Source organism: Portunus trituberculatus, chromosome 28 (assembly GCF_017591435.1).
Source record: "Portunus trituberculatus isolate SZX2019 chromosome 28, ASM1759143v1, whole genome shotgun sequence".
Classification (NCBI taxonomy): Eukaryota; Metazoa; Arthropoda; class Malacostraca; order Decapoda; family Portunidae; genus Portunus; species Portunus trituberculatus.
The window spans coordinates 8,883,556-8,938,555 of record NC_059282.1 but is presented as its reverse complement, the minus strand read 5'-3'; the positions used below and the strand labels follow the sequence as shown (position 1 = coordinate 8,938,555).

At 41.2% G+C, this 55,000-nt stretch overlaps 4 protein-coding genes and 1 long non-coding RNA gene across 13 annotated transcripts in view; 3 read left to right on the top strand and 2 right to left on the bottom strand.

Annotated features, from left to right (window-relative positions):
* The first annotated feature begins 3,407 nt into the window (after positions 1 to 3,407).
* Positions 3,408 to 28,547, top strand: LOC123510043. Of its 8 annotated transcripts, none has more exons than XM_045264805.1 (5): positions 7,414 to 7,796; positions 24,635 to 24,733; positions 25,364 to 25,472; positions 25,600 to 25,698; positions 26,050 to 28,547. In XM_045264805.1, exons 3-5 carry the CDS (start codon positions 25,431 to 25,433, stop codon positions 27,304 to 27,306), a joined length of 1,398 nt encoding a protein of 465 aa, XP_045120740.1. In that variant the 5' UTR covers positions 7,414 to 7,796; positions 24,635 to 24,733; positions 25,364 to 25,430; the 3' UTR covers positions 27,307 to 28,547. The 8 variants fall into 8 exon arrangements, 6 of the variants coding, with proteins under 6 accessions (XP_045120739.1, XP_045120742.1, XP_045120738.1 ...); XR_006676358.1 differs by lacking the exon at positions 25,364 to 25,472 and having other exon boundaries at positions 7,430 to 7,796; positions 26,050 to 27,521; positions 27,696 to 28,547; XR_006676357.1 differs by lacking the exon at positions 25,364 to 25,472 and having other exon boundaries at positions 7,430 to 7,796; positions 26,050 to 27,525; positions 27,696 to 28,547.
* Positions 28,548 to 28,936: 389 nt separating this feature from the next.
* LOC123510048 lies at positions 28,937 to 33,797 on the bottom strand. The gene is made up of 2 exons (XR_006676360.1): positions 33,564 to 33,797; positions 28,937 to 32,308 (listed from the first exon to the last, which is right to left on the bottom strand). It is a non-coding gene; the product is annotated as an uncharacterized LOC123510048 (long non-coding RNA).
* Positions 33,798 to 34,942: 1,145 nt separating this feature from the next.
* LOC123510047 (homologous-pairing protein 2 homolog) lies at positions 34,943 to 37,888 on the top strand. The gene is made up of 3 exons (XM_045264814.1): positions 34,943 to 35,203; positions 35,976 to 36,203; positions 36,505 to 37,888. Exons 1-3 carry the CDS (start codon positions 35,051 to 35,053, stop codon positions 36,760 to 36,762), a joined length of 639 nt encoding a protein of 212 aa, XP_045120749.1. The 5' UTR covers positions 34,943 to 35,050; the 3' UTR covers positions 36,763 to 37,888.
* Positions 37,889 to 39,083: 1,195 nt separating this feature from the next.
* Positions 39,084 to 55,000, top strand: part of LOC123510041 (protein CREBRF homolog) — a 31,173-nt gene continuing 15,256 nt past the window's right edge. For both annotated transcript variants that reach the window (XM_045264797.1, XM_045264793.1), the window contains exon 1: positions 39,084 to 39,384. The gene's annotated coding sequence lies outside the window, so the exon portion shown is untranslated. The remainder of the gene's footprint in view (positions 39,385 to 55,000) is intronic.
* LOC123510045 (luc7-like protein 3) overlaps positions 48,765 to 55,000 on the bottom strand; it is a 32,928-nt gene continuing 26,692 nt past the window's right edge. Inside the window, exon 10 of the transcript XR_006676359.1 lies at positions 48,765 to 48,801. The gene's annotated coding sequence lies outside the window, so the exon portion shown is untranslated. The remainder of the gene's footprint in view (positions 48,802 to 55,000) is intronic.

The following is a 55,000-nucleotide window of genomic DNA, read 5'->3' as shown; positions in this document are numbered from 1 at the left end:
AAAATCCGAAAAAAAAGCACACACAATACCCATGGCACGTCAGCTGCGGTTGTCGTTCCTCATATCGTTAACATGGCAACTCCGTAGTCTTCCGGCAAGGACAGCCACTCCTAACTCCTCACTTGCTAAGGCATGCGTAGTAAGAGGGAGGTGCCGTCTGCCCCGCAGAGCTCTGTGGTAACAAAACAAAATATGATTATTTCTTGTTTGTTTATATATTAAATTCTAATAATAGTATCTTCGGAAGCTTAAAAAGGATAATATAGTTGTTGTTGCACTATTCATACAGATACTGACACTGAATACGAAATTAAAGTCAGTCCTTAACAAAAAAGTAGAAGCAACAATTTCTGTCCTGTAGCATCCATGTTGCCACTCTAGGGGCCTCAATATGCTCGGTTCCATTTTGACAGCTAAGCAGGGAACTACTTAAATCTGAGGCTGAACACATTATTTGAATGAAATCTGCCAACATGAAATAATATAACCAAAAGATTGTTATGATATCACTGGTCGTGTGTTGCAACTTCCAAGTGATGGGGGGCGTGACCAAATTAAGGGGCGGAGATAGATATCATTCTGTTCCACCCAGTCTATATATATATAGCGACGGGCTCAGTTGCAACTTGCTTGGAGTTGTGGTAGTGGATAGAGAGAGTCTTCTGTATCGCAAACTTTCACTCATTCATCTGACCAGTGACCAGCACACCCAAACACGCGAAGCGCAAGACATACCAGCTCATGTCGAGGATTATTTCAGCCTTAGCCATACACGTCATGTTGATGTGACAGATTGACATGATACTAATGTTCATTTCTTCTCAGATTGTCATGACACTAATGCTCATTTCTTATTCATGTTTATCTAGAAATGTTTCGTCAAGCAGCGGAATGACATCCTGCTCCGGTTCTTTATTACACTTGTGGCGTTCTTGAGCATCAGATAATAATGTAGTTTTGGGTAGTGTCGCGATCTCTTGACTCTGTTTTCTTATATCTAGCATACAGTGGAGGTTAGGTTTCTTGAAGCTTCATCCAAAGAAGAGAGAGAGAGAGAGAGAGAACCTTGTGGATACAGGATTATATAAGGAAAAAAAAAATGTATTGTGCTTACGAACAAAGCCATGTTACTACTACTACTACTACTACTACTACTACTACTACTACTACTACTACTACTACTACTTGAACGCCCCTATCTTGCTTTGTCTTACCCATGAAAGGTTGAGTCATCGTCTCTACGGTCACGTACTAGTAACCACTTATTTGTGGTGATGGATGAGGTTTTATGATTGTTGTTTTGGTACGTCTCTTTTTTTTCACTTCACTTCCTATTCATCTTTCTTGTTATTCCTATTGATTATCATCATCTTACCCATTGTCTTTAAATCCTTGTTTTTCTTCATTATTACCAACTTCAGTCTTGTTCTTATATTTTACCGTTTTTCCTTTTTTTTTTTCATTTGGTATCTGAAGTCAGCGTTCTCCTCAAGTCTTCGCGTTAATCCCTTCAGTAGTGAGACACATTTTAATTATGAGTTTTTGTACAATTAGACAATTTTATTGACATTAGCAAGTGTCAATGGAGGTCAAGATAAATGGCCAAAGTCTTCCTTATTTTCAATCCCCCACCTAAGTTTCTGAAGCTGTATATAATCACTAAATAGTAAGCAGAATGAATCTGGAAATGCGTCATGGCACTGAAGAGGCAAAAGGAACGGCCGTTGGAATGGTCACAACTTAAAAAGTCTGATGCGTTTTAGAAACCGGATATCGTGGTGCCTTTGTTTAACCTTGCCTTCCGCTGTCGTGAAGTCATTCTAAAAACAAACAATTAAATGATAACGAATAACCAGTACCCAGTAAAATTATCTGAAGCAGCGATATTATGCTATACTCTCTCTCTCTCTCTCTCTCTCTCTCTCTCTCTCTCTCTCTCTCTCTCTCTCTCTCTTAGTTCCACCATTCTTGTTAAGTTAACATGGTTGTCTTGTTCATTCCTCTCTTCGGTTTTGGTTGTAGTAGTAGTAGGTAGTAGTAGTAGTAGTAGCAATAGTAATAGTAATATAGTACCAACAGTAGTAATAGTCACCTATCGTGCTAATGGTCGCATTCTGCAACGTTTTGGGCTGTGTCAAGCACTATTATTCACAAAGGCCTCGTACTTGCCAAGCCTGGGTCCCATATGTTTCCTCATTTAGGATTTCTGCAAAGTCAACTATCACTACAATAACTAAAACATATGTTTGAAGAATACCTTTGCAATCGCCACGAGAGCCTACTGAAATATTGACATAAGAAAAGAGTCTGTGGATGAGGTATAATATAGACCGTTGTTGTTGTCAAAACGGTTCTGCCCAGGCCTGGGTATTCTCATTTGAAATGGGCCAACCGTTACCCCTGCTAGTCTTGTGGTTGTGAGTGGGACATCCATGACTGGCGACTGGCCCGTGGTTGGCTGAATTTATATCTATCCTGTACTCTTGTTACTTGTCATACGTATCAAGAGAGGAGACAGCTTGAGAGGATCCATTTAGCTAAGGAACATACCTTATCAAAGCGCTGAGAGCACCCTCATCTTTTCCTTCTTGGTAATGGAAGGAACGACAAATAAGTGGATAAATGAAAAGAAAACATACGTGAATAAATGCTTGATGGAGACAATTGTTAATTTATTTATAGAATGAAAAGTTCACAAAGTATTATACTACTGTACTGTAGGTGTGCTTAAGTAAAACAGCTGTAAGACTGAAAACGGAGCTGAATACGCCTGAACAGCAAAATTAGTACTGCAAACCATCCGTTTCTTGTAGCGACTGATAAATAGCAAGGCGTGTGCCGTGTGTACTACGAAACGTTGCACCACGTTACCACATCTCAAAGTCTGAACCAAACAGCCTGTGTCATGATGTCGCTGCAGAGAGATCAAGCATGTTTGTTCATGGTTTGTTTGTTTTTTTTCCCCTTTCTGAAGAAGCTTTGTTAAACTATCACTACCTCAGTGAAAGCACCTCCAGAGACCACGTGAGCTTTTACCGACTCTTAAGACTTGTAGACAATAGACATGTAGTGAGACATTGAAACTGGTTAGCGAGTGAGGGCGAGAAGCGATATCTGGCAATGAGTAGTATGGAGTGAAGAATCCTCTCTCTCGACTCTCGTAGCTTAGTAACATTAAGACTTCTGCGAATAATGAAATGTGATTTATGAATGAGTCTTGTTTTTTTCATCTGTATCGATTTTTTTTTATTTCTATTCACTTCGTTCGTATACTTTGTCATTAACGGTGTTACCATTGGAAGGCAGAAGAAAAGAACGAAAGAAGACTTTGATTGATAGATGGATCAACTGACGCGGCGGTATATGTAGACAGAGCGCGGTAAATAAGAGGAATGAAAAAAAAAAAACTAAGGAAGCGAGACGATGGTGAGCATGCGTGTGTGTGTGTGTGTGTGTGTGTGTGTGTGTGTGTGTGTGTGTGTGTGTGTGTGTGTGTACTACCATTGTGAATCTGGAAAAGGTCAGTTTATTCCAGCGCGTTCCAAAGCTTTTTTGAGAGTGACTGGTTATAAGTAGTTGTGATCAGTGTGTGTGTGTGTGTGTGTGTGTGTGTGTGTGTGTGTGTGTGTGTACTACCATTGTGAATCTGGAAAAGGTCAGTTTATTCCAGCAATAAGCTTTTTTGAGAGTGACTGGTTATAATGTGTGTGTGTGTGTGACATCGTGGAGGTCTCTGGTAGTACTCTCTCTCTCTCTCTCTCTCTCTCTCTCTCTCTCTCTCTCTCTCTCTCTCTCTCTCTCTCTCATTATGTATATCAATCAGTCTACATCCTCTTGAAATTGGCGTTGAACGTTTCTGTCCAATCGTTCACACACACACACACACACACACACACACACACACACACACACACACACACACACACACACACACACACACCATTCTTAGCCAAAGCAATGTGTGTAAATTAGTAAGGATCATAGACGTTTAAGGATACACAAGTCTGTTTAAGAGCAAAGCAAGATGGGGTGTGAGAAAAGTTTGGTTTATTTTTTCTTTCACTTGAGACAGGAACTAGTCAAAGGCCATAAGACAGAAAAAAAAAAGTTGTGTTCTAAACATCTTGGGATTGGTTTTATCTTAGGCCTTTGGCGGTTGTCTGCCTCTCTTGGGACGTCTCCTCCTCCTCTTCCTCCTCCATCAAGGAATGCGCAAACGTTTTGGTAAAGGGGTTATAAATTATACGCCACCACGACGATACAGTACGTGTATGAGAGAGAGAGAGAGAGAGAGAGAGAGAGAGAGAGAGAGGCAATTCACCACGGTCGCCTGCCAGCCTTTCCCATTACGGAGCGAGCTCAGAGTTCATAGACCGATCTTCGGGTAGGACTGAGACCACAGCATACTCCACACACCCTCGAGTTACATCCCGTACTTATTTACTGCTAGGTGAACAGGAGCTACACATTAAGAGGTTTGCCCATTTGCCTCGCCGCTTCCCGAATTCGAACCCGGCCCCTCTCGATTGAGCCGAGCGTGCTAACCACTACACTACGCGGTGGGTGTGGGTGTGTGTTTCACTGTTTGATCTGCTGCAGTCTCTGACGAGACAGCCAGACGTTACCCTACGGAACGAGATCAGAGCTCATTATATCCGATCTTCGGATAGGCCTGAGACCAGGCACACACCACACACCGGGACAACAAGGTCACAACTCCTCGATTTACATCCCGTACCTACTCACTGCTAGGTGAACAGGGGCTACACGTGAAAGGAGACACACCCAAATATCTCCACCCGGCCGGGGAATCGAACCCCGGTCCTCTGGCTTGTGAAGCCAGCGCTCTAACCACTGAGCTACCGGGTTCTAAGTGTGTGTGTGTGTGTGTGTAAGAATTGTCACCTGCCATTTAGGCTACACCTTTGTAGGTAGCTTTAAGAAAAATGCACTTACTATGAAAGAAACATTTTAGTTTAGAATGAGCGCCTTTAACCTGCTTGTATTTACTAACTGGTAACTTCACCGCTCTGTTGAAAACACCTTAAGCCTATAGAGGAGCCAACACATGAGAAGAGAACAATGGTGTATCATAAATAACCCTTGCATTAGATGGCGAAATATGCTTTGTAGCTCAGTCAGAGAGCAAAAGTTTGATATGAGGGGCGAGGTGAGTGTACTGCTGAAGTAGCTTTACATCTCTGCCAGTCAGCAGTGGAGCTTTAGAAGCAAACGTGAACGTACGTGTATCTAGTGTCCAATGACATCACTGCCACGCCTCACACAGCAAACACAGAGTTGAAAGGTATGGACATAGTAGGTCTCCACCTAAGTGTTAAGGGGACCGCAACGGTAAGAATGCTTGTTTATGCCTTACTGATGCCGCCGTGATGGGAAACATCTTAATGGGTAGCATAAATTGGTTAAAGTGTAGAGAGAGGGAAATAGAGCCCGGAATCATCCAAGGTGGAGTTGATAGAAATTCTCTCTCTCTCTCTCTCTCTCTCTCTCTCTCTCTCTCTCTCTCTCTGTGTGTGTGTTCACACGCACACACACACATGGTTGATCTACTTGCCAATTCATAGGCTAGGAAACATTGATGCGTCTGTTGACGTATAGACGCATCGGTAGAACAGGGTGTGGGTGACATGGTGAAGGGATAGAGGCAAGCTAGCTTGCATGATGGTTTTCTGCGGATTGCATCGGCATTATTGCTTAATGGGAGTCTGTTTCGAAACATGGGAGTCTCAGGAGGAAAATTTTCAAGCACCTTTGAGATGAGTAGCCGGAATTTACAGCTTCTCAGGGATCTCTACCCCATCACTGGTGCTGAATTTTCGTCACACCAGGACTACAATCATAGAAAAGTCATGAAAAGTTCCGGAAACAAACGTTTTAAGAATACGGTCAACACAATACTCACCGGGTTTTCCCTTCTCGACTAGGAAATCAAGTCAGTTCGATCCCACCACTTTTTTTTTTTTTTTTTCTAAGTTAGCATTACGCGAAGAATATCATACATTCTGAACCTTGTTTTTTCAATATTTTTCTGTATATTGGGCGCCATTTTCAGGCATCTCCTTACATTATTTTCACGCCTGAGATTAGATGCGAGCGAGTACCTTTTCTTTCTTTTTTTTTTCTCTAGAATATGGTATTCACATTCTGACATTAAGACTGTACATCTAACAATCTTTGATTTACCTTTATCTAGTAAATCTATTGATATTTTTTTTTGTATGTTTCTGTCCTACGCCTATTTAGTTTAATTATTTCTTTAATGTACTTTTCTTCCTTCATTTTTCTTTTTTTTCTTCTTCTTTTTCTTCTTCTAAATTCTATATCTGATGTTGTACTAGCGCCACGTAATACCATATTTTCTATTCTTCCTTCCTTTATTCATTTTTAATTCTAGGGCTTTAAAAGTGGTTTTTTTCTTTACTTCCTAATTTTAGTTTAGCAATTTCTACATATCTAGTATACTGAATCATTGCCGAGTGACGCTGCGTGACGCAAGTGTCTCATACCACGTGCCCATGACTATTAAAGACGCACTGTTCATGATGTTGGTGGTAATAATGATAATAATAATAGTAATAATAATAATAAAGATAATGTCACGTTATCAAAAATCAATGTTTGTAGGATACAGGTATGCTCTCTCTCTCTCTCTCTCTCTCTCTCTCTCTCTCTCTCTCTCTCTCTCTCTCTACGCACCTCGCATATATGAAAAAAACAACAACGTATCATCCATGTGTGAAGAGAGAGGGAGAGGATAGCGTACCTACGTTAATCTCTCTCTCTCTCTCTCTCTCTCTCTCTCTCTCTCTCTCTCTCTCTGTTTTTCAAATTATTATGGGTTGTCATTAACTCGATCAGTACTTTGCCGTATTATCTCGATTCCAGCGTTACGTAACGAGAATGTTCTTGAGGTGCCTAGAAAGGTGTGAAGGACATGACTGAGGAGTTTACTTCGCTATCATGTTCATCTGTTTGTCTTTATTGAACTGCCTATGTTTGTGGTGATGTGGCTGTAGCTTGAAAAAGGAAGAGTGGGGCACAGGAAGCTGAAGTAAAAACGTTGGGGGTGGGGCTAAGGCCAGTGAAAGTTGCCAGTGCGTTCAGAATAAAATCTATAGCTTGGATTATCTTAGTGCATTCCAACAGTCTTAGCAACAAGAAGTCCATATATTTAATGCACAAGAACTATCGTGCTGTAGTCAAAAAGTGTAACTATAATGTTCGTCGTGGCAGTGAAGGGCTAAGAGAGTTGCTGAACACAAAACTTGTCTTATTTTACTATCATTATTATCACGATCTAAGCGTCTCATCGGGATCATGACATATACCTTCCTTCATAGAATAGAATAAAGAAACAACAAGGTTATACGCAAAAGATGATCATGCGCTGTAGGACGAATTTTCAGTTTCCCCATGTGGTGCAATCTTCGACCTTCATCACCTGAACTACACAAGGCTCCCTGCTAACACACGCATCTTATCCGCGCTCCGCTTCAGTCATCATACGTCATATTGAGCAGCAGTCCGTTGTCTTGGTGTTACTCCTCAAGTTACAGTGAACAGACTAGTGATATAGACAAACTAGATACACATTACCCCAGTCCCGTGAAAACGTTTGCCAGCTTGTACTAAAAGACAGTGCATCAGTGAGCGGAGGGAGAGCTTTGTTAAAACTCTCCTAGTGACTGGACGAACAGCTCCCTATGTTGTAAAAGTAGGAAAGGTGTTTGAATTTCGAGCTTTTCATCAAGATGGTTGCAGATGCAGTGTATGTGGTAAGTGTGTATGTGTGTGATGAACGTTTTTTTTTTTTCCATAAACGTCGCTATAGCACCCTCTCAATGTTGTGCTTCTCTCTCTCTCTCTCTCTCTCTCTGCTGTCATCATCCTGCTCCGTCACTGGCAATCCTGGAACTCGTTCCAACACTGATTATTGATCAACATCTTAAAGCTTACTGTGTAATATTCACCCATCTGCATTTGTCATTTAGCTTATTTTCACGTTTGTTTATCGATTTTTGTCATGCAGGCTGTTTTTTTCTTTATTTCTTTCGTGTGATTTATATGCATTGCTTTTGTTATATTGTTTCTGGTTTTGTTATTTAAAGCATTGTTGCTGTCATTGCCATTGCATTTATTAATTTATTTGCTTATGTAGTTGCTTTTCCTTCATTATTTATTTATTTATTTTAATCAGCTTTTTTATTTTTATTTTTATTTATTTATTTTTTTTTTTAATAACGCTGGTTACTTTTATTTACATGTAGGGTAGTCCCTCTCAATTAACTGAGAGTTAGCAACTCACACCGGCAGGACGTGTGCCTATCGAACCAGCCTGGGACCACACTCTCACACTAGTGCCGGTTGATGGCCAGATTTTTCTATTTGTTTTCTCATTTCATCAATGAATTATTTTACGTCATTGTTTATTTTGATATATTAGATAGCTTCTCATTTCAACAGTCAGTTGTATCATATCAGTTAGTCTTATTCAAGTCTAGTTAAGTAATTCTGTATGGGCAAGTCCTTATTTCATGGTCTTACCTGTTATACCTGATTCCTGTTGTTATATTGACTAATGCAACATTTCCACCAGTTAACTTTATTGAATTGATTAATGTTATTCCAATGTCTCCTTATATATCAGTTTTATCTTCTACATATTTGTCATTCATTACTGCAGTTCATACCAACAGTTTTACAGCGGTAAATTTTTAAGCCGTGTTGGTTATTTTTCATGGTCATTAGTCAGCCTTATTGATCTAGTGAATGTTTGTTTTTATATCCCCCTCTTAAAAAAGGATTTTTAATTTCTTTCCGCCAAGTGGTGAGTGACGTAAATATAGTGAAGGGTCACACACACACACACACACACACACACACACACACACACACACACACACACACACACACACACACACACACACACTTGGGTGTTAGGGAGTGTGTCACATTTTAGCAATACTCCAGATGGGTGTCTGCTGTGTTGTAACTTTTCCTATTATCCCCTTGGTTGTTTTATTGTTGGCTTTCACATTTGTTGTTTTCCTTCTTCAATCAGCACTAAAGATAATTGGCATCGTTTAATCAATTTTTTTAAATTGTAAAAGTATATTCAGACCTCACAAAAAAAAGTAAATGATTATACTAAAAAATATATGGTTGAAAAATTGCCCAGGTGTGAATAGGTTAGTAATTACTAGCATAATCTCTCTCTCTCTCTCTCTCTCTCTCTCTCTCTCTCTCTCTCTCTCTCTCTCTCTCTCTCTCTCTCTCTCTCTCTCTCTCTTTCAACATCCATATTGACAGTATACTTCTGTTTCAAATAGTTATTTAGTCTAGGATAAGGTTTGCCGCCTCTTTGCTTTATGGTTTTTATTCAGTGTGGCCAAGCAGACACTTATTTTATTACTGTGAGTTTTGACAAAGGACAGTCATGGCAGTAAAGAAAAAGGGTTAATCATCTTCCACCAGCTTTCCATATTGTGAGATTTAATTGACTGTTTATCAATGCACTCCTTCAATATTTTTCAATTAAATTTCAAATGTCCTTTTTTTGACAGTTCCATCCACAGCTCCTCAAATATCACAACTTGCACAAACGTTTTTCCCTGCATTGTATCAACTTTTTAACAATTCCACGTAGTTACTTAACATTTTGCAAGTTCAGTGAATATTTTAGTTGAATTGCATCATATTCTTAACAATTTCATCTACAGTTCTTGTATATTTCACAGCATCAATGGATATTTTACATGAATTGTACCATATTCTTAACAATTTCATCTACAGTTCTCTTATATTTCACATCAATGAATATTTTAGTTGAATATTACCATATTCTTAACAATTTCATCTACAGTTTTTTGATATTTTTTTTTATTACTCGTTATTCTTTTAACAATACCATTTACAGTTCCCTTATGCTTAACAATTTCCATGGATATTTTTATTATATTTTATCAACTTACTGACATCTATTTATGGTTCTCTTGTACACTCACAACTCGATATATTCTCACTTTGATAGCGTAGCAACTGCAACTGTATATTCACAAGTCATTTTATGTTTAGTATACCTACAGTTCTCCTTTTTTATATTCACAATTTTTATTTAACGTAGCGAGAGCCGGGAGTCCCACAGTAACATGGCATGTTGTGGACACTGCCGAAGATATAAGGCCAGACGATCTTGGAGGGGCGGAAGAGTAGGCACGCCAGACATTTCCTCCATAACTATGCGTGTGTGTGTGTGTGTGTGTGTGTGTGTGTGTGTGTTTGAATCCGGAAATAACTACATTATCTTTTACACACGATAGGAATACAGACACAGCAGAGAGTCGTGTATCATTCAGTCGACTTGTTTTGTACCTCAGTTTCATTTCGAAAATGTTTTACAAGTTCATTTTAAATTCTGCCGTAAAGCTCAGAATGACGAAATAAGACTAAAATAAGTCAGCATGAACTGTGCGAAGGATGCAGTTTACCGAAATGGTATCTTACTTTTTCTAATATTGTTTTAATGATGTTATTCAGCAAATTTTATCTTCCATTAGTCATCATAGTTACGTTTCAGTATGTTGCTCTCGCCTGTGTATTTCGGGCAGTCTCTTCAATAGTAATATGTTGTTATAAGTTATTTATTTAATTATTATTATTTATTTAGTTATTATTATTATTATTATTATTATTATTATTATTATTTTACAATCTCACTTCTCTCACGCTGTCACTGGTGCTGCAAGACAGCGGTGTTGAACTGTCTTCCCTTTATTAAATCCATCTGACATTCTCACAAGGACTACTTTCAATAAGTCGAAGAAACCATTGTTCCCGTTCTCCTGGGTGTTTTATTCCTATCTATTTAGTAGAATCTTCGGGAATCGGTTACTAGGATCATGAACGCAGATTACAAAATTTCCATTAATCCCATCCTTGTGATGTGATATGCAACAATTGCCAACTCTAATCTAGAATCTTTTGCAGCATCCACAAGATAGAAAAAGAGAATGAAGACTAGATTACTCACTTTTCAGCCTACGCGGTGACTATAAGCTAAATGACTTGAAGAATATATGACTCAGTGGTTTGGGATCAAAGAAACGTTCCAAATAACTGAAAAGGCTGAAAATACTCGAGATAATACAGTGAAACGTTTAACATACAACGGATACATTTTAAAAAGTTATAACCAGGTATTTAACGGGTTCATACTGACTAAATCCAAACTGTTAACCTTGAAGTACCAAGACTCCAAGAGAGAGAGAGAGAGAGAGAGAGAGAGAGAGAGAGAGAGAGAGAGAGGTTCCCTTTCGATGCCTTCACTTGAACCCTCGCAGTGCAGGAAGTTACTGATAAACTGCTGCGTCTCGACCCCACTGAGTGCATTGCTGAAAGGCGTGGTGAGATAAACGAGAAACAAATGCAGGAGGAAAATTTTTAAGATAGTCTAATGGAACTCAGTCAGGTTGTAGTTTAGAAAAATGGCTCTGGGTATTATTGAAAACAAGGGTGAAGCTAAGGAAGATCATGAGTGTGAAAGCAGTAAAGAAGTAGAAAAGAATATTGAGTAAAACTGGAAATATGAAAGCGAATTTGCGAAGGAGAAAGCAATTTTAGAAAGTTGGACAGATGACGGTATTAAGTTAGCGTGAAAGAAGTCACTATCGATGGTATTGAAAGATAGAAAAGGAAATTAAAAACAACGAAAAAAAAAAAACTATATATGAGAGAGAGAGAGAGAGAGAGAGAGAGAGAGAGAGAGAGAGAAATCATACAGGAAGCGGAGACAAAACATCAATACGTTGTGCGAGGGATGGTGACTTGGTGACAGCAGGAGTGAACACGTGGCGGTTACGAAGAGGAGGATGAAGGAATATTTAAGAATTATAGAAAAAAAAAATGAAGTCAAGTGATGAAACTAAGGGCATAACAGAAGAGGTAGCTAATAAGACAGCCAACCGATAAAGAAAAGTGATAAAACAGAGAGAGAGAGAGAGAGAGAGAGAGAGAGAGAGAAGAATAAGGGAGTACACGATAGATAGATCAATAACAGGACAAAATAAGATGTACAGAGACGAGTAGATAATTCAAAAGCAGCAACTGTGACGTTTATAATTTGTTCGTTGCGGGAGGTGATAAGGAGACGACGCTCTGTTGCTCCACTCCATGTTCTTACTCATAAGGCAAACTCGAGTGATAACGTGTGTTCTTAACCCTTTCAGTATTAGAACGCATTTTTACTATGAATTTTGACTATGATTAGACGATTTTATTTACATTAGGAAGTCTATTGAGTTCAAAAGATTAATGGCCACAGTCTTCACTATTTTAATCCCCCACATAAGTTTCTGATGCCGCATAAAATCGCTAAATAGTACTGAAGGGATTAAACGCTTTTTTCATTCACCATTATTCTCAAGGACCACGTAAGTGATCAATCGTTTTCATAGAAGTGTTTTATGACGTTAGTAGTGTAGAAATCCTGTTAATGTCACTTAAGCATTATAAAACTCATGTAATATCAACTAGAGGTGCGGGCAAAAGCATTCCACAGTATGTATCTCGCGTACTCATCGAATATTAACGGACCATGGTCAGTTGAGTAATTTGTCTCCCGCCAGTCGCCAGGCTGGGGAGCGCCAGTGTGAAGCAAGGGGCATGTCTCGTGATGGTGTCTCAGCCACGTTGTTTGAGCCAACTTCAAGATTGTGGGTGGTCAGCACATTGAGGATTCAGAGTATTCAAAACACACTGCCTACGAGTATTACACGATGTTGCAACCCTCTTCGCCTCTAATTGGCTGCAGGACTGTCCACTGAATCACCCTCATCTCATCTCTCTCTCTCTCTCTCTCTCTCTCTCTCTCTCTCTCTCTCTCTCAAAACATCAGATCTGAGTCACGTTAAATTTAACGTGACTCAGCAACTGTCTCAAAACAAAAATGTAAGCACACACACACACACACACACACACACACACACACACACACACACACACACACACACACACACACACACAGTATTAACGATGGCTTAATTTGGACACCGCAGTAATGAGATCATAAAGCGAATTATTATGTAGTTAATTAATGTGCAATAGTAATGATGGACCGATGCGCGGTGTCTGGCGTGCTGTTGTCTAGGGGTTAATGTCTGCCGGTTGAGCTTTGAGGAGAGATGAAAATCGCATAGCCAGTTTCGCACATCGCCGCGAGAGGGAGTGAAGCTTCGGTGACTTCAAACCATAAATAGGGAAAGTCATCAGTGTCGTAAAGTATTCGAGGGTTTTTAATGCATTTCTTCCTATCTTGGGCTGTTCTTTTCTAACTTCTTACCCGTATCTCTGTCTCATACCTGTCTTGACGCCATTTTCCTGTTTGTACGTAGTCTTCATACGAATGTTAGCCGGTGGTATTGGGGCCAGGACTATACTTGTTTTGCAGGCGAGGCAGAGCGAGAGGTGGAGGTATAGGGTGGAGGGGTGCATAACCAAAACGTTGTGGCGTCCCTCGGTTGGCTCCAGTTGACTGCAGTGGATATGTCATGTTTAGTTGGTGTCTTTGTATGATTCTGTTGATAGTTTAGCAAGTATTGTGCATGGTCAATGTTAAAAGATACATACTACATTTTTTCTTATTTTTTTGTTTATTTATTTACTGAATAGATTAGTTGTTTAACCCCTTCAGTATCAGGACGTGTTTTCATATTCATTTTGCTTACTACATGTATAAGGCGATTTTATATAGCTTAAGAAACTATATGGGTATGAAGATAGTGAATACTCTGGCCATTAATCTTCTGACCGCCATAGACCTTTCCTAATGTAAATAAAAATCGTCTAATCACACCTAAAATTCATGATAGAAATGCGTTTCAGTACTGAAGGGATTGTTATTTCTCTAGTTGTTTCAGGAGGATTTCTTAAATTGGCCTGAATAGATTTGCTAGTGGAACTGAACTGAAAGCATGCATTCGTGGCGAGGCTCACGCAATTAGGCTTATTAACATTAGCCTCCAACGGAACCCTTTACTCTCTCATCTTGACTTTTCAAAGGCCACAGAAACTATCAGCTTTGTTTTTAATGTAGAAATATAGATGTCACTAGAATCATAACAACACCTTTGAAACTCCGGGTTACTTCAACTATAATTTTTTTTGGAAGTAGTGGAGGTGCGGTGCAGAACAGAAGAGTTTGAGAATATTGGCTTTGGTCTGCACGGGAAGCACGGTAATTGACTGACGAAAGTGGCTTACCTGAGGCACCACGTCGAACATTCTCTGCAGGGAAGGTGAATGACTCGCAGATGATTGGGAACGTTAATGTTGTGACCCTGCTGAGTAAAGGTTGTTATGGCATTCCTTCTTTCTACCTTGTGCTGTTCTTTCAAACTTTTTACCTGTATCGCTTTCTCTTATTCCTGTCTTCACGCAAGTTTTCCATATCCATCTACTTCTGCAGCTCAATAGTTAAGAATTGATGATGGATCGGTAAAATAAGGTTGAAAGATAAAAAGTCAATCACCTCTAAAGTGAATGATTGAATGAATTGTTTATCCATACAAATTTAAAGTGAAATTATGGTTACTATTTAATAATTTCGGTAACGTCCAAGAGAGAGAGAGAGAGAGAGAGAGGTTTGTTGCAGATCAGTTTCTTTTCCTGGTTTGTGCTCTGGTCGTTAAACTTTCCTGCAGTATATGCATGCATGTATTAGTGAAGAAAATCTGTGTCGCTTTCATCACCACCACCATCATTGTTGTTCAGCCTTCATCAGTAATGCCGCCACCACTACCACCACCTTCAACATTGACATCATTATCAGTGCTGTTCATTGTTTGGTAAATAATGTGTATCTACCCTCGTCTCTACTCATTATGTCAATATATTATGAAAACTAATTCTTTTCTCGCGCTTTTCCTTTTTTTATGTTCTATTAGGAAAAAAAATTCGCATTTATTTTTATTCCGATCATTTTCCTTCTTGCCTTTCCTTGGTGCAGTATGGGAAGAGAGAAAATATCAATTCACTCCGTCTGTAGTTATCGAAATGGCGATGACAAGACAAAGAGAAAAAGAAAGCATTTGGTTTAACTATCTTTACGTTTTAATAATTTCATATAGCTTTTGCATATTTACATCACACACACACACACACACACACACACACACACACACACACACCCAAGCGTGCTGTATCGTGGCAGTTAGATTGCGTCATGCTGTGTGTTTGTAATAGAAGGCAGAGAGGAAAATTGCATCAGCTGTGGAAATTCTCCGTTTGTTTATATCCGCATTACCTGATAAGCGGATAAGTGTGTGTGTGTGTGTGTGTGTGTGTGTGTGTGTGTGTGTGTGTGTGTGTTTATATTGTATTAGTCTCAACACTTAGAGATGGATAAACTATTGAGTAAATTATAAATCTTACATTTGAACCACTTCTAGATTGTTAAGTTATTCAAGTGTCGTGTAATTGAAGCATTTGTAAGCCTAAAAGTACTAAGATGGAATTATAGAAACAAGGGAATTGCCAAACTAAATGATAAACTAATGAAAAGAATGTCGGTAATTATATATATATATATATATATATATATATATATATATATATATATATATATATATATATATATATATATATATATATGTATGTATGTTATTCAAATCATAAACAACTTGAATATTAACCTTAAAATGCTTAAAAAATTATGGAAAACTAAATTAGATGCCGAATGAAGAAGGGAAAACATGATCCCATATTCGAGCCATGTAATCAGAATACTGGGCTAGGTTTTTGAATGGTAAAAACGACACAAAGTCCTAAAAGAATCGAATCTTGCTTGGATCACACATAGAGCAGTGCAGTGACTTCGTGTAGAGTAGGAAAGTCGTTGCTGGTGATTCGCAGCGATGTGTTGTCACAAAGAGGGTTTGGGAATTGAATATACTTTAAACGCTAGATTTTCCCAGGCCTTGGTAGAGCGTTAAAAGCCAGTCTCCGTGTGGTTGAAGAGTGCTTCTTGTTTTGTTTGGAGGTATGAGGAAGCGAAGAGTAGGAAATGATAGCGCAACTTTTTATTTACTCTTTTTTTCCCTGTATCGTATAACATGGTGTAATGAATAATTGTGAGTAAAATGAACTAGCACATTGTAAATAGAACAGTACGATAAGAATGATGAATGATAATGATGATGGCTTTAATGATATGACAGGAACAGTAGCAATTTCACCACATCACGTCATCCGCACTTCACCTCAGTATGATGTAAACTACAGTGACTGAAGTAATAAGAATGAAAACTTAAAAAGAAAAAAAGAACACCTTTATATGCAAAAGAAGCCGCGGCATTTATAGTAACACTTTTACTAACCATTCATAGTATACTCGCTAAATTCACCACATTATCCAACACATACTGTTGCTAACCATCATTCCCTGTATACTCGCAAGATTCACCACGTTGTGCAACATATACTGCGTTGTGAGGACTCAGGCTGTATCAGTTGACAGCGAGTTTGAGACACGTATTTGAAACGCTGTGCTCTCTCACCACGAACGTTTTTGAAGGCCACAAATATTATTGTCCGTGTTCCCAGGAATGTTTCTTTTATAAACAATGCAGAAATAGTTAATTTGTCACTAGAACCGTAATACGACTATTTTTAAAGGTTACAAAGATGGTTAACGGTGTTTCCAGAAATGTTTATCTTTTAAACAATGAAGAAGTGCTAATCTGTCACTAGAAGCATTAAGGTATTCTAAAAAAAATATCACTTTAATTAGAGCCTTTTGAACGCATTTAGTGGATGTGCTGCGTAGTAGTGTTGCAGAATATATTATGACGCAACTAGATATTATCACGCCATGATACACGATTCGGTAAGTTAATTGGGATTTTCTGTTTCTTGCGCCATGTTAAGAGGCTCGTCTTTGTTGGGAACTGTTGGTTAATGGGGAGTGGCACCTCGGTAAGCTCGTCAGTTCTCGTATGGTTCTCGTCCCTGCTGGGTATAGTACAGGTAGTTAACCTTAGACCTGTCAAAGACCCAAACTGCTCTTCTATTTCTTATTATTATTATGCTTCTCATAATTATTATTTTTTTTTTTTATGTGAGTGATTATCTTCACTGTCTAATCTGATAAAAATAAGATTAAAATGAGAGAGAGAGAGAGAGAGAGAGAGAGAGAGAGAGAGAGAGAGAGAAGGTGGGAGGGGTTGGAAGGGGAAATGCACACGTGGTTACTGTTAGCTTCCTAGGAAGACATTGAAGTTCTTGGAGCATAGCAGGAGCGTTCATCTTGTGAATTCTGTTGGTGTGTTTCTATATTGAAATAATATTGTTAATGAAGGAGTGGAACGTTGAATATATTGCTAAAACTTTAATATATATATATATATATATATATATATATATATATATATATATATATATATATATATATATATATATATATATATATATATATATATATATATATATATATATATATATATATATATATATATATATATATATATATATATATATATATATATATATATATATATATATATATATATATATATATATATATATATATATATATGTGTGTGTGTGTGTGTGTGTGTGTGTGTGTGTGTGTGTGTGTTGTGACCCTGCTGAGTGAAGGTTATGGCATTCCTTCTTTCTACCTTGTGCTGTTCTTTCAAACTTTTTACCTGTAACGTTTTCTCTTATTCCTGTCTTCACGCCATATAATATATATATATATATATATATATATATATATATATATATATATATATATATATATATATATATATATATATATATATATATATATATATATATATATATATATATATATATATATACAGGTGTCCCTCGGTTAACGATCGACTACTTAACGATATTTCGCTCATACGATCCCTCCAAATTAATCCCTATTTTTTGGTTAACGATCGCCAAAATTCGGTTAACGATCGGATTGACCAATCGCAATCGCGATCGCAATCGCGATCGCAGCGCCTCCATCCACCCGCGGCCCGTGCAGTAAACACACCACAGTCTTTCCCGCTGTTTTGATTGTGCAACAACAACTCTATCACGCTCGCTCTAAACTTCTTTTTGTGCTTATTTGTGATCAAGTGAACTTAGTGATGGCTTCCAAGCGACCCAACGATTGTTCTCCACCGGGAGATAAGGCTAAAAATCGAGAAAGAGCATTGGCCTTGATATTAAGTTGAACATTGTGACTCGTCATGAGGGTGGTGAAGGGGTAAACTCTATTGCTCGTGCCCTTGGTTTATCTCAATCAACTGTATCAACAGTTCTCCAGAAAAAGTACAAGTGAAGCAGCAGGCCAACCAAGTCACAAACCTGCACAAACACACAACAACTCGTAACAGGGAACCGATTATGGAAAAATTGGAACGTTTGCTGAGGCTATGGATTGAAGACCACACACACCGCCGCATGCCTCTTTCTACCCAACTCGTTACTACTAAGGCACTGAGCCTGTGGGAGGACCTGAAACCAGAATTCAACATAGGCGAGACAGTGTCCTTCAAGGCCAGTAAGGGGTGGTTTGAACGTTTCAAACATCGTGGGAGTCTACACAACCTCAAGGTTAGTGGGGAGGCAGCGAGTTCGGATCAACCGCTGCAAACGCCTTCAAGCCTTTGCTTAAAGAGCGCATCGAGGAAGGAGGTTATTCAGCCAAGCAGGTTCTAAACTTTGACGAGACAGGCCTGTATTGGAAGAAGATGTCATCGAGAACGTTTATAGCAAAGGAGGAGAAGTCGGCACCAGGATTCAAGGCATCTAAAGACAGGTTAACATTATTGGTGGGGGGGAATGCCGCTGGTGATCTTAAGCTTAAACCATGCCTTATTTACCATTCCCAAAACCCAAGAGCTCTGTCTGGCTATATTAAGGAATATTTGCCCGTAGTATGGAAGGCAAACAAAAGGGTGGATGACGACTGTTATCATGCAAAGTTACGTGACAGGATACCTCTCCAAATTCCTAAAAGAATATGCTGCCCAAAACAACATTGCTAACAGATTTCTCTTGCTGTGTGACAACGCCCCAGCCACCCAGAGAGCATGAATGACTGGGCAGATAATATTGAGGTCATGTTTATGCCCCAAACACAACTGCCCTCATCCAGCCGATGGACCAAGGAGTCATCGCTACTTTCAAGGCCTATTACCAGCGGCGCACCATGAAACAGCTGTTGGCCTGCATTGACACCCCTGACAAGCCGACCATGAAACAATTTTGGAAGGATTATAACATTAAAAGGGATCGACAACATCGACGAGTCATGGAAGGAGGTGTCCAAGTCGGCAATGAATGGATGTTGGCGTAATTTGTGGCCTGAGTGCGTGGAACGTAAACAGGAAGTCCCTGTCGATGTTACAGCAGTAAGGAAAGACATCGTTCATATCTCCCATAAGGCAGGCTTCAATGAGGTGGACGAGAATGACGTACAAGAACTGCTGGACAGTCATTCTGAGCCTCTCTCCAACGACGACCTCATGGAGTTGGAGAAACAAAATACTTTGGAGGAAATGGAGGAGGACAAGGAGCCTGAAAGAACCCTCTCCGTCAAGATTTTCGAGGAGATTTTTAATCATATTAACCAGGCCATACATCTTCTCCAGGAGAATGACCCCAACCCAAACCGAAGTAATGGCGTGACTAATGCTATAGAAAATGACATGAAAGTGTATAAAGAACTATTTGAGGCAAAGAAAAGGATGGCAAAACAGACAGTCATCTCATCTTTCTTCAAACCACTCACCGCCCAAGCAACCCCATCCACATCCCAAGCAACCCCATCTACCGATCAAGCAACTCCATCCACCTCCCAAGCTACCCCATCCACCTCAAAAGCAATCCCATCTACTTCCATAGGAGTCATCTCGTCGTACTTCAAAGTTCGTCCTGCTACCTCGAAAAAAACTCCACCCACTTCCAAAACAACTCCATCCACCTCCAAAACAACTCCACCCACATCCAATCTATCCTTCACATCCACCGTAACCTTGAGTGACGATGAGGAGAGCCTGGATGACCCACCCCCACTGGAAAACGTATTCTCTCAAGAATTTGAAGGGTTTGAAGCAGCTGACCGAGTTTGGGTCGGGTGTGGGCATGATGAGATTTAATCCTCCAAGGCCCTGTGTCCCTCGGGGCACAAAACAACACACTACGCATATCACATCCACTCCTCAAGGTAAGTACTACCAATTCTAAAGGTGTAAATAACAACTAACAACATAGAAAGTGTCGTTTATTTACGCATCGCGAAATACATGTATGTAGTTGATAATTTCAAATCCCTCAGTTAGCGATCGTTTCGGTTAGCGATCTGACTTAATCTTAATTTTTTAAGAAGAAACAGACTGTATATTGGAAACGGGGACGAACATGAAAGTTTGGCATCACGTGACCTAGCTCAGTGTTGCCAGATTGTTCGAAGCTTTAGACTCGTCGCACATGTAAACACTGAGAGAACCTGACTTTCTTACGCTCTTTTTTATGTAAAGGTTCCGGTCATGGGCTAACAGAAGCGCGGAAAAAAAGGTCACTTAAGATCCCAACCCTATGGGAAACGTTAACCAAGGGATACCTGTATATATATATATATATATATATTTTTTTTTTTTTTTTTTTTTATGAATACGTATGAGTAATCCTTTTTTTTATTTATTTTTTTTTGGGTGTGTTCTAGACTTTTGTTCATCGTCTCTGTTTTTCATTTCCCTCTCTTTCCAGGATAGGAGGGAAATATTGTGTTCATGAGTGTAGTCCATTTCTTTAGTGATGTTCTAGATTTTTGTTCATCGTCTCTTGTTTTTCATTTGTTTCTGTTTCCAGGGTAGGAGGGAGATATATTGTTCATAATTACATTGTTTTCTTTGATTTTTCTTTATTGTCTATTTTCCCCGGAGAAGCGAGAGATTATGTGAGTTCGTGCTTGCGTACCGGCTGGTCTGTTCTTCGAAGTGTATGAGTGCATTACTTAGTGAACGTTGCTTAATCCTGTCATTATAGAGCAGGCACTGAATAGCCCACGCACACAGCTCACCACCACGTGTGTGCTCCGCCTTCCATTGCCCCATATTCTCAAGTGGTTCTCATCTAAACGTCTCCTTAACAGTTCACAAGGGTGTGGTCAGGATTGTGACGTTTGGTTGAGGAATCTTCACCACCAGTAGAGAGAAAAAAAAAAAATAAATGAAATAAATAAATAAAGAAAAATTAAACTGTATGGTGAACTATTTGAAATCGTCCTGGTGAGAACTAAAACGTTTAAAAATCTGAAACCATGTATGTGCTGTCAATAAACTCGTAGACATGTTGGCCTTCCCAGCTCCACGCCTCGACTCATTCAAAACAGAGCAGGCACACACGCTCAGTTGTGATGAACTTAAGATTGTACCATGAACTTAAACTTGTAAATGACACAAAGCATATATTTTTTCACTGTGTGTGTGGAGGAGGGGTCCATATATAGCCAGAGTTGCACAGTGCGATGGTGGAGCTCAAAGGTGCTCCAAAAGTGTTTATGGGTGTTAGCGACCGTTGCCTTGATTAGTTATGCAAGCTGGTCGGTCTCTCCATGCCAGACTATTAGGATCCTTACAAGTCAGCGATACCTCCGTAGCTTTTAAGAAACAGTTTAGGGCTCCTCCTCCTCCTCCTCCTCCTCCAATTCATATCTTACATCCTGCGTTTTGAAACTCGCCCCTTCCTTCCCCTTACCACATCTCTCCCCACCCTCTTCTCCTCTTCTCCCAGTGCCTGGTGCGCATGAGGAAATTTTCCTCAGGAAAAGCGCGTACAGCGGGGTGAGAGAGAGTCCCTTCCTTGTCCTTCGTGTATGTGTGTATGTGAGCGTGTGTCACATGTCACCGCAGATTGTAGTTTCCTTGTCCTCGTTCCCAGCGTGTCTTCCTGTAAGTGACTGAGTCTGCAAGCGTTTTTGCCTCTGGCCTCCATGTGGTGAAATACAGGTTATGGCTCATATCCTGAAACGTTTCCGCTTCGTAATCACTCTAAACTGGCTCAAGTTGTAATTTTTCAAGTGTTATTTACGATTATAGTGATAGATTTTGAACCATCTGAGAGAGAGAGAGAGAGAGAGAGCGCTATTTTTTTTCTACCTATCCCTTCGATGACTCATCAGTTACACAACCTTGGATCACCACGCCTTCCGGAACTAGGGGTGCCTAGCGATGGTGTCATCACTGTGTTGAGGTCCTGCCCACACTACGCTGCCGTTCTCGACACGTTAGTGCATGTTCCCCGTAGTATTTCAACTGGTGCGCCGTGTGAGACAACCTTAGTCTTAGTCTATCGTCTAGACTAGAGAGACTGTTCTCTCCCACCTCAGCGCCGCACCTCTATTTTCAAGTGGTTATAAAAAAAAAAAAACAATTCTAGTTTTTAGTGATATTTTTTGCGCTTCTGGTGACGTAAGCTAGAGAACGGAAAAAACATTCCGATTACTCATTCTGTGACCTCAGAAAATAGCCGTGGTGAGAGAGACCAGTGCTTCATAATACGTACCAAGCTACAGTGAGCCCGCGGGATTGTGAAAACTGAAGAGAACCACACACACTTTGTGCACCGCTGCCGTGACCTGCCTCAAGACTAATAAGGCATGTGGACATTACCTTTTTCCCTGTGTTCTCCTCTTGGACTCCTTCATTCCACTAAAATTCCAATATCTTAGTGTTTATATTTACGTAGATGTACAGATCGTGTCACCTGCGCATCGGCACCCGACCTAGGTATATTTGAAACACATTGGATTTTCATCATTCTGCTTTCACAATGCGCGCAGATGTTTACTCGTGTTCCCATGGATGCATTATCAATTAACGGTGCATAGTATTCGTTAAACTATCACGTGGATACCCTTAAAAACTAGAAACGCCATTCATAGTAGAGGAAGTAGTAGTCACCAGCAAGAGTAGTGACTTGGTGAGGGTTCCTGGAGTGTAACTGACCACCAACACGAGGCCACGTCGTCCATGAAAAGCCACTACACTTGCTCCTGGTGCTGGAGAGAGGACAGTGAAGAGCGTGTTTGGTGATACCAGTAGTGACCGCCAGGTGGAGATAGTGTAGTGACGTGAATTCCTCCAAAGTAAACTGTATCACGTGTCGGACATGAAGGACGCCAGTGTGATGTTTGTTTTGATATGTTGCTTTCGTGACGTATAAGACTCGAAGATGTATGAGTGGTATTGGTTTATTTTTGTCGCCTTCCGCACTCCTTTTATGGCCAGAGAGAGAGAGAGAGAGAGTGAGTGAATGAGTGTGTGATTGGGTGGGCGAGTGTTTCTATTCTCCATCTCCTTAAAGGTTTAGTATGGCGGAGGTGGTGGTGTGGTGTTGCCATGACTTCCAAGATGGGGTAGAGTGCGCTGTGGGAGTGGAAATGTTAATGTATGGATATCAAATCATGTGAGCTGGTCGGTGCCTTGATTTGTCTGTGTCCTGTACAACCTTAGTTCTGTATTATAATTATCGACTTCTTTCTGACTTGGTGGTTATTACGGTGATGAATTTAACGATTGCCATCTCTCTCTCTCTCTCTCTCTCTCTCTCTCTCTCTCTCTCTCTCTCATTGCGAGGGCGGCGTAAGATTATAATTTACAAGCATGAGATCACTTTCTAGCAATGAAGCAGCGAGTCATGGGATGAGGTAAGAGTTAAAAATGCTGCTGCCACACCTCACTTATAAAAGTGTAGGTTATCTACGGTACATCCAGAAGACGAGAAGGTAAGGGAGGGGTGAAGGAAAATGTCGTGTTATCATGATGAAGATGAAAAAGACAGGAAGGGTGGAAGGCTAAGAAGAAAATGAGGTTTATAAATGGAGACAAAGCAAAGAGGCGAAAGAAATTATACATAGTGAAAGCAGAAGAGGAATGGGGGAGGTGGAGGTGGAGAACGAAGGAAGAGGAGGTTAGAATGCTTTGTTCAGAAAGGGGGAGATAAAGAATGCTTATTTATAGAGGGAAAGAATGGAGGAGGGGAAGATGGTGGTGTTGGTAGTGGTGGTCATAAGAAAGATTCATTTATTATGACTTGCAACACACACACACCGCGTAGTGTAGTGATTAGCACGCTCGACTCACAATCGAGAGGGTCCGGGTTCGAGTCCCGAAAAGCGGCGAGGCAAATGGGCAAGCCTCTTAATGTGTAGCCTCTGTTCACCTAGCAGTAAATAGGTACGGGATGTAACTCGAGGGGTTGTGGTCTCGCTTTCCCGGTGTGTGTTGTGTGTTGTGGTTTCAGTCCTACCCGAAGATCGGTCTATGAGCTCTGAGCTCGCTCCGTAATGGGGAAGACTGGCTGGGTGACCAGCAGACGACCGTGGTGGTGGTGAATTACACACACACACACACACCCACCCAGCCACCGTAAAATCTTTGCTCTCCATTCTTTACACATTGCAGATACAAGGCCTGTTCATTGTGTGTTAGCTGACATTCTCTCTCTCTCTCTCTCTCTCTCTCTCTCTCTCTCTCTCTCTCTCTCTCTCTCTCTCTCTCTCTCTCTCTCTCTCTGTTATTAGCTTTATTCTAACTCTGTGTTCCTTCCTCAGGGGCCACACCCAGAAAAATTGGCTGATGAAGCTGTAGACCATCGGAGCGACAACATTCCTGCCATGGCGCTGATGGTTTATGAGAACGCTCCAAGAAAGGTGTGTAGGTGTGCTTGAGGAAGGTAGGCATGGTACAGGAGGTAGATGGCAAGTTAGTTGTCCCTGTGAAGTAGGATGATTTGTGGCAGTGATAATTGAGGCCAAGATGTTTGTGTGAGAGTGATAAATGAGACTGAGATGTTTGTCCTTGCAAGTAATTATGGTGTAGGATGTGTGGTGGTGATGAATGAGGTAGTAGTGTGTGTCCCTGGTGGTGTAAGGCATTTTTATAGATCTCAGAAAGCAGGTATTCAAAGTTATGCAGGTGTCGCCATTACCTGTTCTATAAATGTTGTTTTTAGGGTATTTGTTACATTATTCAGTTCTCATTTGTATGCAGTATTCACCACATCCTCTTTTTGTGTAGGGATATAGATGTGGATGTTACTGAATTGCAATTGTGAGTGGATCTAAGAATAATCATTTTAAGTGTTCTGTTTATGTGAGTGCCAATGAATGAAGTGACAGACTTGAGTGAGGCTTACAGTGTCTTTGTGCTGTTGAATCTTATTGATCATTGAGTCTCTCGGTAGCACATGCCCCATAACACCTTGCTGAGCCTAGTGTTTAGATTCATAGTTTGCCTTCACCAGGTTCTTCAAGGTACTCACTGCATTGACCGTTCCACAGATAAGGAGGAACATGTCATAGGTTATGCAGTGACTTGTCGGACCTGGACACGAGGGAGGGGCGCATTATGATAGCTAGATGCATTATCCACTGTACTTACTTTGATGAGGCAGGTAAATATGCAGAGGTTCATCTTGATGAAAGCAAAATAGCATGACAGGAATTTTAGGATGTAAGACCTGTGAAATATGCCTCTGTGCAAGATTGTAAATGGTTATTGTGTGTGTGCTCAACAGGAAATTGGGCAGAACTTTGTGATAGTGGAAGCCGGCACTGACATGAGAGAGGAAAGTGACAGCGACGATGACCAAGAGAGTGGTGTCCTCTACATAAAGGTGAGAAAGAATAGTAGTGGTTGTTCAATGCAATACATGTGGATTATAAAGCCCCCCTCTCTCTCTCTCTCTCTCTCTCTCTCTCTCTCTCTCTCTCTCTCTCTCTCTCTCTCTCTCTCTCTCTCTCTCTCTCTCTCTCCACAGTGTAAAGGATCACAGAGAAGTGTAGTGTGAAGTGGATGATCATGAACTATTATGGGGATGGTTTTATTCTCGGACTGAGCTTCCTTTGGACAAAACCGGAGAGGGACAGATGCCAGTAGTATATGTTAATGTTAACTAGGTGATGCAACTTTCAGTGGGCTGTGCGAAAATGTTACAGAATTTTTCTAACAAACCTTAATGTTTCAGGAGGAAAATGAGTATGAGCTGCTGTCACCACACCTGGCCCCAGTCATCATACAAAACAAAGGAGATAGCGATGACAAGGCAGTGAATTCTACGCCAGGAGTACTCGAGTGCTCGTTGCCCTGTCACTCAGACGACAGTAACCAGGGCAAGAAGTTGAATGAAAACCTGTCAAGAGTCAAGAAGAGTCAGCAGAGAATGTTACTTGCCAAACAGTGGATAAAGGACTACTTGCTCCTTGTTGCCACCAGTGTCAGTATGGTGTCCTTAGAAAACATAGAGAAAGCCTACATTAACAGCTGCCAAGAGAAAGGTCAAGAACCACTTAACACATTTGTGCTTGCTCGCCTCATTCACCAAGTGTTTCCAGAGGCAGTGAAGTGCCGTCGTGGATCTCGTGGCAGCCAGAAAATTCATTACAGAAAGTTGCAGTGGAGGAGTGGCTGCTCCCCCAACCAGGATGCCACTTTGCCTTCAGAGAACAACACTGAAGAAAAGATACCAAGTGAGGAACTATCTTCTGCAGAAGCACAAAGCAAGGATGAGAATGCTCCACCACAAAGTGCAAGCAGTGAGGAGGAGGAGGTGGTGGTGGTGCAAAAGCCAAGACATGTTAATGAACAGATGTATCATGCAGTCCAGGAACTAGTAGAGAAACAATCCAACCAGCCTGTGCCCAAGGGTGAGGACACGGATGAGAAGGGATGCCAGGATGCTGCCCAACACTTTACCAAAGTAGTGAAATCTGTTAAACTAGAGGGAAAATTTGACCTGCTTCTAAAAATTTTTGCACACAGCGCTTCATGCAGCAACTCTAAATGCAACTCGCTCTGCCTCATGTTTCGCAGAGTGCGTCGCCATGTAGTGAATGCACGCCATCCCTGCTCTGTCATGCGCATATACTCTGTGCTGCTGAAACTACATGTGGCACGCTGCAACGACACCAAATGCGGCATGACAACATGTCCAGCCCTGCAAGCCTCTCGTCAGATGAAGCGGGGCAGGGATGAGGACTTCCAGGATGAGCTACAGCAGCAACAATGTGATGGGCCTCAGCGCTCGACAAAGAGACCCAGTCTTTTGATAATGCGGAACAGGATGCCGTCACCAGCCGGTTCCCTCCCAGACTCTCAGCCCAACACTCCCTCACCACCTCCAGCCCTTCTCAACCTCCCTCACCAAGAATCATTCCGCCATTCCCCGTGGAAGTACGCCATGTGGTTAAGCCTCACACAGAGTGTGAAGGTGCCTAGGTGCTAAGTGCTCATCATTGTGCCTTTTAGTCTCTCTGGTGTTCGTAAAACATCAAGAGACTGGCATGACATGGAATGTGGATGCTGGTGATGATTGTACAAGAAACAGAGTGGCCAATGCTTTCAAAGAAGAGATGCAGTCCTTTGCAAGGATCCCTAAATGTTCGAGTCACTATTCAAGAGATGTTTCATGGCCACTAGGCAAGATATTGCTAGGAACTTGTAAGTAAGTTTGATTCTGTTTTTGGTATGAGATGCCATTTATTTCACTTCAAAAGACATGTCTGCTGAAATTTATCATTGATATGAAAGTGGAAGGTTAAAGTAAGATCTTGAATTGTTAATTTGAAATTATTGTTTGTTGTGGCATAAAGAATACATTTTTTTATTTTTTAGGTTGATGGTTATGAAAACAACGTAGAGAAACTTCTTTCTAATTCTGGAGTTAAACAGAAAGAAAATGGACATAGATTGTGTTTGGAAATTATTATATAATGATTTTTCTGTGAATGAATGAGAGGGAGTCACTTTATGAGGCGTGTGTGAAGTGGTGAGGGGCAGTATATGAAGCAGCCTGACTGTGGAAACATTGATCCTCCACTCTGCACTAGCCTGATAAGTCACTCTCTCTCTTCTCTCTTAGGTGACATTATATTTTTTACATTTCTACCGATCATATATATGTATAAGTTAAAAGAATATTTCTTCAATATTTGAATTTATTTTTATATGTGGATATACTCTAGTTATGTACATAATACCACAATGCAGTCACTGAGCAGGATGATCAGTAAGGGATCATTGTGACAGATTTCATTCTCAAACAATTGAGAGATTACAGTGAAAAGAGAGGACAAAAGCCCTCATGGTATATATGAGCAATTCCTTTTTCAAACCTTTTACTACACTACCTGATTACCAACATGGGCCTCGCAGCGGGTGAAGTGTTTGTCCTGTGGCAGATTGTGCTCAGTGATTTTGTGATGTTTACATATTAGCTAGCACTCAGTATTTAAATATGCTAAAGCAATTGTACAATGAAGAACATTAACTATAGAACCAATTTGAATCACTACCTCTGAATTGCATACAGAAGCAGAACTATGTAGTACTTTAGCTTGCAGTCTTCTTAAAAAAAAAAAGGAAAAGGTGTGTAAAGTGTTAAAAGCCACAATATACACCGCTACTTGACTACTGGGACTTACCTAAGGTCTGCCAATTGCAAAAAAATAATAATAACATGTATCATATTCTGCTTTGTATTTCCTAAGAATGGTACACACACACACACACACACACACACACACACACACACACACACACACACACACACACACACACACACACACACCACGTAGTGTAGTGGTTAGCACGCTCGAGTCACAATCGAGAGGCCCGGGTTCGAGTCCCGGCTCGGCGAGGCAAATGGGCAAGCCTCTTAATGTGTGGCCCCTGTTCACCTAGTAGTAAATAGGTATGGGATGTAACTCGAGGGGTTGTGGCCTTGCTTTCCCAGTGTGTAGAGTGTGTTGTGGTCTCAGTCCTACCCGAAGATTGGTCTATGAGCTCTGAGCTCGCTCCGTAATGGGGAGAACTGGCTGGGTGACCAGCAGACGACCGAGGTGAATTACACACACACACACACACACACACACACACACACACACACACACACACACACACACACACACACACACACACACACACACACACACACACACACACACACACACACACACACACACACACACACATTCAGGACTCATCTTTGGCCTTTCACTAAGTCAGATTGAATATCTTTTCTGTGATAACATTTTACAAAAGCAGTGATAAGCAAGATAAATGCAAATCCACAATGCACATTTGTATTTGTACAGTCATCCCATGTCAGTGAGACATGCTTTCATTGTAAAAAAACTTAAATAAGTAAATAAAAAATAAATCTTTAAAAAGAATAACAGATTAGTAAAACATTCAACTGTTTATATTGTTCCTTGATAGGAATATTAAGGAATAATATAAATAGTAAAATTATAAGAACTCATTTCTGTTTCATAGAAATTAATAAAGAAAAGTAAAAAAAAAAATAATAAAAAATAAAGAGTGAGAAAGAAAAAGAGAAAGAGAGTGATGAAAAGAAGTTAAGCCTTGATGCTTGAGAAGCTGCAATGGAAGGTTATGGAGGAAACTGTGGATGCTCAGAGTGCAGTGATGGAACAGTTCAGCTTCCTTCATCACTGTTAAAGATTGAGTATGTTTGGTCAGGAGCATAGTCTCTCTCTCTCTCTCTCTCTCTCTCTCTCTCTCTCTCTCTCTCTCTCTCTCTCTCTCTCTCTCTCTCTCTCTCTCTCTCTCCTGATTATTTATAAGTGTGCCTGGAGGTGTGGGCATAAAGGATAGTTTGGGATTTTCTTGTGAATTTTAGCATACCTGCAATTTAATTTGCCAGGAGCTTCAAGTATCAACAACTCTTTCAGTAACACTGCATCAGCTTGATTATCTTCAATAAGGATGAGTATATTATGAACTCTAGTTACTCTTGTACTAAAATTGTATCTTTATTTTGTTTAAAGTACATAATACATTGGTGATTTCATGACAGAAAAATGTCATGAGGAAATTTTATAACATTATTTTTTTCTTTTACTTTCACTTTATACTTATTAATTAGCTATGTTTAGTTGTGAATCTGGAAGAGTTTGTATAAGCCTAGGATAGGGCACATACTATGCTATCTGATTTTTAGTCTTAACAGTTATTATAATGGTGAATGCGTGGAGAGACTGATCACTTTCTTCAAAACCAGTCTTACTGTTGTCATTGAATTCTTTTGAGGTTACAATATTAAAGCCTCACTGAATGTTCTTATTCTTATGTTTAAGATATATATTAATATTACTGATTAACCTGATTTTGTCTGTTGTTGGATACCTTTTGAAAATCTGCATCATTTCCTGTCAAAAGCTCTACTTTGAGTCATGTTTCTGCAGCCAAGCAGAGCAGGAAGTCAGTGTGGCATTTCACTCCATCTGACCATACCTGTCCCAGAAATGTTAGTTAGAGCTTTGCTATGGGTTCATACCATTTCAAAGTCAAATAATGATTTTGATGGTACTTTTCCAACAGCAGATAAAAAATAGTAGTAACAATATTTAGTCATACTATTGGGAACTTTACACTATTGGAACCATAGGAAAATGTGTGAACCAATGAAACTTTTTATGTGAGGAAATTAAGTAAGGGATGCATGAAGGTCTCATCATGTCTGGCACACAAACATTACGACGTATCCCCAGCATAACATTACCACTCAAACCTCTAGTTCGGAGGGTGTCTCATATAGTACTTTCTGGGTGTGGCATAACCACCGTTCATTAAAGAGTTATTCTCTTGATCCTGGGGCATACTTTCATGTCCCCACTTATGACAGCAATTTGGAATGGGGTAGTTTTTGAGGAAGGTAGGAAGTTTATTTGGCATGACAAATGAATTATGAAAAATGGAGTACCTATGAAAACTTGCCTTGTTCTCATGGATGTTTCCAGAGATCTTAATATGACCAAGGACTAAGTCAAGTTTGTTAGGGCATCCAGTCTCGATAAACAGCCTCCCTTTTTTCTTCAGTACTATTTCAATTTTTCTATAAATGGCATTAAACTATCTAACCAGCTGTAATCTCAAACATTATTGTTGTTAGTATTGTATTTATATCTCTATTAAACAAACATGTGAACTGTGAAGCAATGATATTTTAGCTTTATAAATTGTGTACCATTTTTCAGTGAAGGTTACTTACTGTATACATACTGCACAAGACCAGCGCTGGCAGATCTCGTATGGTAGGCTTTAAACTGTTATTTTGCCACATCAAACAGTTCACTGCGAATAGTATGACACCAAAGATTGGACTAGAGAGAAGAGTTGCAATGGATCCAATATTGTAGATACAAGACTTGATGACTTGATGACTTAATGTAGTGATTGTCAGAAGTCGAGTTGCTAACACCACAGTTGCTTCCACTGCTATACTGTTTTCCCTTTGTCCAAAGTCCTGCTAAGAATCTATCATGTCTCAACATTGTCAGATTAGCAAGGCCTTCAGAGTGAGGGAAAGCATTGAACAGTAGTAATGAGTGTGAATACTGCTCTGCTTTTGGCTATGACTATATATACTGACTTTATTGTAGGTTTTCTTGCACTGCAACACTATCACTAATCATGACTGGAAAGTTATTCAGTGTCTTTTGGTATCACTTCACAGATTATACTAACAATCTTAGTTATGTTATGTATGGTGTAATGTTGCAATGCATGGCACTTTGTTTACAAATATTATTGCTTTTACTAGAAGTGGTACACAATAGAATATTTCCTGTCTGTTTGTGCTTTCTTTGATGATCGGGCTTGATTTTAATGGTTTGAGTTAGGTATTTGCTTCGTATATTTGTTTATTGGAAGGAAAAAAAAATGACCGGCATTGTGAAGATCAGAGTACTTGAAAAATACTTAAAGTTAAAGAGAGGAGAGTTCTTTAAGCCTCAAAACAAGGTCGTCATGGAAACTTGCTGAGCATCAATGTGTCAGCCTTGTGTCCACCAGTTAGAAAGAGGAAGAGAGAGGAAAAAGTCAACAAAGATGTTAATTTGGTAATGAAATGAGTTGTAATTCTCATAAAGGTTGAATCATTTTGAAACATGAAGAGAAAATATGTTAATTGAATGTAAAACGCAATAGAAGTTGTTAATAATTCTAGATTTTAAAAGAATGCATTTGTGGAAACACTAGAGAATTATTGAAGTTTTTATCAGTTATGAAGAGAATGTTAGAATGATTTGAGAGTTAAAGTAATGTTGAAAATGTAAAGTGAGTAAACTGTTCAGTATGATGAAAAATAGAAAATTAAATCAATGTAAAAGTCAATTTTTACATACCGTTTTCTGTGGAATGGTTTCTTGCAGGTGAAAGCACTACTTCTAACAGGACATTCGTGTGTGTGTGTGTGTGTGTGTCTCTCTCTCTCTCTCTCTCTCTCTCTCTCTCTATATATATATATATATATATATATATATATATATATATATATATATATGTGTGTGTGTGTGTGTGTGTGTGTGTGTGTGTGTTTGTTTGTTTGTTTGTTTGTTTGTTTGTTTGTTTGTTTGTTACGCATGAGTGCCCTGCTAGTACTATTGCTTTCACTTGCTGGACACCATTACTCGGGAAACGGGATGTAAATACTACTTACAAAACTTGCAAGACAAAGGTTACATAGGCAAGTACAGACATGTCCGGTTATTTTAATAAAATACTTGTAGTGGAAAAGTTTTTTTTTTTGTGTGTGTGTGTACCATCCTTTCCTCGTCTTATCTGCTAGAAAGATCTGCGGCTCGTGATCAGAAAATTCGGGAAAACAAAAAAGGATTATGGTTCAACAAATGTTTCCAATACCCAATAGTGTTTGTTCTGCATCATTACTGTTACTGCAATTGGTACTGTTACTACCACTGAGCTACCACTGGCTCTTGATATCATTAATACATTATAATAATTTGTCATTGTTCTACAGTAAGTTACTACTGGTAGCTATATGTTATAATTATTGATATTATTTCAGTACAAAATAACTGCAAACTGTGAAACTGGATGGAAATTATCAGTATTATTATTATTATTATTATTGGGGTGACGTACGGCAGTGCACATCCACCTTGATTTTTGTCTTTCCCAGCCACTCTGTCTGGCATTACTAGTGTAGGTATAACTGCTCACGATATGACGCAGCTGCCTGGCGATGGCTGAATGTGATTGGTGTGTGCACTACATCACCAGCGAGAGCGAGGAAGGAAGACTAGCAGCCAATCAAATAGCGGGGCTGGTGCCATATCCTGGACATGTTGAGTGCCACTTGCCTCATTACCATATCATTAAGATACTGAAATGACTATTTTTGTTACACCAATTACTAAGTTCTAACAAGTGTGCTATGTCTAAGTGATGTAATTAAGTTAGATGTATAAATAAAGTTATTGAGTAAATAAATTAGTAATTGGTTCCTAAATAAAAAAAAAAAAAAAAGACAACTAGTATAAATAATAAGTAAGCCGAATTTCACGTGTACAAAGTAGACAGGCATGCACAGTAAATCCGTGTCTTTACACGTGGAGAGGCAGTTGTCGGCTTTGTAGCGCGTCACTAATGTTCACATGTAATTTGACAGGAACTCATTTATTCGTAGGCTAGTTAGTAATGAGAATATTGTCGTACCTGTGTGTGTGTGTGTGTGTGTGAAAATAGATTATACATTATATCCTGATGTTCATCCTATTCAGTTCAAATTTTATTCAGTTCTTTGGCAGCGTGTGGAGAAGGAAGTCGAGGAGGAGGGAATGCAAAGATTATGTGGTCTGCATGTCCGTTCGTAATAAAATATAATGAGTTTTGTAGTTTGATTGACTTTTACGCATGTTTCTAACCGAGTAGTAGTAGTTGTTGTTGTAGTAGTAGTAGTAGTGGTAATAATGATAGTAGTGATTGCTGTTTATCATGTGTGTATATATATATATATATATATATATATATATATATATATATATATATATATATATATATATATATATATATATATATATATATATATATATATATATAGAGAGAGAGAGAGAGAGAGAGAGAGAGTTTTACTTATTTGCTTATTCATTCTTCTTTTGTGGACTTCACAAAACTGTTTCCTTATTTCACTTCTTCAGGTGACGGAGACGAGGAAAGCTGCGTTGGTTGAAAACCCAAGTAAGTGGCAACACTAATGCAAGGTAGAATAGACAGCATTTCTTCCAAGGCTCACGGGAAGCCAGTCTCAAATGTTTCTACTCTGCATCAAAACTGAGAGAGAGAGAAATAATGAATCGACAAATTATAGCAGGATTGAATATTTTTCTCCACAGTAATGTAGTATTAGTAGTTAATGTTATGTATCTTACCTTGTTCTTTAATATTTTCAATATGAATTAATACTAATTTATTATATATTCAGTTATATTCATTCGTGCAGCCATTCACTCATGCATTCATTGATTCATGGCAAATCAAGGCCACTTCTCATCTTGCGGCAGTAAGACTGTGATCAGTGAGAGTTTTTCAAGGACGTTGCATCATAATGCGCCCGGAGAATGTGTGTGTTGGGGACGGGTGGCATGGGTTAGCCTTTACATATTTGCTTACCCAATAAAACCACCTCAGTTTATTTAGGTATAGAATCTTTGGTCTTGCCGTAGCTTTTCGTCTCACCAAGGCGAAAAAAGAAAACGGATTGCATCACTGTATGAAAGAATTTTGCTATACAGACTAATGTATTCTGAGCAGGCAAAGGAAACTGGGAAGTGACAGGCGCTGGGATTTCTTCGAACATATCCTGAGAAAATCTTAGTGCTTGTTTTTTGTCAGTCCATTTATTAGCTTTTGAATATATCATGTCTCTCAAATACCCCCCCTCCCTTCCTCTCTCTCTCTCTCTCTCTCTCTCTCTCTCTCTCTCTCTCTCTCATGTATGATAACAATAATAGTAGTAAATGGCAATTAACATACTATATAACATCATCGGTAATAGTTGTTGCTGATATGGAATAGTGCGCCGTTGGGAAAAGTGAATCACCAGCTTGGAACAGACAGCGCTCCCGCCCATTTTTGTTTACAAGTGGAGAGTGGTGAGTGGTGAGCGAGTATTGAGTGGAGTGAGTAACAGTTATTAGCACAGTATGAGTAAGAAGGACGGTGGTGAGTGCACGGAGAAGGTGAAGAGGTACATGGAGCAGCAGAACAGACCGTACAGTGTGAATGACGTGTTCATGAACCTGCACAAGGAGGTGGGCAAGACGGCGGTACAGAAGGCCTTGGATCACCTGACAGCAGTGAGTGTTGCTTTGTGCCTGTGGAAGACACGCCTGAGTTGTTTTGTTCTGCCGTCTTGCTGGTTGTTTGGTCACTCTCTGCACTCTTCTTGGTGGTATTGTGCAAAATTCACCATTCGTGTTCGAAAGTAGCCCTTTTTTTTTATTTATGTATATTTTTCTTATTTTCCGTTTCGTTTACAAAGGATTGCCCAAACATTTATGTGAACAGTTTCAGCTAAAAAATACTGAAAGGATTCTTTATAGTTTTTTTTCCGAAAATTACGAAAATTTTCCCGATTCTCGAAAATACACGAAAATCTTCCAAGGATAATTAACCTTCCCGCAGGGCCTGGCTGGAGGACCTGCCCCCCACGACCTCTCCATAGTGTTGCTAAAAATATTAACCAAACCTAAGCCGGGGGACCCCCTGGAGGTCTCGAAAAGATTATTAACCTAAGCTAACCTAACCAGGAGCTATGTTCCCAGTGAACCCCCAAGAAAAGGCTTCTCATCCTAGCCTCATCTAACCTATCCTGGTAAAAATACAGGAACACTACTCCCACATGGACATCCACTATGAACTACTAATCTAAGTTATTTTCCTAAATATAAGCCAAATTAGTACAACTTATGCATCATACATAACACTGAAAGACTCGGACTTTTTATTGCAGCTCTGGTTTTGTTACTAATAGAAAATAAATAAATAAATAACTGACCTCCCCCCCCCCGACAAAAAAAGCCATGATACTGGAATTGCCAGTGTGCCTAAGACAAGATCTTATCTCAGGAAGGATCAGTGCGAGAGAAGACATATGGCAAGCAAAAAGTGTATGTGTTCAGCCAAGACCAGTTTCCTCCCCTGGATGAGACTCAGCTGCAGGAAATGGACAGAAAGACTGCAGAACTCGGTGCCACCTTAAAGGAGAAGGAGAAACAGCTGTGTGAAGCAGACACTCAGCTCAGGCAGCTGCTCTCCACACCCACCACGCAGGAAGCACACGCCAAGGCTACACAGGTACTGCTCTCCTCTCTTACAAGTTGCTTATCGTTACCATTATTATTACTATTGTATGTAAAAGGGTACTGAATGAAAACAGCTCACAAAAGTACCAATCCCTAAAGAAATGTCAAAAGTATGTACCAAAATTAAAGGGTGAGTGTCTTGAAATTTCCCTCTAGTCTAGGAACAATACAAGTCATAGGAAGGAGGGGTAAAATAAATCAGGCAGAGTTCACCAGTTTACTAGAGTTTAGCATGGCTTACCATACCACAGGAGAGTAAAGACCATTCTTTCTCTTTGCCTCCGCGGTCCCAGATAAAGGAAGAAGTAACCCGCCTGCAGCAGAAGCTAAAGGACCTGACGGAGAACCGCGTCCTGGTGTCCAAGGAGGAGCGAGACAAAGTGGTGAAGGAGAGCGACGCCATGACGAGGCAGTGGCGCAAGAGGAGGAGGATGGCGATGGACATTCTGGACGCTATATTGGAGGGTTACCCACACCCCAAGGCACAGCTGTATGAGGAGATAGGCATCGAGACGGACCAGGAAGCGGGGGTTACCTTGCCCAAAGTTTGAAGGAGGCCATGACGGAGGTGTTGTTGTTGTTATTGTTTCCATAGTATTTTTGGAGCTTGATTATTTTCTTTTCTCATTTTTCTATGTATTGAGAGAGAGAGAGAGAGAGAGAGAGAGAGAGAGAGAGAGAGAGAGAGAGAGAGTACTACCAGAGACCTCCACGATTTGCCATTTGTCACAACTGATAAGCCATTTTATTTACGTAGTGTCATGAAAATTTATAGTTGTTATGTTTTTCTATTAAGGTTATTGATTTGTAAAATGGCAGCATCATTCATTATATGGAGATTCCTTATAGTGAGTTGTTTTCTTTGTCTCCACATTGCCATGATACAAAGAAAGGGTGGTCTGAGAGAGAGAGAGAGAGAGAAATATCCATTTGTCATTTTTTCTTTAATTGTAACTATATTATTTACCCACAATGCTTTATCTGCCATGACATTCACTGGCTTCTTTCTCGTCATGTTTTTATTTACTTACTCATTTACGTACCTCGCTTGTTTCTGTCTACCTGTCATATTCTTTTCAGTCATTTTACACTGATCATGTCTCCGCATTTTTTCGTCTTTCCTGCAGTTTTGAGTAAATATAACTTCACTAATCTCTCATCATAGCTAATGTCACTGTGTGTGTGTGTGTGTGTGTGTGTGTGTGTGTGTGTGTGTGTGTGTGTGTGTGTGTGTGTGTGTGTGTGTGTGTGTGTGTGTGTGTTGCCATGCGCCTTGACTTTGGTGCCCGTCACTTCAGAGCAACACGTGTCTTGCAATTTGGCCTTGAGATAATCGGCAGGTGTTAATTGAGTGTTTTGAGGCAGTGGCTTTTTTCACGCTGACTAAGAACTCGAGTCCACCAAGAGGTTATCTTCTATTTCACCAGACAAAGACTTCACTGGCCGTTGTCGTCTAATTAAGAGGAAAAAAAGGAAAAGAAAAATCTAGAATCAGAACTTAATATTCATAACATTGTCACCACGTCAGTCAGTGTGTGTGTGTGTGTGTGTGTGTGTGTGTGTGATTCACAGTTAATATGCATACAAAGGTCAATGTATATTGACATTGTTATATTAGTCGAAATCACATGGAGGTAAATTTATTTTGATTCGATTTTGTAATAAACTTATTTTATACATTTTTGTTTATCTGCATTTGTTTTTCATAAGGTTAACTTGTTTCTTTTTCCTTCTACCTTTCTTCTTTTCTTTCATAATATTACTTTTAAATACACAGTGAGGTATAAATACTCATTGTACTGCCAAGTGCTTTCACCACCACGCAACGAGTCAACACATGTGGACGCAAATTGTATCAGGAGGAACAATGGACTGACTGATTTTTTTATGTCCAATTGGTCGCGCTTGAATTCAAGAATGCCTTTTTTTTCTCTCTCTTTTACCGGTGAGTGGCCATAGCATCAGAGCTGAGAAGTTGGGGAAATCAATCATCTCTTTGTTTACTCATGATGAACAGGTCCAATTTGAATGGCAGATGCATTGTTGATTAGTAGTCAGTGTGTCATGTAAAAGATGATACGTGTAGAAACTTGAACCATCTTGCAGTGATAATATTCGGTTAAAGGAGGAGGGAATGGGATAAGTATGTTTAACAATAATGAGGTAGTGTCCTCAAAATGTAGTAGAAATTTAGACTAGCTACCCATTAAAATGCCTAATTTTCTGTGGCGGCCGTAAGTTGAGGTTCGGGTACCCGTCACCAGAGGGCAGAGTATTAGCCTTTTATCGATCCCTCAGAAACTTCCCGATATCTTTCTCACTCCTTGCAGGCCTGCCATCTTGAAGCTCCTCCTGTTACTATCTGTGTCCGCTTTGTAAGGAGCCTATTATTTGACGTCCATATGCTTGCTTTGTATTTCTGTGGTTTGGAGTGATGTGAATATGGAGAGTTTAATGGCATTGTTTTGGTTCGAAAGTTTTGCAGGTTGGCACCACACCAAAACACTACGTCACTGTGACGTCACCGATCCCAAGGTCTTGCTTAAAATATGGCAGTTTTCAGGTGTTGCTGTATCCTAACTATACCCTAACCCCACTGAGACACTCGAGGCTAAATGTATTGATGTTTTGTAAAAATCAAAACTATGAGACACATAGTCAACGATGGAAGCGAACAAGATGAACTGTCATTGTGTTTGGGAGAAGGAAACAGGATGCAGGAATATTCCACTCGAGCCTTGTGGGGCCATGTTTACAGGGTAAGCCTTCCCCGCTTGCAACCTGACGTTCCATTGGCCGGCGCTCCAGCAAGGAAGAGAGGTGGCCAGTGATTGGTTGCAATATGTACTAGCCTGACCCCGTGGACTTCCTCGACCAAGACCAAAACAAACCTGAGAGTGAAACGAGTCAGAGAGAAAGTACGCCCCCAAACCATTGAGATTAAGCTGAAATCCAAGCTTGATCGCATCCTTATCGTGAACCATTGTGCTTGAAGATTTCCACGTATCCTGCTTATCGTGACACGGAGTTACTTTCGCTGCCAGTGACATATCCATCTTGCAACTGAAATTGGTGGTGGTGGTGGTGGAGAGCTTTGTGTGTGTGTGTGTGTGTGTGGAGTGACAAGCTGGCTCCGTGCCTCATCTCTGGGAAGAAAGAAACTGCCTCTGTAGGTGAGTGTTGATCATCTGTTTTAAGGAAATGTTATTGGTTCTCTGTCATATGTTTATGAAGTAATCTTTGTATGATGTTATTGTGAGCCAGGTGGGAGCAAAGGCGAAAATTGTTAAAGACCAAAGGATATACATATTTTACTAGTTTACATTTGTTTACAGGATTGTTCTGGACCTCTTTCTTTGTGTTGTGTGTTGGGAAGTAAGGGATACACACGCACGCACGCACTTTCATGTTTCTTCAGTGCATAAATAAATATTGCGGGGTGTTTTCTCAGCTCGCGTTTAGCTGGGCTGGTTTGTTGTTAGTCTAACGGTTCACGTTTTATAAATGGCACAACCTTGAACGTGGCACTTTGATGCACGCAGACACACAGACAGCCTACACCGTTAGAGTGACCACCACATGCACTCACTCTCCTACACTGTCATGGTAATCACTTGGTAGTAGTAGTAATTGAACGTTTATTTTCCCAGAGCAATTCCAAGAACCAGTTTTTGCATGTCACGACCTTAGCATCTAATGTAGCTTATTCAGCCCATTATGTTAAGTCAACATATAATTTGTGTTGATCATTGGTTCACGTGATGCACGTGTCAACAGGAAAGTGTGTGAAAATAGGAGTAAGAAACAAAATGGCAGTATCACTTAAAGGCTTCTGTGCGATGGGCCCCTTACCGAGCGTAGCGCTGTGTTTACGTCAAGGCGCTTCTGCCACATCTCCGTTTGTTATTGACACGTGTACAGAGGATAAGATTATATAAACGAACACGCCTACTACACAACCCATACCATTGAAAACTACATGAACCCCGAAGTACCCAGGAGGCTTTTGATGACAACCAGTGCAGCATTAATGGCAGTGTTGGGTCGATATGTGGCACGTTAGAGATTATTGACTGAGATCACGTGGTGTACCTGTGGGCGTGGATGTTTTGTTTACCTCGCGCTGTGCTTTTGTCAACTTCATATTGGGGTTCACGCTTCTCCCTTTAGCATTGTCCTGATACTATAGCAAGGCCACGCTGGTCTGGTAGTATCTGGTTTGCTGAACGGCTCTGTGCCATTCTTACTGGTTATGTAACTAATGAAATGCTGCCCAGAGCTGTTTGTTTATTTTATTTATTTTTTTTCATGATTTTGGTTGTCCGTGAAGGATGTGGAGTTTGTTATTAGAGATATGGGGGAGTTAGGGATGTTGTGGGATTGTGGTTGTATTTGTGTAGTGTTGGAGAAAGAAGAGGGGAAGGTGTGTATAGTGCTTCTCTCTCTCTCTCTCTCTCTCTCTCTCTCTCTCTCTCTCTCTCTCTCAAGGACATAGGGCTGGGATTCCCTCTCCAAGGAACCTACACATTTCCACGAATAGAAAGGAGGAAAAGTGCACTCTCTCTCTCTCTCTCTCTCTCTCTCTCTCTCTCTCTCTCTCTCTCTTCTTCTTCTTCTTCTTCTGTTTTCCTTTTATGTATTATTGGAAGAGTGTAATCAAGTTTGTTTTTATTTGTGTTGTTGTTGTTGTTGGTGGTGGTGGTGGTGGTGGCTATTTTGTAGTAGTAGTAGTAGTAGCAGCAGCAGCAGCAGCAGTGGTGGTAGGTTAGTGGTTCCCTTCCCAGCTCCTGCCGCTCAGCTCGCGGCGCAGCGAAACACGAGTAGGATTGACACAACTCTGCCATTGTATCCTGATTGACACGAATCGTTGAGAGAGAGAGAGAGAGAGAGAGAGATTCATGCTCTCTCTCTCTCTCTCTCTCTCTCTCTCTCTCTCTCTCTCTCTCTCTCTCTCTCTCTCTCTTTGATGTTGTGTTTGTTTTATGCAGCACGAGGGGGAGAGAAATATCGAGCTCTCTCTCTCTCTCTCTCTCTCTCTCTCTCTCTCTCTCTGTTTCATATCGTAAGAGAGAGAGAGTTTTCAGCTCGGTTATTTTCTATCAAATTGAATTATAACAGTTTCCTCGCTTTCAAGTCTCTCTCTCTCTCTCTCTCTCTCTCTCTCTCTCTCTCTCTCTCTCTCTCTCTCTCTCTCTCTCTCTCAAGCTTCAAAGAAACCAGAGTAGCTACTTGGAAGTAGTTTTCTCTCTCTCTCTCTCTCTCTCTCTCTCTCTCTCTCTCTCTCTCTCTCTCTCTCCTACTTCATTGTTTGCGGGGCGAGTTATGAATGCGTGTATGTGAAGTGTGGTGTTGAGAGGAGGGAGGTGTTGTGTGGTGTATGCGTAGCCGTGTGTGGGTGCAGGAATGGTGGGGATGAATGGTTGAAGTCGGGTGGGGATAATCTTCTCTCCTTCAGCAATTGCCTCTACGAATATGTCAATGAGATGAGCGGAGTGGCAAATAGGCTTCTTCATACCTCTCTCAGTCAAGCTACTTCTGTCCAACCCGCTGTCTGAAAACCTTAACCCTATCAGTACTGGAACGCGTTGTTTACCACGAGTTTTAGGCACGATTAGATTATTTACATTAGGAAGGATCTATGGAGGTCAGGGGATTAATGGTCTTCACTATTTTAATCCTCCATATGATTTTCTGAAGCTCTATAAAGTCACCAAGTAGTAAGCAGAATGAATATGAAGATACGTAATGGTACTGAATTGGTTAAATTTCTATGCTCCATCTCTACTACATTCCAAAGGCTTCGATTGAAGCTACACGGGGTTTTTATGTGTGTTTTCATGATTTAGTGACAATGTGATGATATTTCCCTATTATTATCAGGAGAAACAGTCTTGAGAACCAGAGTTATCATCTTCGTGGCCTTTGAAAATAGTCGTGGTGAGAAAGGGAAGTGTGTTTTGAATAAGGGCCTCACCAGTTAAGCTATATCACGCCACGAACTTGCTCTGCTCTGCTCGCCTCACTCCTCCCTACTCGGAACGTGCTCACCATTATCAGACTCGTATATTTGCATTATTTTGTGGTTAGCTTATAAGTGAAAGTCTGATGTGAAGAATGTGCTAGAAGGATGGAATGCTTATTTTTCCTTTCTTTTTCGTTTTTCTCTACTGTTTTGAGTAACTTATATTCCCAACAGCAGATGATTCCACAAGGAGGAAAAATAGTTATAAAATCAGTGAATTGATAAAGTAGAAGAAAAATATGGTTATCAGGGATGAGTCTTCGATTGTAACGTTATCATAGTTAGGTAACATCTGTAAAGTCTGGTCATACTCCCATGTCTACTGTTTGAACGATTGCTGGTCTCACTATAAAAGTTGCAGTATTAGCTAACTTATTAACTACCTAAGTTCATTCTGCTTACTATTTGGTGATTGTATACAACTTCAGAAACTCATGTGGTGATTGAGACAGTGAAGATTGTGACCATTAATCTTCTGACCTTCGTGAACCCTTCCTTCCTAATGGCAATGAGTGCACAAAACTCTTGGAAAACTCGTGGTAAAAATGCGTCCCAGTACTGAAGAGGTTAAAGCCACTTTATTTTATGTACGAGGGGGAATCTGGCCAAAAACGAGTAAACAAAAAGGGCCACTTAGATGCCACTCCCCGATCAGGTCTGAGGAAATTAGCCAAAAGACTGGGATAAACCTCCTTAAGTTTTGGGCCATAAGGAAAAAAATTGGAATAACAGAAGTAGGTTTTTTTTTCTGTAAAGAGGATAAAAATAGCCAACACGTGCAGAGCTTGAGTGTTCTAACGTGTGCTGACCTTCCTGTAAAGGGTACAATATCCTTCACTAAAACCTGTTGCTTGTGTGAGTCAGCCCAGAGGAGAATTATTTAAAAAGTTATTCGTGTATTGGAGGGTTTGTTTATAGTGTGTGTGTGTGTGTGTGTGTGTGTGTGTGTGTGTGTGCTGTAGAGGTAGTATCAGATAGGAAAGGGAGAAGGAATAGTTAGAAGTGTTGGGTGAGTTTTATTATCAGCCATAAGTCACTGACCTGTGTAGTCATTCATACACGCTCATTCACACACACACACACACACACACACACACACACACACACACACACACACACACACACTCTCTCTCTCTCTCTCTCTCTCTCTCTCTCTCTCTCTCTCTCTCTCTCTCTCTCTCTCTCTCTCTCTCTCAAACACACACACACACACACACACACACACACCTTAACCACAATCAGCGTACGGTACATGCATACTCCTTCCTCATAGGACGTCTTGAAGGGCACACACACGCTCTCTCTCTCTCTCTCTCTCTCTCTCTCTCTCTGTGTGTGTGTGTGTGTGTGTGTGTGAGAGAGAGAGAGAGAGAGAGAGAAAGTTATGTCCGGGAGGGAATGGCGGCCTGGCTTGCTGGCTTGACTGACTCCCGGTGCTTGTGTACTCTTGACTAGCTAGCCATTCACGATCTTACATGACTAGCCTCTCTCTCTCTCTCTCTCTCTCTCTCTCTCTCTCTCTCTCTCTCTCTCTCTCTCTCTCTCTCTCTTGGAAATGATGAGTCAAACCAAGAAGAAAATATGGAGACTAGCCAATTGGCACCTGTGTGTGTGTGTGTGTGTGTGTGTGTGTGTGTGTAGCTCTTGTCACGTGTCTAGGGAGCCCTACGTAACGGTCAACTAGTACACACACACCCTAGCTTATCAACATGCTGTCCTCCTCTGTCCCACTGCCCGCCCTCCTGCCACCCACCACTCCACCAGCACTATTGCACTGCCACTGCGTTCCCGCGAGAGAAAAACACACTGCAATTTGCGTATATACTGTTGCGTCACTTGAGCCCTCTTTGCCCATGTGCCCTCTCCCTCCCCCACCCCCCCAACATACACGCATCACCCTTCTTCCCCCGCCCTGTGAAGGTCGAAGGGGTTCCAGGGAAGGAGATAAGATTGTTGTGGTTTACCTTCCATCTATATCCCATCTTCCCCCCTCTCTCTTTCTCTCATTCTCCTGTCTCGATCTTCATATTGTTGAACGTTTGTTTATCTCACTTCCACTGCTTTCCAAAAGGTTTCAGTTCGTAGTGGGATTTTGTAAGGGTGTTTTGAAGGTTCCGAGGACAAATTAACAAGGTTTCTACTCTAATGAAGGGAGAAACATTCTAGAGAACTCGGACTAATCATCTTCGTGGCCTTTGGAAATAGTCGTGGTGAAAGAGCCAAGCATTTCTGAATACGGGCTCTCTCTCTCTCTCTCTCTCTCTCTCTCTCTCTCTCTCTCTCTCTCTCTCTCTCTCTCTCTCTCTCTCTCTCTCTCTCTCTCTCCTGCATTTTGGATCGACATTGCTACTCTCTCTCTCTCTCTCTCTCTCTCTCTCTCTCTCTCTCTCTCTCTCTGGCAGCGTGAGGCCTTGAGGATCATTGATTATTTAAGTTGTAAGGCGGAGGACGGGAACGAAAGCATCTCTCTTCTTCAGTACAGTCTCCAGAGGGCACTGTCAAATTCTCGATGTGTCAGTAAATACACAAATATCATAATACCTTAATTAACATGGATTCCTCTCTCTCTCTCTCTCTCTCTCTCTCTCTCTCTCTCTCTCTCTCTCTCTCTCTCTCTCTCTCGTTTGTATATTTTGCATGAAATTAATATATGCATGTAGTGTCATGATTGTGTGTGTGTGTGTGTGTGTGTGTGTGTGTGTGTGTGTGTGTGTGTGTGTGTGTGTAATGTCATGACCTTGTTTGTGTATTAGATGGCATACTAACCTTAATAATGCAGCAGTTGTTGTTGATATTGTTTACAAGCATCCAAACACCAAATAACACACACACACACACACACACACACACACACACACACACACACACAGTAAAACTCCCGAACACAATCCATGAGTGAAGGAAGAAAAAAAGACTTCCGTACATCTTTCAGAATCAAAACATCCACAAGAATGACAGTAAGAAGAAGAAGGGAAAAAAAACATCAAACAAGTAGACGAGGAAAATTAAAGCTTGTAATCCCTCCCACACTCCCTTGCAAACACGTGTAGGAGGAGGAGGAGGAGGAGTAGAAGGAGGAGGAGGAGGAGGAGGAGTAGAAGAAGAAGGAGGAGGAGGAGGTGGAGGCAAGAAAAATTCGTATTCAGAAACGCTTTGCTCTCTTGCCACGACTAATTTCCAGGGCCACAGATGTTTCTCCAGTTAATAATGTAAAATTTTGTCTATCTGCCTCTAGGTCTAGAACCATAACACAAACCACCTTAAAAATACTTTGCTGTCTGACCATAACTATTTTCAAAGGCCACAGAGATGATTAGCGGAGTTTTCAAGAGTGTTTCACCAGTTGATAATGTAGAAATCCTGTCACTCTGCCTTTAGAACCATAAAATGAAAACCTTAAAAACTCGTACATTTGAATAGTCTTTTGAAATAGTGGAGGTGAAGCGAAGAAGTGAGAATACCAGCCAAGGAGGGACAGTAGAGGCGGTGGTGGGGAATGCGTACCCATAATATTCAAGGAGAGCCACATGGTTTTAGTGTGGTAGGGACGACTTTTTTTTCCCAGCAAGGGTCTCTAATTGATTTGCTGTTTTTTTTCATCAGTTGGTTCTTTATTGTTTATGTGAGACTTGTATTGAATTTTTGTTTTTGTTTTGTTTTGTTTATTTACTTCGTTGATTATGATTGGTTTGGTTCTGTGTGTTGTTTTTGTCTCATTTGTGTTCGTTTGTATATTTGTTTTATTCATTTATTTGTTCTATGATTTGTTTATCCAGTAATTGTTTGGTTAATTTGCTTCTTCGTTTCTTTATCTCATGGTTTGTTTGTCTCACCATTTGTTTACAGACTCATTATTGTGTTCACTAATCTTAATATTTGTTTATTGGGTCTTATCTCAGAGAAGTGTCGAAAGCAGCTTGTGTTTTGTGTTTATCAAGTTTTTAATGTTCTCTAACTAATAAGGCGCTTTGAGTTAGATAAGACATATGTGTGGATTACAATGCTCATGGGCTTTATCATGTGTAGGTCTCTCTCTCTCTCTCTCTCTCTCTCTCTCTCTCTCTCTCTCTCTCTCTCTCTCTCGTAAAAGTGCTTTCAGATAGCCTGGGTATATTTTATTTCTTGCCTTCCTTTAGTTCATCTTTATAATGGTGGTTTTTAATAAGTATGGTGTCTTATTCCCTTTACTTACCCTTTGTAATGGTACTATTAATAAGTATGCTGTCTTCCTTTCTTTATTTCACCCTTATAATACTGTTTTTGAAAAGGTATGCTGTCTTCTGATACATGACACGTTTCCATATTCATTCTGCTTACTATTCGGTGATTTTATACAGCTTCAGAAACTCGCGGTGATTAAAATGTTAAGACTGTGACCATTAATCTTTTGACCTCTATAGACTCTTCCTAATGTCAACAAAATGATCTAATAGTACACAAATCTCAAGGTAAAAATGTGTATGTATGTTGTCTTCTCTTTTATTCGCGTATGTAGCAATGCATTCAAATATTAAGTTCTCTGAAGAGTTAGAGGCTGGGAATCGAAGTGTTGACAGCACACTCAGTGATAAGAATCACAAGCAGCCACGTGGAGTAAGCGACCTTGACTCGTCCAGCCACTTGCACCCCCGAGAGGAAGAATTATTGCCATGCTTGACACACGAGTAGTCACAATGCGCTCTCTCTCTCTCTCTCTCTCTCTCTCTCTCTCTCTCTCTCTCTCTCTCTCTCTCTCTCTCTCTCTCTCTCAATATTTACATGCCATTAGTCTATATATATCTCCCATACCACACCCAGCCTCTCTTCCTTTCAAGCCTTTTTATTCTTGGCCTCCTTCGATGTGTTGCTGCAATCTTCGCAAGCCATTCAGTGTTTTCTCTCTTATTTATGTCTGCTACCGCGTTCCTGTATGTGTTCCTGTGATCCCATTCTGTCAAGCAATTTAGTGTCTTCCTTAACCATCCCTTCCTTCTATCCCACTGTTCTTTTCCTTCCCTCTCCTGAGAATATATATAAAACGTCATCTTTTATTAATTTAAACATCAACCTGCCTTCCTTAATCTCTTCACTACTGGGACGCATTTTTAAGCAAGTGTTTGAGTGTGATTAGACGATTTTGTTTACATTAGGAAGGGTCTATGGAGGTCAGAAGATTGATAACCGGTCTTCGCTATTTCAATCCCCTCATAAGTTTCTAAAGCTGTATAAAAATGCCACATAATAAGCAGAATTAATATGAAAACGTGTCATGATACTGAAGGGGTTAACCGCACCCTCCCTATCTCACTTTTCCCCTCCTTTTTTTTCTAAGCGCGCTTGTTCTTCGTCTAAATGATTAAAAAAGAAAGTCATTTGAACAGCAACACGAAGTTTATTCAGCACTAATTCCTAAAGCCTAATCTTCTGTATCCACGCAAACATTCGCTTCCGTTACCTCCTTGCAAACTCATCAGAGGGTAACACTTCCTGATACAGGCAAGCGGTGAGGGGCGGACGGAGCGGGCAAGTGTGATAGTAGAGAAAAAATAGTAACCCCCACCCCCTCTCTTTTCCTCTCCCAGCAACGGCCTCCCTCTGCTCTCACTCAACTCCTCCCCCCTTCCTGCCTTCGTCTTCTCTCCTTCTCACTCCCTCCCCTACTCTTCGTCTTCCCTCCCTCTCCTCCTCTCCGTTGCGCGCTCACACATACACACATCAGCTGGCAACAATGTGGATCTTCTCTACCTGTGTTGCTTGGTGGAGGCGGTGAAGGTGGTCTCTCTCTCTCTCTCTCTCTCTCTCTCTCTCTCTCTCTCTCTCTCTCTCTCTCTCTCTCTCTCTGTGTGTGTGTGTGTGTTCACTTATCCACTTTGGCGCCGTCTTTGTCGTTCTTTGTGGCTGGGCTGGCGACCTCCCCATCTCCGGTAGTGATGTTGGTGGTGGTCCTTATCTTTGTCTTAATTCCCGCGAACTGTCGTGGTTACAGTGAGGTTTGTTTGTGGTGATGGTGATGTATTTTCTTTGTGGTCCACTACTACTACCTTTTCTTGTTAATTTCGTTTTTACAGTTTCTTTGTTTTGTTTATTTCCTTTTTATTCTTTTCGAGTCAGTTTAGTCAGGGTGAAATTGTGAATGTGTTTTTCTATTGTTTTGTTCGTTGTAGGCTCAGTTTTCTTGGTGTGCCTTTGTTTATCCGTGACTTCAGGTTTTGGTCAGGTAGAGTTTGTCTGTGGGTCATTGCTTTGTTTCTTCCTACAGTGCTTTCCATTTTATCAACGTTTAGATACCGGAGAATAAGAATAATCGTTTCTGAACAAGTACTAAACTAAAAGAAAAGTATTCGATACATTGCTTTGGCGATGACCTGATCCTGCCCTTCATGCCTGCCCTTGACTCCTTTCCTTTGTGACTTTTTGCCCCGGGTCCGTCTTGGCTGCAGGTAACAGGACGGACGGGCAGGCAAGTGTGGGGTGCAGCGTGCTTGGTCCTGTGCTGGGCGGGGCAGGGTCGGGGTAAGTAAGGGTGGAGTCGGGGGTTGCGTCATGTTGAGAGAGAGAGAGAGAGAGAGAGAGAGAGAGAGAGAGAGAGCTAAAACAAGTTGTAATCGTCTTCTTGCAACTCCTTCTTTGTTTATTTATCGTAGCGCCAGCAGGGTTTCCTCAGTTTGTCCCCGGTATGCTATTTATTTCCCAGAGAGAGAGAGAGAGAGAGAGAGAGAGAGAGGAACCACGTGGCTGGCCGGGTAAGGGGAGAGGTACGTTAATATAAGACGCCTACGATCTCTTCTTTTCCTAGTGTTTCCCGTCCTTCCTGCCTGCCTCCTCACCCACTCTCCGCCACCCTACACGTGTCTCCCTGTTTGCGCCACCCACGTCCTGCCCTCCACCTCCCCCTCCTTTACCTGCATTGCTGTACACACACACACACACACACACACACACACTCTCTCTCTCTCTCTCTCTCTCTCTCTCTCCGGGTTAGCGACAGGTGTGGTTCAGAGGAGACAGCTGTGGCGCCAGCCGCCATATGTCAAGCGCGTGATGGACGGTAGGGAGCAGCACTGGCGCCAGTCTGCTACTGCTGTTCCACCATAACAAAGTCTATTGTTCCCCTAGCGCCACCTTTTCACCCCCGCCATCACCACCTTAACAAATCCCTCCCTCCTTCACCTCGTGCTCGTCCTCCTGCTCCTCGTCCTCTTCCTTCATCGATCGCAGCGATGATACAACTCTTCTCGCAGCGGAGTTGTCAAGTCATCGTGAAAGTTGCCTTAGCAATACAAAGAAAACCATTATGAACTTGAGGTATTTATGTAACTTGCTGTGAGTGTGCTAGCACGTGCCTGTGATCATTGTGCGGGGACCCTCACTGGTCTGTACTGCCGTCACATTGGGTAGGTTTTGGCGGGAAATCCCCCGTTAGGTAGTTTCGCCCAACCCGTAGTCACGTGGCTCGCTTTGTTTGTAAACACGTCCCCCCGCTCGATCCGCCCTGCCCCGCACCCTCCCGCGCTGGAGAGAGCGAGGCCACCACGGCTGAAACTTCCACTTTTCACTTATAATTCAGCTTCCACCATACTTTTCCGTGGTTTTAGGACATGTTTCGATATATATTACTCACGTTGAAACCACTGGGAATTTTTATGGTATGAGATGGGTAGCCCTTTCTTTGTCGCGATGGCGGAGTGGCAAGGAAGGCGGAGCGTGGTGGCCTGGCGGAGTTCCAAGGCCGGATTTAGCCTCGAGCAGAGTTCCTGAGCCTCGGGCAAAAAATATTATGTACACTCCTATGCTCATTGAGTGGCTGGGGAGGACGCTGGGCAAGCCTTGTGTAAGGTGGTGGGTGACTGTCTTAACACCTTGCTGTCTACCACCAGTGGTGTGTGTGTGTGTGTGTGTGTGTGTTGACAGGGCCAGAGCGGGAGGCTTTCAAGGTACAGCAGTGAGGTGTTCTTTATTTCACGGCTTTCTTTATTCTCATTCTGTCCCATCTTCCTTTGCTTTCTCCTGTGTCATTGCTGCACCCTCCGTGTGTGTGTGTGTGCGTGCGTGCTGGGATATCGTTGTACAAAGCCTTGTTGAGAGAGAGAGAGAGAGAGAGAGAGAGGAAGGGGAAGGAAAACAACAGAGCCAGTTTTCGACAAACAAGAGCTACTGTTCTGTGCTGGCGATCGTCAGGTGTTGACTCAGTTGAAGGGCTACCTCCTCCCCCACCTATCCCCCTCTCTCTCTCTCTCTCTCTCTCTCTCTCTCTCTCTCTCTCTCTCTCTCTGACAGAGTAAGGTCAAAGTCCGTCAGAAATAGTTGCATTATTTTGATCCTGCTTGTTAAAACGGTGCCAGTTTCTCTCTCTCTCTCTCTCTCTCTCTCTCTCTCTCTCTCTCTCTCTCTCTCTCTCTCTCTCTCCCAATTTTGCTCTACTACTTTACTTCCTGACTTTTATTTTTGCTTCCTTCCATTTTCTTTCATTCCCACGAAAAAATATGAAAATTTGCATACAACAATGGTCTTTCCCGCGCCTGCACACACACACACACACACACACACACACACACACACACACACACACACCAGTCACCATTCCCACTATACATCGTTCGTTATACACTATCATTACCACCACTAAGTAAAAAAGAAACATTGTTATTACCTAACCCAACCCACGTGGCGACCCCTTTCCTTCCCTTCTATAAACACACACACACACACACACACACACACACACACACACACACACCTTGTCATCGCGTCCTTGGCATTGGTCACGTGTGGGAGTGTACACACACACACACACACACACACACACACACAGTCCTGGTAATCAATAGACTGGGAGGTGTGGGAGTAGGATGATTTCTCCTCCTCCTCCTCCTCCTCCTCCTCCTCCTTGCTTTCCGCTCTCTTCCACCCCCCTCTCTCTCTCTCTCTCTCTCTCTCTCTCTCTCTCTCTCTCTCTCTCTCTCTCTCTCTCTCTCTCTCTCTCTTCCTCCTGCTCTCACCCCCGTTGCCACACAAAACAGTCCTCCCATCCCTCTCCCTCTCTCACCTTCCTTCTCTCCCTCCCCGTCCTTTCCTTCCTTCCTTCTCTCATAATGGTCCGTGAGTGTGCATTCTCTCTCTCTCTCTCTCTCTCTCTCTCTCTCTCTCTCTCTCTCTCTCTCTCTCTCTCTCTCTCTCTCTCTCAAAGGGTTATCAGTTTGGCATAATTATGTGAGAACTTTCCTTCCTCCTGCTTAGCGGAAACGTGGTGGCGGTCCAGCTGTTGCCCTCTCTTCTTCCTTCCTTCCTTCCTTGCTTCTTTCCTTCCCCCCTTCATCTTCCTTTCTACTTCCGCTGCTGTTGCTATGGTCTTATATCCTCAGTTGTTTTTTTTCTTTTTTTCTTTTACTTTTACTTTTTTTCGTCTGTTGCTATGGGCATATTTTTCCCGCTTTCTTTGTTCCTTTTTCTTTTGTTCCTTCTCTTCCATTCTTCCTTTCTGCTTCCATGGGTTTTTTTTCTACCTTGTCCCTCTTCTGTTGTCTCTTCTTCCTTTTTTCCTTCTTTCCTCTTCTCAAGTCTTCTCTTCCACTTGCATCTCCGTTTTATTCCTTCCTTTGTTATTTCTTCTTACTCCTCCTTTCTCTTCCTCATGGTTATTGTTATTTTGTCTTCTCTTTCCTTCACCCCCGCCTCTATTTTCTCTTTCCTTTCTCCTTTCACTTCCTGAACCTTTCTACCTCTTTTCCCCTTTCTCTTTCATACATTTCGTATTTCTTTAGCCCTTCTCTTTTTTTCGTTCTTCCTCTCCACTTCCATCTCATTGTTTACCCTTTTCACTTCTTTTGTTTGCCTTATTTGTTTTGTATTCTCCCCCTTCATTCTCTCTTTCTTTTCCACTTTGTCTTCTTCTTTTCCACTTTGTCGTACCCTTCGCCATTTTTCCTTTTATTTTCACCTTTAATTTCTTTCCGTTTTCTTTTGTTCCTTCGTACCTAGGTTTATTCCCCCCCTTCTCCCGCTCTTCTCCCGCTCTTTCCCTCCTCTTTGTCCCTCGTTCGGTCTTTCTCTTATCCCTTCCTTTTCCTTCTGTTCCCTCCGCTTTACACATCTAACGAATGAGAGAGACGAAGGAATGAGGATAGCTTTTGCTTTACGTTTTCTGTGAAGCGAAGCAGTTATAAAATCAAATGAAGAGTGTGATTCAGCTTATTTAAAAGTATGATTTCCGTGTGGTGGTAATTAGTGGTGGAGTAATTAAGATGGATTAGTTTTCAAGGGCACAGTTGGGAGATGGTAAGGTTCAATTTGGTTAGGTAATCAGATGCTGCCTTGTGTGGTTCAAATTAGTGGTTGTATGTGCTCGTGTGATGTGTCATGGTAATTCTGCAAGCATTAGGAAACACACACACACACACACACACACACACACACACACACCGGAAACAAAAACGTACTGTTCTTGAAATTGTAGTATAATGAGTCTCTCTCTCTCTCTCTCTCTCTCTCTCTCTCTCTCTCTCTCTCTCTCTCTCTCTCTCTCTCTCTCTGACGAGGCAGTTGGATAACACAAGATAAGTCCTTCCTTCTCCTCCTCCTCCTTGGGTACGCATGGGTCACTGCCCTCTCAAGGCCACGTGTTTGTAGGGGATAACTTGGGGTAGGGACAAGGAGAGGGAGGGGAAAGAATGAGGGGCGAAGGGAAAGCTGAGAGGACTCGGGAGAGAATAGGTGAGGAGGCAGAGAAGATTGGACAGAGGAGAAAGGAGGAGGTCTTCTTGAGAGGGACACGAATTAATAAGAGATGGTAGGGCAGTTTTGTGTACATAATGTAACCCCTGCCCTTCACCCACCCATCCACCCACACACACACACACACACACACACACACACACACACACACACACACACACACACACACACACACCTTCACTCTATGGTTCGTATTCTCAAACACTGCACTTCCACTATTTCAAAAGGTTCTATTTAAATTTACACGATTTTTTTATGGTGTTTTTACAGTTCTAGAGGCAGAGTGACAAGATTTCTGCATTATTAGCTGGAGAAACACTCTTGAAAACCACGCTAATCATCTCTGTGGCCCTTGAAAATTGTCGTAGTGAGAGCAAAACGATTCTGAATACGGTGCTGTCTGTCTTCTGTCTTCATTCACGGTAGCCAGCATTCCCCCTCTCCCTCCCTCTGGCAAGTCGCCCCAAGCCAGCGTACAGTGGCTTAACCCTTCCCGCTTCACTGCTGCCATTGGGAAAGGTCATTGTCCTGGTGGTGGTGGTGGTGGTGGTGATGATGATGATGATGATGATGAGGAGGAGGAGGAGAAGAATAAAACAAGTACTCGAACTCATTATTATTATTATTATTATTATTATTTTATTAATCGTTTTCCTCCTCCTCCTCCTCCTCCTCCTCCTCCTCCTCCTCCTCCTCCTCCTCCTCCTCCTCCTCCTCCTCCCACTACTACTACTACTACTACTACTACTACTACTACTGCTGCTGCTGCTGCTGCTGCTGCACCTGAACGCACTTTCATAAACAAGACGTCTTTGTGTGTGTGTGTGTGTGTGTGTGTGTGTGTCCGTCAGCGCGTCCCAAGGATCAAGAGATCACCTCCGTAAATCCTAAGATAAAGACTTGTTCGCTTGCCTTGATAGTAGTAGTAGTAGTAGTAGTTGTTGTAGTAGTAGTAGTAGTTGTTGTTGTTGTTGTTGTTGTTGTTGTTGTAGTAGTAGTAGTAGTAGTAGTAGTAGTAGTAGTTGTTGTTGTTGTAGTGGTGGTGGTGGTGGTGGTGGTGGTAGTAGTAATAGTAGTAGTAGTAGTAGTAGTTGTTGTTGTTGTTGTTGTTGTTTTCTTGTTATTGCTATAAAGATTGTTGTTAGTGTTTTTAAGACTTGTGATTGTTGTATAGATAAATAACATTAATCATATCACTTAATAAAAAAAGTAAAAAAAAAAAAAGTAGCGGACATATATAAAAAAAAACATACTTGCTCTTTATCAATGTTACACTGATAAGCATGTCATTGCAGTCACACACACACACACACACACACACACACACACACACACACACACACACACACACACACACACACACACACACACACACACACACACACACACACACACACACACACACACACGATCCCATCACGTGATCAAGACTTGGTGCATCTTACACACACACACACACACACACACACACACACACACAGCTTCGGGCATTATCACAATCAACAATCACTTTCCCTTCTCAGCAACATTTTCTCTGTGTTATCTTTGGCAATATCAACCACATGCTCTGCGCTAACCGTTCTGTTCAGTTACTACCCGGCTTGCCGTCTGCTGGTATCGTGAGAGTAGCGAAGTAAGATCAGTTCAGACAGATACTACTACTACTACTACTGCCGTTGGTACACTACTATTACTTCTGCTACTAATAAGAATGATAATAGTGATACCCTAATCTAACTAAACCTCATACTACTACTACTACTACTACTACTACTACTACTACTACTACTCCTTAATGTATGTAAATTAGTTTCCTTTGTATCCATTCTGTTTTAATTCTACTTCATAAAAAAAATGGAAGGATGAATGACTCAGCTGTTACATTTCAAGAAGGTGCTTTCTCTAATTCTGAGGGACATTTCGGCGTTACCATGCAGCCATGTTTAATTGCATCATGGTGGGGGCGGGTGTGTGACGGGAAGGTGGGGGGAGTGGGGCATCCGGTGGCAGGAAGTGGTAATAGCGAGGGTGGCATAAAGGTTTCCAAATTGACGTAG

What these genes read in the sequence shown, in the direction of transcription:
- LOC123510047 (XM_045264814.1), top strand. Translation starts at nt 35,051, where the DNA reads ATGAGTAAGAAGGACGGTGGTGAGTGCACGGAGAAGGTGAAGAGGTAC. An exon ending in CCTTGGATCACCTGACAGCA is followed by an intron (nt 35,204 to 35,975) that starts GTGAGTGTTGCT and finishes ATCTTATCTCAG; the next exon opens with GAAGGATCAGTGCGAGAGAA. An exon ending in CACACGCCAAGGCTACACAG is followed by an intron (nt 36,204 to 36,504) that starts GTACTGCTCTCC and finishes CCGCGGTCCCAG; the next exon opens with ATAAAGGAAGAAGTAACCCG.
- LOC123510043 (XM_045264803.1), top strand. Translation starts at nt 7,773, where the DNA reads ATGGTTGCAGATGCAGTGTATGTG. An exon ending in ATGAGAACGCTCCAAGAAAG is followed by an intron (nt 24,734 to 25,599) that starts GTGTGTAGGTGT and finishes TGTGCTCAACAG; the next exon opens with GAAATTGGGCAGAACTTTGT. An exon ending in GTGGTGTCCTCTACATAAAG is followed by an intron (nt 25,699 to 26,049) that starts GTGAGAAAGAAT and finishes TTAATGTTTCAG; the next exon opens with GAGGAAAATGAGTATGAGCT.